Consider the following 70,992-nt stretch of genomic DNA (forward strand, 5'->3'; position numbering starts at 1 on the left):
CCGACGACACGAATATTAATTGCGAGTGAAAAAAAATATGAAAACGACTCTTGTCACGGACAGACACATTTCCGAACCGCCAGACGGACAGTCGGGTTTTCGGGTCGAAGCAAGCTGAATGTCGTCATGTATTTTACTGTATTCTCGTGTATCCTTCCTTGGTATCTGAATACCTAGCTCCGACGTATTCCCGACGAAACGGAAAAGAAGGATCTCCTTCTCGTTGTCTTTCGGTTGGGGGTTATGCGATTCTCGGGGAACCCGCCTCAGGTTCCGCGGCTCTCCCTGTGATTACAACTCACAGCGATACATCACGGTCGTAAATTCCTATTTCCCCGACGTCTAGTCAAGAGCGAATCGACTGAGTTGCCCATGAGTTGACGATTCCCCGGAGGGCTCAAGACAACTGGATGATTTTGCTGGAAATCAGCTCTTCGAGAAGCTTCTCTACAAGCTGTTAAATGTCGATTGGCGCCGGGATCGAGGGAAATTTCGGAGTTCCGTAGATGATTCCGTGCCGAGATCGTTCTCGCGGATGACCTTGGAGGTTTCTTTGTGGCTTCGTGGCGGGGCTGCGGCGGGTCAAACGCGCCCTGCTGCTCCGTCCATCCCTTACCTTAATCACAGGCCTTTGTGCTGCGCTCCGGAGAGAGACGATAGTTGTCCCAGTCCGAGGTACATAGGCTTCTATTATTAGAAGACCTTTTCTAGTTCAGTTTTTACTTATCCTCTCCCTTCCTTTTCGAACAATTTTCTCGCGTCGATTCCCCACCCTAACAAATTAAGAGTCGTTTGAAGTCACCGTCCGTAGCCTACGCCAAATCGACGACAAGATTAGGCGTATTTTCTCAGCTGCGACTCTTTGATCGTTCAGATTTGTCCGTCGTTCTGTCGAGGTCTGCTCCGACTAAAGGGATCAGACACCGACCTAGGCTATAACCAACCGAGCATGGAGATTCGGAGCATGCCTCCAATCTGTAGTGGCGGGAGCCCATCCTAGCTCCGAGTGCAGCTGCGAAATCCACCCAATTGCTGACGTGCTCCTGCATGATCGGCAAAAAACTTCCGCATGAAATTTGCATGCGCAAGTTTCCGGTGTCGAACAATTCGAGCCAACAGCGTCATGTCTGTACCGTCAACTTTATTTCATTACGCGTAGAAACATCGCCGCCGTTTCAGTCGTGACCGCTGATCAAATAGCTCGAAGTAGCTACTTGTTGTCCTTGAAACACGGAATTTGAGCGTTCCAACGGAAACAGATGTCAGAACGCGCCGACTTACTTCCAAGCGAATTTCGCCGGAGAAAGCTGAGGCAACTACTGAGCTCGAATTAGCTGCGAATCGGAGAACTCGAGCTTCTTTCGCGTCGGTGGTCAAGCGACCTGCGATCACGGTTCACCACTCGCTTGCCACAAGGTATCGACAGCCGGATTGATGACACTCGCGGTCGCGAGGGGGGGGGCTCGTACGAAAGCTGACTCCGATTGGGATTTGGGATGTCAAGAGTGTTAATTTCCTCAAGAGCTCAAGCGCTCTTAGCGGGCGTATTTTTCTGTTGCGGAAATAGATAATACTTACCACCACCGGATTTTGATATCTTTCTCTGCAAGAATGTCTACAAGTGAATTCAGTAGGGGAAATCGCAGTCACGTGATCAGAAGCGTCGAAATCCGCTCGTGAACAAAAACTTAGATTAGCGCTTCTCGAATTACTTCACCACGGTTTGAATTGAGGCTAGGAGTTTTCCCGCGGATCCCACGAGAGGAAACGAGAGACGGGCATCGAGCCTACAAAGCATGCAAGTTTCTTTTCATTGTTGTCGCGGCGAGATCGCTGTCCCACATCTCACTCCCTCGGAAGATTCATCATGCACGACGTTTTCGAGTTCTACTGCTCGTTCAATTAGGCCGGCTAATGTTGGCGAGAGTGAGAGTTGCGGAGACCCCTCACGACTATACATACGTGCTAAGGCTCTGATGGACGCTCGGCATCCATGCTACGAACAGCGCAGACGTGGAGTAATAATTGCGCTGCAATTTCGCTTTTCGCCGTTGAATTTCTCGCTCCGGTGGCTCTTCTCGATTGAAAACTCCACGGGTGATTTTTTTTTCTGGTCAGACGCTCTTTCTCCTCGAGTCAGTAGCTGCCCTCATTGAATGGTATAGAAGTTCCAGGAGCCGAACGTTCCAGAGACGGAGGTTGATTGTCAGGGAGGTTCAAGGGACCCGAGGGCGTTGCTTTTCCTTAGCAAAAGTAGTCGCCATCATCGTCGGGCTGGTCGCTGACGAGCGCGGTCTTCTGCATCTCCCACAGGCGCGAAGGGAGTCTCCTTGGAGCGTTTTGTCGGCTAGGTCGTCGAACTTACGAGAGCCCTGGACGCCAGCGAAGGTTGCAGTGACCGGGCACCCCTCCCGAAAATGACTCCGAACGAACGACCTTCATCGTTATCGTTAGTGAAGGTCGCACCGAAATAATCGCTCCGTTTGCCGTATCTCATACGATCACTCTGAAGGCATCGGAAGAGTGCGAACGCGGAAGTGGCATCGGAAGATCTAGAGTCAATGGGAAGGACAGCCAAGGCCCGACGCCTCGAGATTCGAGGACGAATGCCACGATTGCACCGCTGCGGGTCGATGAAGAGCTCGTGCAAGCGTCCGTCATCGGAGCGCTCGTGAGGATCACATCAGCATGCGAGCAAAGCCGCAGGATGGGAGGGAAGGAAAATGACAACGATCGAAAAAAATGGGAAATCTCGATTCTGCGCGTGAAAATGAAAATCATCATTTCCCGATCGATCGGTCTCTTTTGTTGCGTCTCTCCCGATCTCTCTGTGTTTCCGTACCAGTCCGGGAATGTGGAGCCGACAGTCCACACGCCCTGCCTGTCACTTAGTCAGCCATTTATTCCTCGCGAGCACGACCTGTGTTATGTAAGATTGAGTTCGTGAAAGGAAAGAAAGAACGAATGGATGTCGAATCGTCTCTGCTGTCTGCGGAACGCTTTCTCTTTTGCTCCCTAAGTTCTTTTCCATCTGCTCCGACTTCCATGTCATCACGACTCGAAGCCATCAAGAGCGAATGTAGTCGAAGGAGGGGAAACGGGGTATTTTTCAGTCATTCAGAGTTCGTCGCTCTCACTTCCTTCGGCTTCCGAGCGCCCCTGGCGTACCAGGAGTGAATTGACAGCTTGCTGTTGAGCACGAGGAAAGCGTTTCCCGTAGGCGCAAGATATCGGAAGACGAATCGACTGGAAAGAGGATATGATGATAAGGTTTGAGACCCGGGTCTCCAATGTGTCCTTCAGCGAATACATCTCCCCGTCTGGGGCGATGCGGGATCCGAGCATGGCTCCTGATGCTGGATAACTAGGGATAACCTTCAAATCCCATTTCTGGCGTCGGAGGCACGTAGTTGCCGCTGCCAAACGCCGAGATCGAAGACGAGCTAGTCGCTGTCGGATATTTGAGCGATGAGATGTTACGATGCATCGAAAGAGGATCCGCTGAAGAAAATGGCGAATTTTCTAGGTGCTCCGTTACGTAGCGAGTCGATGGGCGCTCATTATAGGAGAGTCTCGTATGGGGAACTCGCGCCAACCACTCAGCCAGCCAAGGTGAGTTTGCGAGCGGGAAAGTGACAGGGAGTGAAAAAGAGATGCAGCCGTCGTTGCCGTTGCGATGATGGTGCGGCTGAATTTTCGGCGCCGATGGTAAAGGCGTAGTCATTCACTCACACACCAGAAATCATCGGCGGTTGGGGTCAAGAGCAACACGACTTGTCTGCTGCCAGAAGTCAAAGGGAGAGTCAGTTGAAGAACGCGATGAGAGGAACGTTCAATTTTTCGTTGAGCTCATCCTCAGATGCATCAGACGGAAAACGTACATCGCCGTGTATTTGGCAGGCATCAGGGCTCGAAGACAGGCGGGCTGCGCTTGTTTGGCTGGCTTCATCGACTCAATGAAGAGATTACGTGGCGGCATGTTTGCCTTCACATCACACTTTGTCACCGGTAGTTTGGCTATCTCTCCGTTTTCTTGTGTTTCGTCGCTTAGGCGTCTGCTGATTTTCCTGCTTGAAAATTAGAATTTACTACGGGGCGAACAGCGCTCCGGGGGGCTTTACGTTCAAAGTTTATTAGCTCAATGGCGGCACGCTGTCCCGAAGTCGATCTTGAAGGGCTATCGAAAAGAACTCTTTACGGGGTCACTTCGCGGGGAGAGCTGGACAAGAAGAGCAAAAAACTTATTCTAATACAGAGAATTATATTCATTCGGAGACTACCCGAGAGTTTTCGTCATCGAACGCATCGATTTCGTCCGGAAATTGAGCTCGATCGGCTCGCTTTATCTTCGAAAGGAATCGAATCGATTAACGAAATTTCCGGATAAGCTCGATGTTCCAGACTGAGACCGACGGAAAGGAAAGGCACGGAGCCCCAAGGCGCTCCATTCGACCATTCATGCGTACATGAAGGAAAGCCTGCACGCGCACATCGCAAGAAGTGACGCCTTTCCTCCATGCATGGCTCGAGAATAAGCGCAAGGATTATGGAAACTTGTTTAGGCTTTCTCCTCCATTGCGGCGGGTCCTACGCTGTAGTTGCCTCCGACGGCGACGTCGGCGTTTCCGTCGTTGTCGTTGGGATAAACTGCTCGCTCCGGCAAAGTCCTATCTCTCGCAAAAAGGCACCAAATTCAATTTGTTGGGCTTTGACTTGTAAAAGCACTTGGGGCTCTTTAGGGCATAGATGGCTAAGTTGATAGATGGGCAGCAGACCTACCGCACCAGCGCTACACATACTTGCTGAGCGCTGCGCGGATCAGGAATGAGGCTCCAGGCCGAGTCGACTCAAATCACTGGAGGATCGGGAGGCCGACGTTTGAAAAGACTCTGTGGGCCAAAATACGAAGATCGAAAGCTGCGGAATCTGGGAGAAGGGGGACGCGATAGACGGATCATACGGACCCGATGCGATTCCTGACCTGCCTCGGAGCGAGATTCACCACAGCGGGCGGAGCTCATTCTCGCAGCTTGGATAAGAGCGAGTCGATCGCTAGAAGATTCAGCAAGGAGGCGAGCAAAAACGGAAAAAAAATCGACACGAGTCCGAGTCGAATGTTTTTCGTACTTTCGATCCCTCCGAGGAGGGTTCGGGCAACGAAAAGTTGTCGATTTCTCGGATGACATAAGACCCGTGACGGCTGTCGCTATTACGGCTCTTCGCGAAGATGACAACGTTGGCACTGATTGTGGCAGCGTCGAAAAGCTCCGATAGAGAGGAAAAAGATGCCACCGCGATTACCATCGCCGCAAAACTCCGGCTGACTGATTCGTGGAGGGCCACAGACTGCTCTGCAGATTTGAGAATAGTTTTTTTTGGGCAAAAATTCGAATTGTACTTGAATATTTCGATGCGTTCGACCTGCGAAGATGCTGCCTAATCGGAAAGAGGCAGCCCGGAATGAGAATAACAACGACATGCTCTCCGTATACGGCAAAGATTTTCGGGCTTTCCGGTGGCTCAACCGAATCGAAGGGATCTTAATAAGCGTCGAGGGCCGGGACCAGACGCGAGGAATTCGGAACCGTGACTGAAACTCAATAAGGCGGACATGGTTCCGCTAGAGTCGTCTCCGCTGACTGACCACAAGACGTTCTCAGCATCTGATTTCGGAAAAGTAAGCTCCTCGACTTCCATGCAAATGAACTCTGCGAGAGTACCCTTGTCATTCGCCCCGCCATGATGAACTCGGGTTCCGCTTCCCCCCGACATGGTACACTCACATCTCAACTGTACGGTTCACTTCTCACGGGCTGTCCTGGCTTTTTCCCTCCTGGAGGGGGTGACGAGGGGGAAGCGGAGATTCCGAACTCGATTGTCGTGACCTTGTTCCTGAACCTCGAGATAAATGTTAACTTGGAGCTGGCGGCTAAGGAGTATAAGCCTCCTAATTAAGCACTTGTTCTGAGCTCATGAGCATCGATCATCCGGAAGGAAAAATCTGCCCTCATTTGGAGGGCTGTACGTATAAATATTCTAGGCACTAATTGTGTTGTCTTGGAGCACCAACTTTTCTCAAATCCCTATTCTACTTCGATGTGAGTCGATCTTAGGACGCATGGAGCGCTCAGGAATGAAGTTTCGGCCTCACGAACTTAATAACATGCAGATAAGAGAATCTTCTTTCGCAATAAGTATGAGGAGGGAGAAATGTGTGATTGCAACATAGTGATGGCGGGATTTTCGCGACGGATAATGGAAACGCTTGTGGGAGCAATCAGGAGTTCTGTGTCGTAGCTTCAATTCGAGACTGCCGGGTCGTTTGAGTTCTACACCAATACTTGAATACTCCTGCAGAATTGTTCGACTCCGGAGTATCGGCATCAGCCCTTCGAGGACTTTGCCCGCACGATCGAACTAGTATCTCGAGCGGGAGATGAGGGAGTATCTACCGTCTGTAATATTGTTCGGATTGCGACCCCGCTGCAGCTTTCGAGCCCGGAGTGATGCGGTAGGTGAATTTGCTTCATCGGTTATGCTATCCGAGCAACGCGAATGTACTCAACAAACACACCGGTATAGACAATGTTGAGGAATCCTCTCGTTGAGCAAATTATTTCGAGGAGTCGGCTCCTCGAATTTGAATCATATTTCGCAAACACGAGGGAGGCCCAATATCTCGCGCATTTGACGAGAAAATCCGAGGGTCGCACGATCTTGTCTCGTACATAACGGGCTCTCCGAGAAAAACGACGGGAATCGACAGATAGAACGTAGACGCCCACGGGCAACGTTCTGCTGCGCAGAGATCCCCATCCGAGAACGAAGAAGCTGCACAGGAGGACGAGGTGGTAGCACCAACCGCGGCGGCGGCGGTGCTGGCGCAGTGGCGGCTACTGACGATCCAGATCGAGATTGAATTAGGATGCTTAATTCATCGCTATGGAAAGCTCGCAACGACGATTCCGAAGGAAACTGTACGTGAGAATCGTGGCGACGGCGGCGGACCCGCCATTCTCATATTCGACTGGGACGGGGCTCGATCGAAAACGGTGACTGCCGCGAATGAAACGAGGAGAATCAATTTCAGTCGACTCGATGGAGCATTAGCAGATAGAGAAACGGGAGTCGGAGCGATCGTCCCGGGACGTAGGGGGCGAAGATGGAGAGAGGGGGATCCTCTCCCGTTCAAGGCTGAGCGTTTCGCGAACGAATAACTGTCACCTACACACCGCGGAGTCGTCTTAGCTCATTAGGGGTCCGCGACATTCTTCATATTGTTTGACAGCGGAATTCCCGTTCTAGATCGTAATGATCGTTGCTGAGAATTTTCGCTCGAGCTCTCCCGCGAGGTTTTCCAAGCAATACGATGAACGTCGAGCTCGAGGGGATACTCGAAGAGTCCGGGGAAAGTTCCCGAGGATTCAAGTGATAATAATAATTGGCATCCGGGCCGTGCGGGAGATTTCATGGAATCAATGGAATATGGAGAGCATTCTTCGAAGTTTGTTCCAACTCCGAACCCGGGGCTGCGCCGCGCCCGCTCGTTGTTTGACTTACGAGCATCGAGCTCGTACGCCGACGCAGCGTCGGTGTCGTGGCCTGGGTCGCTGTTCTAACTCATGAAGCCGCTTCGGAGTCTTTTAGTCATTGCTGATTTATGGCTATGTCTTTGGCTTCTTGGCACAACTGAACAGTAGTAGACCGAACCGGGAGGCTCAAAATGAGAGAGTAAGTGAGTGCGCGTTGTCTCGACTTGCCGGCCTGTGATCTGAGCGAGCGGGTGAGTGAGGGATGCAAGACTCCGAGAAGCGGGACAAAGTAGCGACTCGCGGGGGCGGGGAGGGCGTCCGGATGGTGGCTGCCCCGCTCAGAGAATAGGAGTCTGTAATTTTTCAAAGCCGACTCGTTTGTCGACCGAGCAGCCGAAATCTACTCACGAACCACTGGCGCGCGGTCGGACATACTGAGACAGTGATTGCCAAAGTCCGGAAAAGTGTATTCGCTTTTTCCATCGGAGATTGTCAGCCGATAGAAACGCTAGCGATTCCTCCCTTATTTAGAGTCGGATTCAATTTTTCTCTGCCGCGGATAGATTCCTCTTCCGGAACAACGACTGATTCCTCCTGTTCCAGACCGAGCTTCCTCGGCGCTGCGTCCCTCCGAGCCCTTGCGAGAGCCCGATGGGGATTTTCGGAAAGCGTACAGGATGTATTTTATGAACCCGACTTGACATCACCGTAATTCGTGGTTAGGGTTGGCCGGGGATCACGCCGGAGAGCCGGACTCCAGCGAGATGGAAGAAAGAATGGGCCGGGGAGGTCCGCCGGAGCGGGGAAGAGAGGCTCACACGAGAGAAAAATGATGTCAACCGAAAAAAGAACGTCGCACATGAAACGTTGTTAACGTTGAAAATAACAAATGAGCGAGAGATAACGCGACGACGCGGACGAGGATTTGGCGAACACAGACGCTGAGATTCGGGAGGAGGGGATAAAAAAAGAGGAGAATCTCGCGAGCTATCCTCGAACAGATTTCAGAGGACAATGGAAACAATCCCGAGTCATTTGCCCAATTGAAACTCTCTAATCGGTACCCGTGGGAAAATTGGATGTGCCTCTGGAAGAAAGTCGATCCTCGGTGTTTTCTCATGATTCCCATTGCTTCCAGCGACGTGTATCCCTCGCGAACGATATCATCGGGGCTGCGTGTTTGAGATCGACGCACGGAGGGGAAGAATAAAGACAGGGAAAGCGAACTGTTTCCGCGAGGGCACCCAGTGCATTATCTGCTTCTGTTTGCTTTGTTATCAATCGACTGGTTGCGGGCGGGCCGGCCTGCGAGCACAGTGTGTGGCGGAAGAATCTCATTGAGGAATCGGGAGAGTCAAAGGCGCAGAAGCTAACTGGAAGAACGAGCAAGAGAATCGGTGATGCGTATCGAGATTCGTGCATCTCCACTTGTTTCAGTCAGTGAATGCTTCGCCCGCTGCGTCTGTTGTTGGCTGGCCTTGCAAGACACGTCGAGGGAGATACCGCGGCCTTCAGACATTCAAACGAATCGAAGCCGCTCTGAAAGGAGCGGAACAAGGAAACTTAGGTAACGTTCGGGCGGGCTCGAGCCCTGGCCTCAAGCGGGAACGAGGCAAACTCTTCACTTGAACTGGGGAAGTAAACTTCCAGAGGGACCAGGGGGCAGGCGGATCGGGCGGCTTGGATGCTGAATCAACGCTCTGAAGGCACGGGATCGAAGGGCGGGAACATGTCGAACGTCGACCAATCCTCTCAATGGGCCGAACAAAACGGTCGCGAGAAGCCGGAAAGACATCGAGTGGCCGAGGGGTTTCGGGGAAAATCAATCGGAGATCCCTCACGCGGGATGGGGGGACCATCACTCGGGAATCGTTCACGGAATAACGGCAAGAAGTCATTTGAAGGATGGATTCGGAGTACAGGGGGACGTTCGAGGGCTGCGCGGAGGAACATTCAAAAAAGTGGAGGAGGAAGAAATCCCGGAGAGTGTCGGAGACGATGAACCATGGATGAGAACGAGCGGATTACGGGTTCCCCGGAACGTCCGAACAGGGAGCGAGGGAGGCGCCAGCAGTAGGAACAGCGGAGCAATGTTTTTCCTCGCTCCTCTTTTCACGCAGCCTTTCGCAATAAATTCTCAGACGTGATCACAGAGGGACCGGTCGGCGTTTCGCTTGCCGTTCCGCCATCTCGCCTCCTCCGACCTCTGGCTGACTGGCCTTTTCGGCGACGACTAGTGGGCTCGCCGTTGGGTCAATGCCGCCGAATTCGTCGACGACGACGACGCCGGCCGGCGGCACCGGAATGGAGCATCAACAGCGGAGAACGTGCTGCCGCTGATGTTTTCGCTGGTGTTGGCCATTATAGCATACTGTGTACGGTGCTGGCAGCATTGTGAGGGGAGAGAGCGTAATCTTATCGCGTCTTCGCGAGCAGGACCTTCACTGACCCGCCGACAGACATCTGGGCCAACAGATTGTCTCACCACCTACTATCATTGTTTTCCCTCCGCTCCCCCATTCGATCTCTCCTTAAAAACTTATGGCGCGGCGTGATTCAGCGGCTCAGTAACCAGAGGTCACCCGTTGACGCCTAAATTATCGCTCAGCCGCTACGGGTGGGGTTCCCCCGCCTAATTGCTCGAGCTGTCCCGTTGACGCCTCCGCATGGTGTCCGTTGCCGGTTCTTGTCTCTGGTGGGGGATCATCGCGTCCATAAGTCGCGGAAGCAGCCGAGAGCCTGGGAGTGAAATCGTTGTCGAGAGATCCCACCGAGATAGACGCGGCAGAGATTAAGGTTCTCAGAAGGAGCGCGGCCAAATGGACTTCCGGCCTGAAAGGAAAAGCGCTTGCGATGATCAGGACGTCAACGAAGACGCGACGGGTTGAGCGGAATCGCGGCAACACAATCGAAACACAGCACTTCCTCGCTCGAGAGGTCTATTCCTCTATTCCATTGTTATTCCTATACGCCTCCAGTCTGCCCGTCATCGTCTCAATATTGCACGCCGTCCTCGTTGCCGGGCGAATGACGCGATCCCTACGGCGATCGAGCTCGTGAGTGAGTCCAACGCAACTGACAGTAGCAATGCTTTCAAAACTATGATCTAGTGTCTAGTGAATATTGAACGCTCCGGTTATGAACACGTATTTTTATACCTTCTTTATGTATTTTTCATAGTTCCGTTGAGGGTTGGGAGAAGGGGGTGATTTTCCTTAGAGTCTTTCTCTCCCGCAGGAAAATAATACGCGAAATCTGTTCATCGTCTTTCCGAATTCGATTTCGGTGTGGGTGCCTCGTATCGACTTGCGCTCCTCGCATAGGAGGACGATCGAATTGCCCGACAAGGTCGAAAACGACCTCAGCTAGCGCTGCTTCGCTCGATCATCGCGATTCCTTTTGTTCACTGCACCCAAGTCCGGATAAGACAGTGGATTCACCAGGGCGATGTGTTCGCTTGACGTTTCGGAACGATGCTGCTCAATTTGGAGAACACAGCCGGAAATCAAGGCCAGAGAGATCGAAGAGATACCTGCTGAGCACGGTAGTAAACACTGGGGTGTCTTGTCGCAACTCTAGCCCGCCGACTGTGCGAGTATTCTGCCTCTGTTCATCTTCCTGTTGAGAGCGGTCGCTCGCTCCCCTGCGAGGAGTTTGCCTGGCTGATTACTGTTGATTATCACTGAGCGACCGGAGTTCTCTTTCGTGATCTTTCACCACCCCGCGCAGAGTAGACAACGTCAGACGTTTCCATTCCCGGTGCTCGGGACTGAATTCGATACCAGATCTCAAAACTCAGGATGAGGTCGCTGCTATGATCGATGGATTGCCTAAGCTCCGGTCTGGACTCGAGTCGAAGCCTTCTAGCCGTGCACTCGAGAGCCGATGAGTCGGAAGCTCCTCGTGGCTTAGTGGCTCTCATTGGAGAGCTTCAGCTCTTCGAAGAGGAACAGCGGAAGTCTCTGTTCACGCCTCGCCTCGCCTCGCTTATTGACTCTGAACTCGTTTTTGTCGCGATACTCTCCCTACACCGCGTCGTCGTCGTCGTCGTCCATATGACTGAGCTCGCAGCGCGCGTTCTGATAATGGCTCGACGCCAGCCGCTTTGCTCGACAGCCAATACAAACTCGTCGACTGTCTACTGGAGTTCAGTGTCGAGAGCAGCGTAGTCTCATCAATTTTTTCTTCGCATGATGATGCCCCGGGGAGCCGGCGCATGTTGCATCCGGCGCGAAGTGCTTGTTGCTTTCCGCTTTATTGGCTGCCGCCTTTTTCCCAATAAACAATAATACACGGTCGAGAACGGGACGCCGTTAGACAACGTCAGGAATGTCGAATGATTATTTCCATGAATTCCTACCCTGATGCTCGCAATATAGGAATACATTTGTGAATATACTGGAACGATTGGAATCTCTCGATTCTCAATTGACCAGGTAACCAGGTACTCTGTTCTCCGGAAACGCCCTTTGCGCACCGATTTTTCCCGGACTCGGGGCTGAGGTGTCGCCGTATGGCATACATGCACCGTCAGAAATTCCTTCTCAACAAGAAGTTCCAAGTTCTTTCTCTACCCCACAACAAGCGGAACTGTTACAACGGAAGCGAATACGGTCACCGCTCCACTGGCTCCAGAGCGGACGGCGGCATGGCGTACGAGACAAACGGGACAATCAGAGAGCGGCACGCCAAGGGTCAAAGGAACCCAAGGGCAGGCCGAAGAGCCCACGAGATGAAAGCAACCTACTAGTCGATCCAGCATTCATCGTGCTGCTGTCAAAAGCCTTCGAAAATTCCGGGAGTCCGGCGATCTTTTTCCACGGCAGCGCTGGAGCTTCAGAAAGCTGGGGAGATCGTGACGCAGAGGCTTTTCAAAGCCGAATCGGTGGGCAAGAGCCATCAGCCTCAGACGAGCATGCCAGAGGCAAGCTTTCCGGCTATTTGTCGAGCTAGACGAAGAGGCTTCGGCGATGGAAAGCAAGGAAGTTCTCTCTGTACCTACATACAGAATTACATGTACATATATGTATATGTATATTTCTCTTGAGTTTCAAAGTCTAGACAAGTATGGGACGGGAGAGCGAGACATTCTTCAAGGAGAAAGGCGCCGTGACATTTTTATCGCTCTCATCCAGCTCTGCAGAAATCCGCTTCAAGGCATCCTTTCGTCGTCTAGACCTCATGCGAAGAAACGATGCTCGCAGGTGAGAGCCGCGATACCTCGCGAGAATCTCACATATTGTCGTGTCCGCACGATTCTGTGATGGAGCTCGGCGGAGATCGGGAACATTTTCGAGTATGGTACGACCTTGGCATCTGCCGCAACTTCAGACGTCGAAAACGCCAGAAGTCTCTCCCAAGGTTTTTCTTACAAATCGTCGTATTGGTTCCAGGTAAGCACGTGGCAGAGATCGGAGGAGATGTCTTCGGCAAAATTCTCATTGTACGAAAGGTTCGGCATTCCGGAGTGGGTACTTATTCTTCCCTTAACCAAATGACTCTTCGTTATTGAGAGAGCCGCCCTTGATGACTTCTTGTCAGTTTTCGGTAGGATTTTTTTTCAAGGGACGGGAACGTTAGGAATCGATTCTTGAGACTGAAAATATCCAGAAAAGAAGCCCTCCTTGGAGCTACCTATGTACGTTCGGATGTCATAGTCCATGTGCGCGTTCGACCATTTGGACCCACCTACGGCGATGTAGTACCTTAAGGAGTGAAGGTGGGAGGGGGAGGGGAATCGAGAACGAAGCTCATCGTACTTACATCCCACGGGCACTCCACAGCTCCTGCCGCGGTATCGCCATTCTCGGCAAACGGACTAGTTTCACGGATATCAGAGAAATTCCTCCCGCTGGCTCGCTCAGCCGCACACTGCGGGATCTTACGAGTAATCGTTCATTTGGTACCTTACGCTATATACTTCATTACTTTATTATTACTCGCAGTTACGCCAGGGGCGGCACACTTCAGCAATGCGCCATTGATTCGATGCCATCGTCCTGTATTGTGTCGCGTTAGTGAGTCTCGGTCCGTTGAGCGTTCTTCAAAAGTGTCTACACGGCCTTGAAGACACTCGGCAGAGAATCAAGCGCTCCCCAGTCGTCTCTCCTTTGATGGAAACGCGTGCCGGACTACTATCTGCTCCTGCTACCATTCGGAAGTAGCTGCACGTTTCTCGCTCATCATCTCCGCGTCGGAGGGCCGCTTCGTTTTTGCCCCCTCGGCGACGTCGTCAGCGGCATGCGACGGAGGCTGCGTAGACGAGACTCGAGTGAACGCGTGCGCGGAAAAACGAGCCGACAACAGGTATTATTTGCATACATATCGGTATGGGGTATTCACGCTCACGCCGCAATAGCTTCACGCGTGCTGCGGCTCGATGTACGAGGAACAGCCACGCAGTGAGCGTGCCTCACCCACTGAGGAGCGCTACCGCGTTCTCCTCCGTCTTCTTCTCCCGAGGAACTCAGCGACTCCCGAGCGGACACGTCGCCGAGCGAGCGAGCACGTACAAACAAACAAAGGAACAAACAAACAAACAAATGAACAAACACAAAGCCAGTCGACAACGCGGCGGTGGCGGCGGCGACGAGATGTGCATCTGAGAATGGAGTCTTTGCTCCTCGAGGGGAGTTGCTCTTCCGTGGGTTCTCCTCTTTTCGTCGCTTCAAACATAGCCTCGAAGGTCGTCGCTTCCCCGTGTCTAGATTTGGACATGCACGCTTGCACCCGAGCGAGCAGCGGCCTGTCTCCTAAGGGCTGGGAATGTTCCCACATTTACATTCGTCGTCGCCTGCTACCTCCTTTGCGGTTGTCGTCTCCTTCACCCGAGTTACGAGCTCTACAACCGACATCGAAATAGGTGCGACCAGAGAGAGCTCTATTCGCTCGGAATTCTCTCATCGACCCCGCTTCGTTCCAAGAGAATCGTCCCTAAACACGTATTGAACGACGATCGCCGTACTGAATCCTCTGGAAATCGGATCCTCTTTCGACCGAAGTATCCACGGATCAGCTCAGTCTTCTGCTCTTGGCTGCTCATGCGATCATTCTGAGAGGTGATTGGTTCGACAGCGAAGATTCAGGGACTATGAGATGGCCAACCAACCAACCGACCAACCTAGAAGGGTGCTTGGCAAACCCACGGTAGAGTGGCGCGTTCGCTGGCCGAGCGAGCGATTGGGGTCCGGAAAGGAGGCTCGAACCTCGGTATACGGAGTTCTGGCGATGATAATTATTCGCGAGTCGCCATTCAGAACGAAAGCAGAGATACTCGATTCCTGGAATACACTCATGAGAGGAATATGGGCAAAGCTCATCCCGACAATCCCCTCACTTGCATCCGTCCGCTGGAGTTGTGGGAGCTGCATCACAGATCAAAATCCTAATCGATTGGAGACCGTTCCTCTGGAAACGGAGGTGGTGTAAGATACGAACAGAGAGGGTCGAGTGGAAAGACGGAACACAAGCAGAGAAAAGCGATAGGTCGACGCTTGACGGACTTGAATAATTCGGAATACTTCGCTTCTCAGCTTTTTAGAAGATCCTTGGGTGATTCTTGAGGATCTTGACGAGCTTGCAGGCGGTCGAGGACTGAGGAGGACGATAGGGCGACGGTGTGGTGTCCACGGAAAGCGGACTAGACGCGCCAGTACATCGGGTTTTCAAACTTCGAGGATCGTCGGCTCTGAGTGTTTCCCCGCCGAATCACCGGGACGTGACTTTTCGCGAGCGGGCTCGCATAATGAAAAAGTAAAATTCGCTATGAGCCCTTATATAACGCGGTTGCAAGGTTGCACGAAATGATAGGATCCACTTGATAGGACCGTTTTCCGCCGAAACGAGAACAGCCTATCGATAGGGGATCGAGAGAGAATCCTGAGTGAATACTCGGAACGAGAGTCTCTGATCAAAGATGGAAGCGCTTACTCAACGAGATGGTGGCCCTCCGAAACGATTATATCTCACGAGAACGATGGCGTAATGGCAGACTTCGCCCGGGAGCGGAACATTGAAATGTCTTAGGGATGAACGCGAGAGGAGCGACGAATACTAATGAGAGATGAAAGGATAAAACCGATAAGAGCCGGCAAGGGCGGAGCCGGGCGAGAACAGAGGAAATACACCGGTGAGGATGGAAGGACGATTCGGAAGGAATGAAGATGAATGATGAGAGAGACGTGGTCTGAGGATAGACTCACAGACAAATGATTAAGGTGTCGGTTTCTTGGGGGACTGATCCTGTTTTTGTCCTTCTTCGGGGGAATGGGAGAACGAAGAAGAGATCCGTCGCTCCTGGCCAGGAAACTTCACGGGTTGGGCGAGTATCGCTCTCTTCTCCTTCCTCCATCTCTCCCTCTGTGTGTCTCGGCCGTAGGAAGCAATTCAGTTTTCGACCAACACGGGAGAGACGGGTTTCAGGGGAACGTCGACAAATGCCTGCGTCCCGAAGCTTCTCCGATTCCTTTTACGCATCCAGAAGTAAAGGGAACCCGCCGAAAAAATGGAGACGACGCTGAAAATCTAGGAATCGGAGAGCGACTTTCAACTTCGCTCAAGCATCGACTCTCAGATGGGCCAAAGTCCGCCGCAGAGAACGCCACTGTGCACTTCTATAGACCATTTCTAGGGAGAAGTTACATACGGAAATTGCATCGAATGTGACGTCATACCAGAGACCTCTAGAAATTGGATGAGCATGGAAAACAGAGCTGAAGAAAATATCTCAAGTGGGTCCCACGGATTATTTGTAGAAATGAGCTCGAATAATCTATCGTCGCGTTAGACTTCGAAACCTCCGAACTCGGTGAAGAGCTTCATCCGGGAAAGGCTGCCGCTGATCACATCTTGACATGTTTGCCGTGGGAGGGTTTGTCTTGGAACGCCATGGCTCCAGATCACGATGATTCAGCCGTAGCGACACGAAAGAGAAATTTCGAGTCTCAGACAGGAGCCAGGGTTGTTGCGAACCAAGCCCGATAGCGCATCGAAGACTGGCGAAGAGAGCGCGCGGGCCTTCACATCGTCATTGAGCCCATATGTGTCGGAAACCGTTTATCCCGTGCAACGAGAAAAAGTCCCCGAGATCGTTGGAGTGCCTCCTGTCCCCCGAAATTGTTGAGTTCTGCCCTGGGAGCTTGGCTGGAAAGAGAAATCCCTTATACCTTTCAAACCACCTATGAGTACGAGCCATTCTCCATTCTTCCATGTCACATGAGTTAGAGTTCCTGTCAGTGAGGGGAGATCCCGACATTGAGCTCGAGCTGTAGTCCTGGGAAACGGCGATCAAAAAGAATGGCGAACGGTATTGCTCACAAGCCATGGAAAACTCACGAGTATTCCGCAACACTGATATATTATCAAGTACGTGCGACATCAATCATTGTTTACTTCACAGGGGACCTATTCCCTCGAGGAAAAGAGATTAGGTAGACGTTTTTTTCGCGACTCTCGTTTGGGCTCATCGCCGACATCGATTTTTTTCCCTCTCGGTTTCCTGAGATCTGTTGGGCTGCGAGTCATCGCTTAATTTCCCCACGATTCGTGTTGAATGTTTAATTGACGCTCCTAATGTCCGTTCGAAAGGAGCGACGAGAGAGCATGACGAGGGAGAAAGCTTGTCCGGAGCAGCCTCGAAGCGCAATTTGAGCTCATTAGCTATCTAAATCGTATCCGATTATTCGACAACGAGCACAATGTCCCGACTTAGCGAGAGCGCGAGCGGATGCCGGACAAGCGGACGTACTCCCCGAAGGCCCCAGGACGACTGCACAATAGATCAGAAGACTTCTGTCGCACTTACGACTGCAGAGCTCTCTGCGAGCCTCGTACCGACGAATTCTTCCCCGGAATTTCTTTCACGCGAATGGTGGTGAATTACGTCAATCATTAGCGCACCCGTTTTAGGAGGCGAATAAACGTTGTCCGAAGCTTCCGCCCAGCTCTGTGGACGGCCGTGAGGCCTCGATCGTCCTCCGCTCGACAAGCGGTTGCCGGCCCTGGGCGATCCAGATTCTCGATTGCCCCTCGTGGATGGCGGGGTAGAGAAGAAGTTATTATGACGTCATCAGCGACCGCTACAGCATAGCGGGAATACCAGCTGTTGTTCAGAGTGGGAAAGAATTAATCGATCGCGCCAGGTGATTAACCACGAGGCGAATCGGCATACCAATGCCAACCGATTCGCATCGGCAAGCCGTCGCGAGGCTCGCAAGCGGTGGAGCCACATAAGACGGAATCGTTGAGCGAGGAACTCCTCCACCCCTCTCGAGGGAAAAGACGAGGTGATTCGTCTTCTTGAATAAATCCGCGACGTCGAGGACCACCTCGACTACAGCATGGTACCTTAGCCCGCTCGCACCGAGGTCAAACAAGGTCGATACGCTCACCGGATGACACTGTTTCTTTCCCCGCATCGGAGTGGCACATCGTCGAAAGATACAGATAAGCATTGCCGGGAGGCATATCGTCAAGGTTGACGAATGCTCCGAGAGGCACTGATGGAGAGGTCGGAAAAATACTTCTATCCCCACCGCCACGACGACTTAAACAAATATAACGTGGTGAGGCTCGACGAATATCTGAATCGCGGGGAAAGCTCAGCCTAGCGACGTATTGATTCGACGGCGGTGACTCGGAGTGCGCCACCATGATCATGCGACGTACAGCTGCTGTCGATCCATCTTCGCTTTCAGAGTGGCCGTGGAAGGGTGGTTGGGTTGCTCCAGTGCTTCGTTCGTTCGTTGGTTAGTTAGTCGGGAGGGGATGGGGTAGGACGACCGGGAGAGCTGAAATGGGGGAGACGCCAAGCGAACTTTTTCCCGTTGCATCGGCATCGCTTGCGGGGCTAAGCGGCAAGCTGCTAGCTTACATTTCTTTTGAGCTTGATTTCCGAAGCGGGAGAGACATCGTTCCGCAAATCTGATAAAAGAGACTAGGAGAGCTCGACGACGGGAAAACTCGAACAAAAAAAAGAGCAGAGTCACTGCTTTCGCTCCGCAGCTAGCTGGCGACCATTGTGCGCATTCTTTCTTGACCCACGAACGCCGCCGCGTCTACCGCTGACGTCCCTTTTCTGAGCCCCTAGTCATGGAGTAGTGTCCGACCGCGGTCAGATCGTCTCTTTTCTCCTCCGGTCGCCCTCTGGCTGATTGAAGCTCAGAACACAATGAAGCGGAGGACGCAGCTCGAAAGCGACACGACAAAAAAAACCATGCGACCTTGATAGCCATCAATGAAGACCATGCGGATGCTCCTCCCTCCCGCTGCCAGGGCCGACTCGTGACTCCTACCGACTCCGAGGGGAGCTCTCTACAAATATGAATGACCGACTTGAGAGAACCGGCTGGCCAGCAGCGCTTTCGAGGGAACGTCTGCCGCCAGTTCAATTCGCTGTTAGTTCTCGCTTGGAATAAAATCAATTCCGACCTCAGTCAGCTGAGTGCGGTGTCGCAGTGCACGTGGCTGGGAGAGGCCGACGTCGGTGTTCTGCATGTTGACAGGTCTGACGTTCGCTCCCGTGCCAGTTCGGAATAGGACTCGCGGAACTGCCAGAAACGATCACGAGAGCACCTAGGTGTGACTTATGAACGAGAGAGCTTTTTTCTCGTCGACGCAGGGAAAGTGCTCTCCACAGCTGGAATCATCCTGCGTATGGAGAGAAACCTAGGAGGTTACCCGCGGCCTAGCGTGTAATCGCTCGCTAACGAGGGGAACGCCGAGGGGCTGATGCCTATCCCCGACGATCGGCGAACCAGAGGGGAACGAAAAGAGGTCCTCAGAGGAAGCGGAGTTGTTCGGGACTCCATTCCATCCCGTTTCTTCGCTCCAGCCGGTTTTCCATCGCCCACGTAACGATCAATCGAAGAGAGACTTCGACGGGGAGATTCCCCTCTCACTCAGTGGCTTGCGACGCGACGTCCCGGAAAACCGGGAGTGAGGACCGGTCCTTGTGATTATTGCCAACGCTCACCCACTCAGTGGAAAGAGTGATACCGGGTCCGGGATCCAGGGAAAATCGATTTAAATCTCCCCGCTCCGACGAAGATTCCGATATTCTCTATTGCTCCATGATGAGAGCTCAAATTCTCCGTGCGTCGCTCTCGAACGCTGAGTCTCCGAACTCGCCGGGAGCTCACAAGTTCCCCCGATCTCTTCAATGGTGAGAGAAAAAAATAAAAACAAACAATATTCCCTCAGGAGCCGAAAAGAAGAGAGACACCGCTTTAGTACCACATCGAAGTAACACAGTCCTGGAACGATGCCGGTCTCGAACTCTCGTAGAACACAGCGTCTGTCGTTTTCTTCGACTAGTTCGCTGTGTCCTCTGAACTCTTGGTAAGAGAGCGAATGAACTCCGAGAGCTCCCTTCTCGACATCGCACCGAATTTAAACGACCTGGGATCGCTTCAAACTGCCTCGTCGATCCACTGACGTCGCCGCTGAGATCGACTACGACGATGGCGGCGGCGAGGAGAACGTCGATTATCGACGTATCCGAGGATAAAGTCGATTGCCGGAATACGCAGTTTCATCGATGATAAGTCGAGTCAGAGAGGCAGCGGGCGATAACCGACCGGCACGATAAGCGGAGCACACTCGGGTCCACACCCTCTCCATAGATGGATTTAGAGTGGGGAACGCATCGTGGCGTTATCGTTGAATCGGTCAGCGCTCGAAGAGGGCGAGGAGGGGTGCATGGGCAGGGGACAGGCGGAGGCTAGGAACGGGCATCATAAACAGATTAGCTCTCCCAGAAACGCCTGTAATGAGATGAGAGACTCTGAAAGGCAGAAGAGACCCCGAAGCTGCTCCGCGAGCCCACGAACGGAGAGAGATAGGGAGAGGCTGAGAACCCCGTCCGACCACGACCAGTTGGACTAAGGTGCGTACTCAGAATCAGCGGTGGTGGGTATACGTAAGCCGGAAAGCGAATTAGGGCGAGTGGCCGCACTCTATCTAATGCCGCAAACAATCCACTCGGATCTACCTGATTCAACAGGGCGAACGCCCCGATAGCGTTATCGTGGAGGACATCCGCGCGGGCGGTAAGCCGCTGGAATTCAAATTAGCGCCGTCCAACGATCGGAGTATAATGACGACGAAGAACTCGACGAGAACTTGCGGTGGCTCTCGTTGACAACAACGACATCGACGGAGCGAGAGTTCAGGACGAGCGCGGGAGATTTTTTTTGTTTGAAGAAGCACAGCGGACCGAGAAACAGAAGCGCGCAAGCGTGCGCTGGCGTCGCTCGAGGAAGATCCATCATGTGGGACTGGCTCGAGTATCCTTCGACAAAATACTCGCAAATGCATCTTTTTCGCTTCTTTTGTTTCCGACGCTCACAAGAGCGCAACTTTACAGCAACGGCCCACGATGGCTTCGAACTCCTGTGCAGTCACCGCCGCGCCGTGGGCGATCCAGCATTTCGTCTCCATTGCGTGGACGTTCAGATCGGAACACTCCACGGAGGAAACGGTACCGAGACAAATCGCCGGGATTTACTCCGACGGATTGGGGCCGTATCGTTCGCTGATGAAGAATATCTCGGTGCCGTCATGATTTCCCACGATGCGTGCTCGCCGTTTCATGCAATTTGGAGGGAGCAATGTTGCCCGATGACACATGATGTCGCCCGTCCGGAACGTACGCTGGGCGGGACGGGTGTTTGCTCGTTCGCTCGGTATTCTGTTCATGGAATTTGCGAGATACGACAAGTTGGCCTGAAGGAGCAAAACCTCGATATGTTTCCTCACAATGGAAATCCTAGTCGTGGCAAATTGTAGCTTCGTTCTGCTGCCGATGTTTCTCCCTCCCGTGGCAGTTGTCGGGAACAATTTGTCTTGTCGCAAAACGGTCGCTTCAATATCGTTGTCGAGTGAACGACATTTCTTCCTGCCGCCGCCACGGTTTCCACTTCATCTGCGTCACCTTTTTCTGCCGCTCACCGAGATCTTCCGCTACATATTTATGTTGTACTTGTCAGCGTGAGAGCGCCCCGCCTCGTACGTAGTCTCGGGGATCCGAAATGTGCTGAGCGTCTCACATTCACGCGGGGAAACCAGAAGCACAGCCTTGCGAGACTATCTATTCCGTTAGGGAGATGTCGATTCAGCTCAGTTCCGGGGACGATTCCCGTCGACAGCCCTTCTCTGTCATTCTCCCGAGCATTGTTTACACTGGAAATTCTCGCATTCGGTTGGAATTCCTCTACGTGATACCCTTCATCATTCGGATTTTTTTGTAAACGCCGACGTCGCGAGATTTTCCCCAAACACAACGTTCCCTGGTAGGGGTTCGGAGACGCGGGAGGAGAACTCAGGACGGAGCCCTTGTACGATAGACGCGGAGGAGACGAGGGCAACTGAGAGGGGAACGATCACAAAAAATTGTGGGCACCGGGCTGTGTTCGGGAGGAAAACTTTGTGAGCAAGACAGGCATTCGATATCTGTGTATGAAGCGTTATCGGCGAAACAATTAGGAGCCCCGACTGATCTACCGAATGCTTGTGGAAAGGTCGAAGAGAAAGACCAACTTGGAGGAGGACTGTTTCATTGTACCATGTGCGTACATTGCAGGGAAGAGGAGAGGGGAAAGCGAATTGCGGGTCACGACCTCCGACGACCGCCATTGATGCCCGACCCGGATTTAATATGTTGTGTCGTTGCTGCTGCGGCGGCGGCGACGGCTGCATGAAAGGCCGGGTTATCTTTTGACAAATGATATCAGCGTCGTCGTTATATATACGCTTCTCCTGAGTCATACATTTTCTTCCTCGAACGAAGGTGATTGCATTCAAGAGCTCCCTGCCCAGGTCCCGGGGAAGCTTCCAGAGCGAGGTTTCAAGTTTAGAAAAATGATTGGGAGTACTCACACCGTGAACGATGACGGCGCGGCGGAGTTTCGCTTCAAGGGAAAATGGAACTGACGCTAACTCAGCGATGCGACTACGGGACCGCGAGCGGCGCAGCGTGGGACTGCGTACCGAATTGCGGTGGGCAACAGCGTCACGTTCGTTGTTCAACGATAGATTCGACTGCTGGGAGGACCCAGACTCCAGGGCCAGGTATCTCGTAAGGAATTCGACTCCCTGTGGGAGCGGGTACTTTCTGGTGGGAGCCTGCTGGAGAATTTGCTTGTTCCTTCTGTTCCTCCCGGAGCCTCGTTAGCTCATCTTTGTTCCGGTGCCCTCCGTAGCTCGGACTGACGAAATCAAATTTGCTTCCACAAAGGCACTCGCTTATTGGGGAAAGCCGAAGGAAAACAGAGGCTCGGAGAGGTCGAACGTTGTACCCACTCCCCCACGTCAGTAGGGGATTCAACTTAGGTCTGTGTGAGCGCCTTGCACTGGAAACACTAGCCTTTCCAACGAACTCGGCCGCTCGCTCGCCCGCCGTGTGGCTAGGCCGCCTCTCCGAGATGCCAGAGACCACTTCGAGATCTTAGCGGGACCTACTGCTCATGAAAGGAACAGGGAAACTTGAGCTGGGCTTTGCCGAACGAAGACTAGTAATTTGTTGAAAATCCGGTCGACGGCCTTCAGAGGATCTCGAGGGAATCCTTCCTGGCCGAATCTCTCTCACTCGAAAGCGTGAGACAGCAAAACAGGGCTTGTTTCTCCTGTGAAGGTTCAATGAGCCAGGACAAGTGTCTTTTCGCTCTGAAACGTCCATTTTTTTCTTGATCTTATTTCCTTTGAGAGCAACAACACGGCGGAAACTTCTGACGATCATTGTCTTAGTTCGACGTTTCGACGAAAGGATCTGATTGGGTGGCTGCGGAAATTCATTTTGAATGTTCGGTTCTAGGACAAGAGGAGACTCTCCCGAGAAAATTTACTGAAAGGTCGGGTCGGAACTCCGAGCCAAGGAGCCTCGCTTCGCACCCCGGAAGTAACGAACGCTCGGCCATATGTTCGGGAAGCGCCGAACAAGTTGTAGGATCTCCACGACGAACGAATAGAAACAATGAAAGTCAAGAATTATGGAGAGAAGCAAAGAGATAAGAGAACTATTAGCGGCCATTTGTCATTCGGAAAGATTCCCCGCACGCTGGAGCTGAGCGCGTGAGCTCGAGGATTGTCTCCAAGGTATTTGGTTTCGTTCCCCATGCTCCCCTTGGTGGTACACGGAGGGTTCGAACTTCAAACGATGCGGACCAGCAGAGAATATTCATTTGACTTCCCTCTGCGATCCTTGTCGGCCTCTAACGTCCTCATGAACACACAGACATAAATGACGACCTCGAGATACATATGTATGTACCTGGAGGATCGCCGAAGCCTCGTATTCTAGCAGCGATCGTGTTGTCAATTAGAGAGTCACCTGAGAGCTCGAGACAAGGATTCAGAACGACGCACAACAGCGGAAGCCTTGTTCGAGTCCCTCACATCAGACACGAGCATGACGAACGACTGCACAGATGAAACAGCAGAAAACTGCTCCGAGTCGTCCCGATTGTCTGCTTTACAAGTACAACAAGCTCTCCCGATGGAGACGCATACATGGAGGCAGCAGCGAAAAAAGTTCTCAAGGAGAAACTCTGACCCATACAGAACAAAAGATGGAAGTGAAAAAGGAAGCTGTCCAGCCAAGTGTGTGTCCGTTTAGACGCATCTCTTCGTTTTTCTCGCCGACTCATCGTTAGCGGTTCCGTTGTCGACTGCCATTCACTATTTCAACGAGCGCTGCGTCCAACTTTAGCCCCGAAAGCTCCAGAATGGATTTCGTCTGAGTCTAAAAGCCTTCAATCGACTCGCGCGCTCTGCCGATCTCCCAGGCAGTTAGGGACGTGCCCGCTTGAGTCTCTGTTGCTAATTCCGATTTCGTTGCTGCCTCGACTGTTCGGACGAACGAACGATCGGCCGAGCGAACGAATTAGGCGAACTCTGCCCATTAGATCACTACCAGTTGTTAGACGCGGCCGGAAGAGACGCTGTGACTGTTGACTACGCGAGATTTCCTCTCGTTCGACGAGTCTCTTCTTCCGGTTTATTTCTCGACGTTTTCTCCGGGGATGCACGCCTGAAAGATCGCTTCTCATAAGGTCGGCCAAGCGTGGAAAATAGACTCCTCGATGACCTTTGTAGGCGAGGCGTGAGAAATACTATCGGGGAACAAACGTGTTCCCATAGAGGACGTGCTTCGAATACAGGAGGTATTTACTCTCGAGCTAGCCTCGAGTCCCAGCGGGCGGACCCGACCCGGTCTCGCTAACTGGTTTGTTGTTGGTCGTGGAGTTTGCTGACTGCTACTTGTATTCTCGACTAAATGGACTTTTTCTTTTCTTTTTCTCGTCGGCCGCTACGGCAGCGGCAGCGGATACCGAACGTACGGCATTGTTTGCCATTCAGTCGTTCTCCGGGCAGGCGGAAAGCACGAGCAAGTAACGAGGGACGCATGAGCTCCGACACAACACTGAGATGTTCCCCGGCCGGGAACAGAAAACGTTCCTCACAAAGACCTAATCTGTACGCTCCCGCCCTCGGCTTGCCTTTTGGAACGATTCTGTATGGCGACGGATGCCATTCGTGCCCATACTACGTCTGGACGGACACGGGAGCGGTAATGCGGGCTCTCTTCTCAGCCACGGATCCCGAACGCGGATCGAACTAACAGACTCCTCCAACAACGGAATACTGCCGTATATGTATCGTGGACGCCGCGCCGGCCGTAGACTGTCGGTCCCCCGCCCTCGATGCGAGAGCCTGTGTAACTCCCCGACGAACCCTGGCCTCAGCTCGGAGTCATATCTTCGAAACCGCTCGTTTGATCCTGAGTGGAGTCGACGAGAGAAGAATTTACCCCGAACACAAAAATTGCTATGAACGTCTCAATCCCTCCAACAGACGTGCTTGGAGGTTTGTGAACGGAGACCGAGACCGACGGGGTTCTGCTGGAAAAGCTCGACGCAGGAGCTCAGCTGGAATCGTTTCGGCTGCGTCTTAGCAGCGTAGTTTCTTCTGTGCTCATAATGAAATGAAGGCAAAAGCGCGCCAGTGGGCTTGGGGAGTGACAGGCTTGCTGCTGAGGAAGGGGGAAACGGCAGCTAGACCACTACCAGCACCGCAACGTCTACCAGTGGTGTTAACAGAGTGGCGTTGAGTGAAAATTTCACAGCGGGACTATCTTAATAACGAGTCGTTCTCTTATTTCCTTCCTTCTTTATGAGCGGCCGCCACATGTCTCCGTTCGCTCACAGCCGGAGGAGAAGCATCGCCGACAGCAGGCGAAAATCGCTTATCATGGTCATTTGGGAAACTTCTCGAGCCCGAGCATTGTGTAGAAAAATTCTTCTGGATGGAGCACCACAAAACGACTCCGGAGAACATGAGATACTGGATCGAAGCGTAGGTTCGATGGAATTCCAACCCTACGACCTTCCGGCCGGAAGGATAGACCGAGAAACCCGGACCAGGTCCTTGGGAGGTCTGAGCCGGAAAATAGTCAGATGGTTCGTGGAGCGGTCACCACTAATATGCGCTGTCACTCGTTCGGCTGCGGCTCATCGTATTGACCCGTCGTCGTGGTTTCGCCTGGAGCTATGAGTTGCCAGTTGGATGCCAACACTGAGCCCGCCGCTCGCTCGATGTCCTTAATTGCAGGGCTTAGAAGCAATAAACGAATGTTATGTGGCCAAATACCGTTTTGCTGAGCCCGGCCACGCTCCGCGAGACGCCACGAGGGCAAACAATGTCGAGGATTGTGCGGCGCGGAATACTAATCACAATACTCGCGAGGAATGGATTGAGGGAGAGCTGCCGCGGAGAGCTCAACGAGTCCGTAAATCCTGCTCCGTTAGACTCGTTTGTGGCCGAGATCCCCCGACCGCGGGAGATACTGCGGCATTCAGTCTTTCCATCAGATGGAGAGACCTTTTCCGGGAAGAGTATTTCATTGTCTCGCGAATCATGACCCGCGATCGCTGTGAAGACGACGCGTTTGGATCGTGGCGTGATCTCGCTCGATCGAGCGAAACTACCGCTGAAAGATTGCCAAGACCCTCGTTGATCACAATAAGTGAATTCCCGACGATTCCCGGGAAAAGAACTACCGAGAAGGGGGCTGGTGACAGCCAAAAGCGGAGTGTCATTCCAAGAATTCCGTGGACCAGACCCTCCCTTGCCGATTCGTCGCACACACGGTCGCTCTTCGACCTTGTTGTCTCTATTTTCTTTCATGTCAGGGAAGAATCCGCTATTGCACGACGGAAAGAATGCCGACCAGACCGCGCGAGGGACCCTGCTGGCGGCTACGAGCTTGCTTCACTCACGGACTCGGGACCTTCAGCGCTACGAGAAACAACGAGTGGAGGAACGCTTTACTGGAACAAGAGTTCGAGGGAAGTTTTTCGAAAAACGACGAAAATCCCTCGGGATACTCTGAAGTGTCCACAAAATCACTCTCGCTGTGAGAAAAATCCTCCGATCGAGTGAATGAACGCCTCACACACCGGAACGAATGTTTTTATCGCGGTGGCGCAACACGGTCCCACTTCCGTTGGACTGTTTTTGCCTGAGGTACCCTCCACTTAGGGGCTCTGACACGAAGACGGCTCCTCGCGTAACTCCCGAATGGCAGACTGATCCCCGTTTCATCGTTCTTGCCTGCCTCCCTTGTCGTTTGTCGTGACCGCTCGGACGGGAACCCACCGCAAGCCATATTATGCTGAGGTTAAGATAAATTGCATCCAAATTACTTTGCGAGCTCCGGGCGTTGTTTCGGAGATGTCCGCCGACTACGACAATTCGTAGGCCTGTGGGGTCGCGAGCGCCCGAATGAAACGAGGCCTGTAATCACTCATCATGGCCGCAAACGTCGTTATGCGGTCGTGTTGAGCATCTCGACGGATGGATATTTCTGCTATTGCACAGCGGAAGCTCGAGGATTTGCGGGAGCCTGGAAAAACGAAAAGCGAAGAGCCGATCAATTCCAATACATTGTAGATAATCGTGGAAGTACTCCGCGGCGAACTCGACGGTCGGTTCCAGCGAAGCGTCTCTCCGCGACGAATATCTGCGTGGGGAATTCTTCTCTGGATCGTGATGATGATGATGCGACAACCAGCTCCGACCAAACCCAGATCGACAATGACAATAGTAATTCTCCCACGAGCGCGCGTGGCGCTTATCAGCGAAAGGAGATCTATCGAAGAATCGGGAGTTATCAGGAGATTTTCCGATTCGCCGGGGCGGTCCAAAATGATCCCGCTCTCGAATCGAGGAGCTAGACTCGGACCCCGTTGATTCGCCTCGTTCAATGTCGATGTGGATGCATTCTTTACGTTTCCGGTGAGGTCCTAGAATGTCGTGTCGGATTGCCGTTGGCTAGACTTGAGCTGTGTCTGACTGGGAACAAGCCGAGACCCTCTATTTCTTCCGAGACGTTGTGTGATGAAGTCCCTCGACGACATCGGTGATTCTTCATCGTAGTCGAGCAGAGCGATGCGATCGTTGCTCCGCTCGCTGGAATGCTGCGGCTCGACTGCGGTCAAGTGCAGTGACTTCAACATCGCAACGATGGGAAACGCGACCCGGGTTCTCTTCAGCGGGTGAGCGCTGCGCGCAGTGGGGGGCGGCGGGAGGAAATCGCGATCCCTCCCGCACATCTTTGTCAGGGCTGAGTGGTTGCCGTGGCGGGCGCTATCGCGAACGTTCGAGCCTGCCTAATATATGCAGTCTACCGCCGCCACTGGCTCACGCTGATCCCCGCTCGGCTGAGGACGACCTCCGGCCTCGCATCGTCGACTTCGTCTTGAGCTGGGGAGCGGTCGATTTGATCTTCATCATTCCGTTCATTTCCATCATCGTTCTTCAAATCACGTGACCCATTCCTAGGTCTGTCGGCAACGAACGCAGGTAGTTGGTCTTCTCATCTCTTTAGCTGCCGCTGGCGCTTATCTTCTTCATCTATTATCCTAATGGCAGGAGATTCCTCTATGAGAAACTGCCGTCTTACAGTTCGTAGAAAGAGCAGCAGCAGCAGCTTTGGGATAAGACCAGCGGGAGGACAGTGATAAAGTATGATTGAGAGAATGCAGCGCCTTTCCAAGACTGATAACAAACTTGTCGGGCCCCGGGGGAGACTCCACGACAGGGAACGGGCCCCGAGATCAAAGGTGTCAGCTGGAAGAAAGCTGAATACTTCGGGTTGATCTCACACAAATATCGGTCACGCGACTTCATTTCTAACAGATTTCCACCGGGGAACTCCTCTGATAGTGGCCGACTAGGCAGGGTCGGTCGGAAATCGGGCCGATGATAAATTGCGTGGGGATCCGCGCTCGGAGAACGCCAGATTCACAGTGCGTCTCTGCCACACCTACAGTTGCGCCGACTCATGTAGTTTTTTCGTTTGCAGATGCTACGCTGAATCCCACCGGATGTATCTGCTCCACATTCTGCTGGCCTGCGTGGCCTTGGCTAGAGCTCAAGGTGAGTCGAGGCGACCTTGCCCACAACTCGGAAACATTCATACGAACTCGCCGTTCGTTGTCCAACAGACATAATAATTGTCCTCTTCGAATGAAGCGAGTTTCAATTCGATAATAAATTCTAAACTGAGTGACTTCATCTAGTATGTGGAGCCTTCTAAGGGGTGACTGACTGATATCTGGTCATAGAGGGCGGAGGAGATACTATCGGAGGCATCCGAGATCAATGCTCACAAACCGGGAGCTCCACACAGTCCGTCGAGCTTTGTGGACGCCCTGGTTCTAGGACCTTCTTCAGCGACGAATGATGTGCCGATTGAAATTGAGCCAGAATTGTGGGGAAAGTCATCTCAGGGATGGCATTGATGTCACAAAGGAGCGACCTATCGCCCGGGGAGACATCGCAGAATTTCTGTCGGACTTTTCCCGATGAGCATTCAGACTTGTCCATAGCACAGAGGTCTCCGAACTTGATCCGATACTCGATTGAAACTACGAAGTCATTATCGTTCGGGAGAATTCTTCTCTGCTGCTCTGCTGCTCAATATGTATCTAACATCGCTTGACGCCCCCATAAGGGGACTGCCCGACGTTCGCGCCTTGCCTGTGCCAGCATCGCGCACCCTCGACGTCCCAGGACCCGAGCTCCGAATAGGGATTCCCCCGAGGTGATTGCGTTCCATGCCTAGCCTGTTTTTATTCGAAGCTCGGGTGGCGAAGCTACGAGTCTGATGAACAATCAGACCCACGGACACGTTCCTCCTCCTCTCCTAGTCTGACAGGCCTGTCGGGCAAGCTGAGAGCTAACGAGATGACCTCAGGTATCCTGATACTGACGTGATACTGACGTACCTAGACCATGGGGCTGATATACGGAGTCGGGTCAGAAGACGAGCGTTGAAGTTCAAGGAGTTCCTCCGCTTGCGCTCCGTGCGATAGATGAGGAAAGCGCAGCTGAGGGCTCCCCGCCGATTTTAACGGTGATCGAACCGGAGGCAAGAGCTGTGAATTTTAATTAAAGCTTTGCACTGTGCCTTCATAACGTCAGCCGATCCCGAGGTCTCATCGCCAACCATCCCCTCCTTGTTCGAGCGCCAGGTTTTCTCCCGCGCGAAATTCCCCTCCTTTTTTTCTCATTCGCTGCCGATATATAGCCACTGTGATGTGCGTAATACTCTTCATTAAATCACAATCGATGCCTCTCCACCGTCTCCAGGAGTGAATCTTCTCTGCCTGGATTTGATGGCAGGAGAAATGAGAAGTCTCTGAAGAATCACCGGTATTCCCCTCACCGCGACGACTCCGTGGGGAATTCCCTCGTTTGGAGGGCTCTGAAGGTGGATCAGAAACGACAAAGTTAGGTTTCCGCGGATCTCGTCGACCCACCGGTGAAGAGGTCCTGCTGATTTCTGCTTCCCATATCGACGGTGCGCCAGCATCAATGAATACGAATTACTTTCCCTCGAATTCGTGAGACAGTCGAATAATTGCGGGAGGATCTAGCGGCTAAGTGTCCGTTCTCATTGAAGACACACGTGCTCCGATCCAGATTGCTGGAACAAATTCATTCACCGTATTCGACCGGTAGCTATTCCCATGGTTCTCGTGTGTGGAACATTTGAATGGGTCCGACACTCATTAACCTGATGATATATTATTATCCAATAGCCCATCAGCCGCCTAGTGACTTCGTGGTTACTTATATCGCTTCCCGATCGATCATCGGAGCTGCGCGGCGTCAGCATCAGTCAATAATTAGACTGAGCCTGCACGCAAGTGAGGCGACCTCGCGACCAGGCTCGAAGCCCGCCGATGAATTCAAAGCCTTGGAACGGTCTGCCTCTCCATCTGTGAAGAGGAAAACGAAGATAGCGAGGAAGCGTGAGAAACCCTGTTTGGGCGAAACATATATGTCTCCATCGAAAACATTCTCTCTAATCCCGGGCAGCAATGAACACGCGGAAAAAATGAGCTCGCTTCTCCTCCCTGTTTGAGACGTCGGTTCCAATATTGGAGCTTCCTCTCTCCAAAATTTCTTGCCCCGGACGCGACCAGAAATACCAGTTCGGCAGAACAGCCACAGGGAAGTCTATTGTTGAATTGTTGTCTCTACCGCTCACTCGCCCGCTCTAGTCGATTGGTCGGTGAGCTCCAGGAAAGAGATTCCCGTTGGATGCTCCCGTGTCTGAGGCTCACCCCGCCTCTCTGGCGAGCTCTAACTTTCTCCAACGATCGACTCCCTAAATTTCCTCGCCTGGTTATCTCCCTTCTGAATTTCCAATGGGATCCTCCTCCATCACCGTATCTTCTCGCTTCTCTCAGTATAGAATTGTGAACGGGAAAAATAAGGCGGCTCATGTCCATTTGAGGGGATTGCCTTCGCTCAGAGCGAAGGGAAAAGTATCGCGGGAAGAAGACACGCACGAGAAATTGTCCGTGACCAGCATCTGATGCGCTGGACGGCCGCCCACGTCACACGAGGACTACGAGGAGGAGCAGTGCGGACACACAAGCGCCGGATCCCTCCCGTTCGTGGCCGCAAAAGACTTCCCCGCGAAGGACACGCGGCCTGTCCGGGCGGTGACCGCATTGCTTGGTGTCAATGCAAACGAGACTTTTATTTCGAGGCTGCGCTAGCAGCAGAAACTTCATTGTCACGTAACGACCGAAAGCTTTCTGCGAGGGCGTGAGAGAATGGAACGTTCGGAGGGCGCGAGAACAAGGGACTTGGGGGTCCTGCGGGGAACATCGCGGGATGTCGAGCGTAGGGGGCTGAGACCTAAGGGCGAGCGGATGAGACCACCCCGTGAGCACTTTGCGAGCCATGACAACATGGTTAGGTCCAAGCTGTTGTTCGTACGCGAATCGGTTGCTTCTGTTGCTCAACACCTGGCTCGTTCTCGCCCTCCTGTCCGTCGATGTCTCTCCGTCTAATTTGATCGCACTCAATGTCTTCGCCTCTCCCCCGTTTGTCAACAGTGTGTCAGACAGTACCGGTGGCGGGAAAGTTCAGGAGATCGGAGGATAAGGACGCGACTCCGGCGCCGTCCATGCGGTCGACTCCCTACCGCGTCTCACCACCGACTGCGACAACCGCAACTTCCCGCTAGCGCTGGCGCCCTTGCAGCTTGAGGCCTGGCCTCCCGATTGATTCATCTCGGTTGGATCGGCTTGAGTCTTCCACAGAAATATTCTCCCTGACTGAGGAATCTCTTTCCGACGATCATCGCGATCCTGAATCGAAGAGAACACGATCAAGGAGTCTCGTACGCAGCTGTCCAAGACGAGCTCCTGAATGAATGCCCGAATTCCGGCGTCAGCATTCTCTTAATTTCTGAGTGATTCTAATCGATGTCAATAGGCACACCGAGCATTCGATTCATTCTATCGCGGTTCAGGTCGTTGCCTGCTATCCTCAGGAGCATCCGATGGCTTTTCGATTGACCAACACGGATGACGGACTTGTACTTCCCGAGCCCTGCGACGTGGAAAATTGAGAATATCAAGATTGAGAATTCTGTTCCAGATGCGAGTCAAGGCGGGAGCAGCTCACTCGCGCCAGAGATATCGACAATCGCCCCCAACACAGAGGTGGCGACCGTGTACTCGACATCTGTTGCATCGCTCGCCGCGACGGCATCGACTCAGCCCGTCCGAGAAACGACCACGCTGCAAGAAACCCCAACAACCGAAGCAGCACGACAGCCGTCTCCAGAAGCAGCCTCAGTAACCGTATCCGCAGAACCACCCGGAACGACCGCCGTGCCGGACAAAGGCCCCGCAATGGCCGAAAAGCGGGTTCAGACTACCGAGGCTTCCGGGACCGAAACTGTTCCGAGCGTCGTCACGCCTCAAGAATCCACGTCTGCGCCAACTGTTCAGCCATCGCAGAGTCCACGGAACCCGAAATACGTCGACATCGACAGCATCAAACATCCTCCCGAAGAGCCACCGCCAGAAATACCGAGCAGACCTTTCCCGCAGAATATCACGGTCAGATTAGAGAACCTCGCTTGTGAATACCCCCAATACCAACGCCCCGGTCTGCGCATAGACGTCGAGAAGACATTCAAGCAACTCTCGGAAAACATCACAGAGGTTCATCTGACGGATGCGAACTGTAAAATGTAGGTTCATACATGGCGAGGGAGGAGGATTAGGGACTCTATTCCATCCGTTTCATTGCTGCGGAATGATTGCGGGGAAAACCGCACAGAGCAGAAAATTCACCTCGTTCTTATTCACATAGGTTCCTGACGTTGAACATTACGGTGACAGCCACCGATGGAGATTTCAAGAAACTTCTCGCAAAGCTCGAGGAGCACGTCAAGAACATAACCGTTGGCGAGCATATGATAATCACCGGCTTCACTCTCCACGACAGGTTGGTAAACAACGTATTTTTCCCTTCGGTCCGCTCGGCCGTCGAGGCATGAGAGAGGAAGAACATGGCGGCAAAAACTCCTCTTCTGCATGCACGAGCGTACATAACGCTCTGGTTGGTGCTTGAGCGAGGTGCTTCTGTGGGCACATCGGAAGGACGACGCCAAAGCTGAAGAATAAGGATTTTCATAATCGTCGTTCATCTGGCGTGATGATACGTTCCGAGCGCCCCGTGATGAGTGTATAATATGCAAATTCTGTGATAGCCCTCGCCCCCTGTATCCCGCTATAGAGTGTAGTCACTTCGTAGAACTGAGGTCGAGTTGAACCATTACCGTCCGTGCTATCTCGTCCCCCTCTCCCAATCTCGTTTCGGTCGGCTACTGAGATTCCTTCCTTGAAGTCAAACGGGATTCTTTCGCGACTTCAAGCGCTAATGTACTTATGGTACGGAATGGAGTAGACGTCGTAACGTGACCTTATCTGAAATGTTCGGCCCTCGTCTATGCCCGGCCCTCTTGTCTCAGGACGAAGGTTTCCTGTCAGGCATCAACTTCTAACGATGAGTCGTGCCTTACAGCGGAGAACACCAAGTGGACTTCAAGCCGACGGTCACCCGTGCCGGAAGATTCCCAACGTATCGCGAGGAATTAATTATCCTCATCGCTGTCATTATTCTTCTGATCATCGTCTTATTCATCGCCTGCGTTATTTGTTCGATCAGATGTTGCCGACGTACGCCCTCAACAAAGACCCTCGATATTCTGGAGACCCAAACTCCCCGATCCAGAAGCATGGACTTCAGCAATCGTATCCCACGGGCGCACACTCTCTACAGGTATGATTCCAGCGACAATAAAGATCTTCTTTGGTTTCGGAACTCGACAAGGATGGCTTTCCGCCGACGCGACGTTTCGAGCAAAAAAATAATCGAATTCATCCATCGTGAGTTTCGACAACGTTCGGCGCGGTGATTTGATAGAGTTGGAATCGCGACGACTCCACAAACAATCGGGCATCGCCGCCGCCTGTGGAGCGAGCGGTGAATCAAGCGCAGCTTTCGCTCGAGCGGGAGGAACACAAACTAAGCAGATTATCGGGTACTGACGTCGCTTGGTGGCTTGCTTGGGATGGAGGGAAGACCGAACGAACGAACGGAGCTATTCTATTAGCTTGGGATTAAGTTGTCGACGGAACCGAAATGAAAATCCTTCCACAGGTGGGGCTTCCTAAATTGGCTCCGACGCCAGCCCACCGCGCCACGCACTCCAATCCGCTCGATCCGAAGCGACGAATCGTCCTCTTTGACCCCCTCGTCGTTCCGAACGGCTTCCGCAATCATCTCCCTCACGAACTCTCGTTCCCGAAATTCCGAAATCGAGATGACTGATTGTAACCCACAGATCGCCCGAACGACTCGGCGGGAGTCGAGCTCGGAGAGGGCGCCCGCGATCTGAATCACAGCGCGTCTCATGTCCGACGTTTTCCGAATGTTTCCTGACTGATTCTTCTTCTTCTTTCATGTGATCAGCCCCACAGCCAGTGAATACTCGGGCTGCCTGAGTCCCATGACGCCTTTCGGACCGGGTATCGTTCAACCTTTCGATACATGTCTCGTGCCGCTCGAAGACGTCACACCGTCCGCTGGCGGAACCCGCAACTTCTCCGCTGCTCGAGCACCAGCCCAAAGGCCCAACAATCTCCCTATCAGGCAGCGAGTGGATTTTTCGCCGGACAAAAGCCGTTTCCGGTGAGCATAAGCAGCGCAAGCGTATCCTGTGCTAGCCAGCCTCAGCCCTGGTCGTTATTCGTTCCTTTTTCGGCAAGCTCGTCGTTGCGATGCAGCTGAGCGAAATGCGTCCTTTGCGTCGGTTGTTCCGAACATTTGAAAAGACTCTCCTTACAAAACGTCTCTCTTGTGCGGTTCGGCGACAAGATATGGTGCTTTCCTCCAGTTGTTTACCGCGAAAATGTTCGCGAGCGAGGAATGCTCTTGCGGGACGGTGTGTTCGAAAAGAGGAAATAGAGAGAGACCTTCGGAATTTTATGCTGTAAAATTTGCTTGAAAACACCGAATCGCTCGGTCTCGTGAAACGAACGAACGATATGCGCCTAGAGATCGGAGCTGAACGATTCAATGAATCGGGACTAGGAGGAACGGAAGGAGAGGCGCATCGGAGGTTTTACGGGGGAATAAGGAGAGACGTTGGAGTTTGCTGAGTTACAATGCAACAAACAATGTGCTATTCCAAGCAGATTATATGTAGATGTACCGTGCACGCTACTGCTGGAACAATCGGACGTAAACTTCGCTCTGCCGCTGGAAACAAGTTCGGTCATGTTTGTCGTTGATGTCGTTGCAGGTCTTACAACTACCCACCCAAACACAACCGCGCCCTGCCCGTAACGGCAAACGTTGCGAAGAGCTATGGCAAGAATGCGTCGCAATCCACCGAACAGCTAACCAAACACCACTCAGTGAGTAAAACAACAATTCTCGCACAAATTCGCACCCATCCGCACGGTCGCCACTCATCTACCCGCAGCTCAGACACCCGACGCTGAGTTTTCCCTCCCTCCGCTTCCATGGAGCCAGACAAACACAAAACCGACCAGGCCCATGGAAAACATGGAGAATAATAAAGATTAGGAATCGTTCCGACTGCCTCAATCCTCACGATACTTTCTTTCAGCTCGACGAAGATTCCGGAGTCGACAATCCCACCTACCTGCCCACGCCGTCGACACCGCATGTCAGCAGTGACATCGCAGAAACTCACAAAATGTAGCCCTTAATCTCATCAGAAGACAACATCCGAAAATAGCTCGGTGCCAAACCTGACGGCGTGCCAATCGTAATCATCCGACAATACCGCGGAGCAGCGAGAGGAACAATGTGTCGATCGGTGTCGATCGAGATCGATGCGTTTCTGTGAAGGAGCGAGATTCACACACCTTTCGAAATATTTGTACCTAGGTAACCAATGGCTCTGAGACGTGTTGGAGGAGCGACGTTTCGGGGTTGCATTCTCAATCTATGGGTAGCTATCGTTTTGTATAGGGTAACTCACGCTACTGGCTGACTTTGAGACTAGTGGACGACAGTGGTCGAAGAATGAGACAGAGAAGAAGTGCAGTCCGATACCGGGGCAGCTTCTCGATATTCGCAAGGTCAGAGAAAATGGCATTCACAGGACGCTTTGTGGGTTAGGCAAGAGCTCCATGGAAGCGGTACAAAGTTTTTGAAACTATCAGGAACCGGGGGAGACTCACGAACCTCTTCGCTTCCGTTCCAGAAAATCTAGAGAGCGCTGCTTCAAGATCGAAGGATATATTATCGCCTCGAAACTAAAAGTGTACAATCGGAGCGAGGATTGCTTAGTGATAGGACTGGAAATGGGGCTCCGAGGAGGCGGATGGTCGAATTTGGTCGGTCAGAAAAACAGATCTGCTCTAATGAAATATTTTTGTACAGGAGTCGGGTTGTCGTCGATGGAGCTTGAGAAGTATGACGAGTGTGAAGCCCGCACAGGGATTCATTATTATCCATGATTATTTGATAGAGAAACGAAGATGCACTCTCTCTATGGGCGTGGGTTGGTCTACTGAGGATTTTCGAGGGACTACGCGGAGATGTAAAGGGACGGGAAGATTAAGACCTCCGGTGGCGGATCGAAGCAGATCTCGAGACAGAGCAGCAATCGGAAACCGCCATCCACGGATAAACAAGACCCAGTTCGCGAGAATATGAAGACTCCGGAGAGAAAATGGCGGGACTCCGGCGGCGAAGGAGGGCATGTACGCGACCTACCGTGTAATGCTCGAATGGGCAACTCGTTAATAAAGGAACGACACTCGTGTATGCTGACAACTGGTTTCATCTGCATTGTCCGACGAGAGCGGCGTCAGACGTCCGTTTTTTCTTCCTTTTTCAGAGCCGCCACAAGTCTCACCGTCGTGTCACGGTAGATGGGCGTATCTCGATGATGCTACCCATGGATACATGGCACGGTGGTTGTTTCCCTGGAACCTGCGTGGGCTATGATCGCGGCGAGCTTTGCTCCCCGTTGAAGAGTCAGGCTTATGGAATAGAGGCGTGTGAGATCCGAGCAATTCGAGAAGCCCTGGAAGAGGCCCCTGTGGAAGCTCCTCCGCCAGCAGTAGGTCCCTCAGTCGAGCCCGATGAGTCTTTGGAATACGAAAGCCTCTTTTTGAAGCTCCTAATTGTGTGATTCCTGTTGCGCGAGTGCTTTCCGCCGACGGTTCCTATTCTTCGCAAAGTTTTGATGGTTGCTACACGATTCTTTTTCCGCGAGCCACAGCAGTCGCCTTTTTAGACGGAATAAGTGAGAATCAATTAGCGCCTGAAAAAGATCTGACGCATTCTCCCATCGTTGCACTCGCCAGTCGTTGGGGAGCAGGCGAAAAGGGCTCATTCCGCACAAAAAAGTCCAGCAAAGCTGGCTGATGACAAGCACACCATTCTTAATCAGCACCGCACCCATATCAAGGGGGCCGAGGGGGTCATGGCCCCTCCGAAAATTTTCGGTCTTAAAACTGAAGTACGGGCCGCGAGGAGGCGCGTCATCATTCCACACTCATGCTTTCCCCGAAAGGAAAATTGGCACACCCGAGATTCTTGACCACAAGTACCAGTCGATCTATTCTCGAATCGATTGTCGACAACGTTTCATTCCGCAATCGTGGAGATTGGTCCCTGAAAACATTGATGATAGGTGACAATTATTCCATCAAGGGTCATAATTGTGTCGTGGAGTCTGGATCCCTTTCGGTCAAGTATGAGAGGACGCAGGAATGACGTTGGCTCCTTGGGACATTGGGTTCCGAACGAGAAATATCGGATCGCGAGTACAAAGACGTAGTGTCTACCTGATACATGCACATTCTTATATATGCATAATTCGGGTAAAATAGCTATTCTGGTCGGGGAAAAGGGGAAGATTTCCTCCACAGCAAACCAAGGGGTAATTCCGCGTAATCGGCGCGCTATCGGTTCCAGATGTGCACATGCTTCGGGCCATCACATGAATTTTTTTTTCGAGGATCTTCCGAGGCTCTCTGAGGATCGACAACTCCCTCGTTAACATCAGCACTGATATTCCGGCGGGACACCTGAATGGCTCCATGCGCATGCGCTATACTCCGGCTAAACGTCAATGCGTTTCTCGTATTTTTATATCTTTTTCGATGAAATTCGCCCGACCTTGTTGCAGGGGCTCGGGCGTTCCGTCGCCCCGGAGCGAGCTAATCATTCTCTCGAAGTTTTTGGCGCCGATAATATAATCCGCGTTGAGTATGAGAATGATAGTTTCGAGTAGTCGCAGCCTCTTGGTCTCGATCGCACCGAAACGAGAGGGCGATGGCTCTCTGGTCCGTGCGATCAGCGGAGACGCCTGACGTCGACTGAATTCTCGGGTCAACCCCGCCGAGCCTTAGTACTGCGTGAGTCGCCCTCTCCATTCTGCTAGAAGTGACCGTTACTCGCGATGCAGCGGAGGAATCCCAGGGGAAAGAACCAGGCTGGCCAGGGAAGGTGGCCTTTCCTTCGGTTTCCCAAGAATCGGTTCCAAATTCACGGGATGGGGGGTGTAGTGCTGATTGTCTTCAGTTCATCGCGAGAAAGTGAAGCCTTTCCTCGGAATGACTTATCTGCATATCGATTATTTCGAGCCTCTCGCTTACTTCGTGTACAATGTGCGATCCGCTGAGTATGATCAGCCCGCGTGAATCCCACAGTAGTTTCCGGCGATCATTTCAGCAAAGTTGTTTCCCGACACCCAACATCCGTGTAGTCAGAGATATAGATAGCATGTTCTGACCATAAATCCGGCCCGGCAGTATTCAGGGGAGTCCTCCGCTTTGGTTCGGTCTACCGCTCTAATACTCACTGCTCAGCTGACGTGTTCGCCATTCTATCGCGGCGGAAGTCCCGGGGGACGTATTTACCACGAGCTCGTGTTATTTTCAGGGTCCACTCTTAAGGAATTCAGTTGTTTCCCAGATTTCTTTGATTGGTTTTGGGAGTGTCATCGCAGATGATTGTCAAGATGGGCGCTTTCATGGATTTCAATTGTTTCCTGGCATTAGGCCTCCCGCGCATCGGCGTTCTACAACAAGCAAACCATTGTCACTCCCTTCACAAGCTGGGGCCGACTTCCGACACACTGCTTACACAGGTGCGCATGAAGACGTACTTCGTTCTGCGCCGGAAACCCGATTGATCAGCCCACTTTTCGAGAACCTTTCGTCACATACTTAAGCTCATGAATGCTACGAGAAACGCAGGAAAGGCAGGTCGCACGGATAATTTCTCAAGTAGGTTGACGGGCATACCTTTTGGTGTGGGGAACTCAGATGAGGACGAGTCCAAGAAATGGAATCATGAATAAGTGAGACCCTTCTTACCGCATTGTCTTGGTAGCCACCGTGTTTCTCTTCCTGTCAGCCGTTTTGGCAAGTTCGACCGGAAATGAAATGCGCGGAATCTCGTTCGAGCGGAAGGGAGATGCCAACGACCTTGCAGATCGTTCAAAGTGGCAAAGAGGAAGGAAGGCGGAGACCTTTACATGTCAAGCGATGTTTCACCCCGGACACATGACGTTCAGAGGAGGGCCTGCCGAAGAATATCTTCCTTGACTAATGATAGCATTTTCACGTTGATAGAGCCCAGCTTTGAAATGTTTTCAAGAGCGGAGTGAACGACGGTGACCTTCGGAAGAAACGAGCACGGGAAGTGGAGCTCGAGAATTGCATCTTTCCTTGTGTTGGACAATCCACCGTTTCCATCGACGCTTTGAATGGACCCTCGGTCGCAATAACGGAAGCTCCCCGGGTATCGTCGCTTGCGGTCATGATTACGATCTTTGATTTGGGCCGGAGCCGAGCGACCGAATGAGGATGAATGAACGTACGATTGAGGAAACAATTCCGGCGCCTCTCTCACAGACAGGGAGACAGTGAGAATAAATCAATCCCGACCCTCATGAAAGGACTTCGCTATCGACTCGGGATCCCCGGTCGGGACCCCTTCCTAATGCCATGTTATACATATCATGATGATTCAATTCGCTAGGATTCTCTAGGTAGATTTGAGGGAACTTCCATCGTGAGACCCGGCTCGAGGTTTCCCTTGAGGAATTTTGACGTGAAAACGTCTTTAAAATCGCTTGGGTAGCCAGACGAATAAACTTCGTCCTCCATGCAACGAAATCTCCTGGCTTTTTGCGGCGCTAGAACCCCGTTGATACGCGGCGCCGCTGCACCGGCCGACTAAGGAAAGATTGGGAATTTACGGGAGATCTTTCAGATCGACTTTCCACAGGCGCTCACAATTAGCTAAGGGGTTTCCGACGCCGATTCCTGCATACCCTCGAAAAGTTCAAGATTCAAGCATGAATAGACTATTTTAAGACGAACGATGAGATATTTCGTGTCAACGAGCCGTATAGTGGTTGCTCAGAATGTCATCTACCGAGGGCGTTCACGCTAATTGAGCGAAGTCGTCCGACGAGGTGAAAAATCTGACTCAAAGAACGATCGTCGAAGGAACCGAAAGCTCAGTCGAGATTATTGACTACAACGAAGTGTCATCTCGAGGTTCCTTGGATCTCTAACTTTTTGAGGTCATCGATTTGATCATGAGACCAAAGACCCGCAGCGTCCAGGCGCGGAAGCGGGAAGCTCTCAAGAGGGGGACCGATCCAGACCGTACCGCGAAACGGCCGAGAACATTTACAGAACGATCGCGGGCACGACGAGCTCGTCTTCGAGGTGCCGTAGAAAACCGCGATGTTGCTGAGATTCCCGTAGACTATTCGACCGGGGCTCTCCACCCAAAGCGAGCGCGCCCCCGAAGGGCTTCTTACGAGCTCCGACGTAGTTGATAGAACACACAGGGGTGCGGGTTACGCGAGCGCCTGGAGACGTGCCAGCGACCGTTTCAAGATGTTTCTTGAAAATGAGTTCGGACATGCGGGTGATGTATGTGATCGACTCTGGTTCATGGGGGATCTGAAATCGGTAAGTTACAGGATGGCGAATTTCCTTAGTGATACTTTCACCGATGAGGACACTAGCGTTTCCAAACTGTGTAACAATTGTTTCAAACGTTTGTAAAACATGTAAGATCCCACCAATGAGCAAGAGTAATGGTTCAGGTATCCGCCGAAGCCGACACATTTACCAAAATTAGATCCCTTAACCGAACGTCTTGTCCCCCCGCGCATCCCTTACATGCAGATTCGACGCCTGCGCCGCGATGGCTGTTATGGTATCGTCGGTCAAGTTATCAACGTACCCGTCGACCTTGAAACCATGGTACAATTCCTGCCACGGTCTCTCGGTGATGACTTTGCCTTCAAGGTAAATCGAAAGAAAAATATCATACACAAGTCTTCGTATCTGAGTGTATTCGTGAAGAAGTCTGTTGTCAAAGCTTGGCTCGAATTTCTTGTAGATCAGCTCTTATGCAAACACATTACGGCATAACCATCGATTTCGAAGGAGCAACGAATTCTCTTCCTAGTGAGGAGGCTGTGGACGCCTCCGATGACGGCATAGAGATTATTGATTCGAGTACGGAGTCGGATTCGGCGATGCGAAGCGCGCTACAGCACACAATGATCAGGAATGAGGATCACCGTTTAGACATTGCTCCTGGTCAGCATAGAGCGCCAAAAAGGCTTCTGTGTGACACCTACGCAGAGGAATTGTCCTTCCCTGCAATTTATTACGGGGTCGATCGCAGAATCGCGCCCAGTGATGGCGCGAGAGTACGATCAACAGCATATACTATGTGTATGTTCGAAATTCGGAGGACAGATAGACGCGGAGTCTCAACGCAACATGTCTCGTACATGGCCATGAAAATACTGCGCCTCCGGGTCAGGGATAGCATACAAAATATGTACCGGTGTTTGAGACCCACAGAAAGTGTGAAATGATCGAGGATCGTGATTTCGTCCAACGGTTGATCGAAACGAACCAAGCCTTTCTCAGAATGATTTCTCAGAATGATTCCGAAAGAGCATCGAAAAGAATCTCGAAGCGGATCGATAAATATTTTTATACGCTCTCCTTGCCGCGATAGGCATTTGATGCCAACAGAGAAGTTCTTGAACGTTTTCACGCGATGAGTAGTGTCTACGACACTACTTGCCTGGATTTTTTGAGTACTCCTCGTCTCGAAACAATCGGGACGCATTCGAATGATGGAACTCTCGAACATTCGACTTGCCGAGGTTCGCTCTGTTCCCGCATAGTCAGACTGCATCGTTTGGAGGAAGAGACGAAGCAGAGCTCGGCTAGACGCAGCCAGGCAGTGAAAAGCACGCAAGTGTTGGTTGGCACCCGCCAGTCGGCCGTTTCAGAACTGCTAAAGTGCGATCTCAGCACTCGTCAAACCGTCTACTGGATCGTGTGTTCTCGCCGCCCGATCGGATACGCCGGTTGCCATCATAGCTTTCCACATAGCTGAGTTTCCGCGTTTTGCGGCGGAGTCTCTTCCTTCCCCCCGCCGGCCGACTGCTCCTTCCTGCGGAGGTCTAGGCGTCTTACTAACGCAGCGCCTGGAGAACGTTGGCGGATCGGGATACGGGATCGAGCGAGATTTCGCAAGAAGGGACGAGACGATGGTATCTTGCAGAAGTGAACGATGAGGACTCGCAAGCCAGATTCCTGGTCGGGAACTCACGTCGATTACTCCCAAACTCCGGTAGGTGAGCGACCGTTGAGATCCCGTCCCCACGCGAGCCCTTCAACACCGCCTTAGCCGGGATTTCGACCACGTGCACGGTGCTCCGATCGGGCTATTCGAAGCGGATGCGCAGAATTCAAATGAAGACGAAGAGGAGTCAGAAAAGAGTCAGCCCTGATTAGACTGATTTGGGAGTTCAGAGGGGAGGACACGGAAAACTTCGAGGAAGAAAAGCAAAGAGAGAAAGGCCTTCTATCTCCCCTTTTTTCCAGAGCGAATTGTAGTGAGTGAGAAAATAGCTGCGCGACATCCTCAAAAGTCAGAGACTCAGGTAGAAAGGAAGGTTCTCTAAGCGCGAAGTCTACCTATATGCGAGCATCTTTCGAGATCCTCTGAAAACTTGACTTGCTTCCCCTCGCCCAATTCCTCCTCGTTCGAGCTCGGCAGCCGTGTTCCGAGCAAGCCCGATCGGGTGCCCGACCTCAAAGTTGAATCGTTTCCTCTTGAAAAGTTCGCTTTTCCGCATGAATCTCTTCTCGATGCTGTTGCCGCTGCTATCGATGGTGATAGACTCAACGAGCGGCGGCTGTGCAAAGATAATTTTGAACCCGTAATTTTTAATCATCTGCCACGCTCTAGCGATTCCTGAAGCGGTGCGGTCGCGAGGGCAGTTCCCCCTCGCTTGGCGGAGGACTGACTGAGTCAAAGAGGGCGCCGACATTCACGCTCCATATGGCCTTCGTTGCTCTTAGAGCTTCGCCCGAATAGAACACGATTGGAATCTTTCATCTACGTTCGTTTCGATTCATCCTCCCGCCCTGGTGGGACCCTCAATCCTCAATGTGACCCAGCCGGCAGGAGAGTTTCGGCGAGAACAATCACTGAGCCCATGAAAGACTCTCCTAACGGATACTAAGCTACCTGAAGACATTCTCCAGTGAATTCGCCCAATACACTCTGCCATTTTCGTCCTCAGCTCCGACTCGCTTCCATTTGGAATTCGTTCCTGAATGAGGACCCCGTGCGACCGGAATCAATCTATTCATCATTCCTTTTATTCTGCCATTGATTCAGTTGAGTGCGTTCCCCGAGTCTGTTGAGCCAATGACGCTCCCGTTTTCCCTTAGCAGACTACTCCTACTTACTCGAATCGATTTCCCTTTTTCCTGTTTGAGATTCGACTTCAATTGATCGGAGTGCTACTACTGCAAAAGCTAACTCAAGAGAACTTTCGAACGTTCCGCTGTCGGTCACAAGAAGGAGAACTGGAAGCAGCTTTCTACCTCCACTCTTCAATTCAAGCTACGACTCCTGAAAGGGAGGACATTTCATTGGGAGACCACTTGACTCACTGGCTGGCTGGCTCATCCGGCAACCGGGTTGACGTTGTATGTAGTCTCGATAGCGCGTGGGCTTCGTTTACCCATTCGCTCGTTTGGTTCTCATGACCTCCACTGGCTGGCTGGCTTGTTGGTTGACGGTCTGACTGAGTGACTGGATCACGGTCCGGGTTCGCAGGGCTCCCAATGCTTCCCCAATAGACTAATAGCTCCTGGAATCGCGTCGCTGTTGCTGCTTCGAACGACGTCGGCAGCAGCGGAGCCGTCGCTGCTCAATGAACGGAATCGGAACACATATTGACTTGTTTCTCTTTTGTGATTCGTTTGGAACGTTTCCCAGCCGAGGACCAACACTCCGCTGGCTTCTTCGCTCTCGATTATTTCCACTCTGTTCGACTTTCATTCCTCCATCGCGGGCTTCCACGATGGGCACTCTTCGAAAGTTGCGCGTGAGAAATTATTGGACTCGACTGTCGAGCTTGTTCCCTACCGAAATATTTTACTCATTCCGCTTCCGCCAGCCGTACTCCGTGCCCGCAGTCTTCCAACCCCAGAAGGAATCACAAGCGCCCGAGGGGAACAGGGTCTCGGGGAGCCGAATGGCTGGAAGAACCATCTGCGACCAGAATCCGCACGCCTTTGCCTAGATAGATTACCGGCGAGGACAAATCCTCACCACGCCGACCATCCGTTGTACTCACAGCCTCGTCTCGTCGTTGCTCCAGTCGCCTTCTCCGGACAGACGCTTCCTTGGCCCCGTGTATACGTAAGCGAGTGCGTATGATGACCGTGCGTATTACATCGCTCCCAAATGTCTACCGCGGCAGAAGACGACATCCGCTCTCAGACACGCCCGTTCGTGCGAAAGCAAGGTCGACGGTTCCCAGACGGAGCATACAGAACTTTGAGGAGATTTTCTGCATTGTATCGGGAGTCGGATTTCGAGAGGAAGTCACCTGATTATTCCAGGAAATCCGTGTGTAGGATCGGGGACCGATGAGCGTCGATGCTCGTCACCAAGAAAGGAACTTGGCAACGTCAGCGCTCGCCGAGGTTGCATGGAGAAAGCGGGGATTAGCTTCTCCTGCGATTCTTTCTGTCTGCTCCTCTACCAGCCTTCAAACTCATTCGTCGGTCACGTCATTCTCCACTTGATGTAGCCGTTATCCGAAAAGGTGCTTGTTTCGAACGCACGGGAGAGGCAAGAACGAGGAACAAATCGTTCCACAAATTGTGACTTGCAGATTCACATTTCGAGGCCCACCGTTCCGACTGTCGGCCTGTGGGGATATTTCTATAGGTGGTTCTCTTTCGTAGGTCTCGCTCGGCGAGTTCGGGAGCTGGATCGCGCTCTCGGCAGCTCACCTGTGCGAAAACCCGGGGAAACTCCTGATTGACACCGTGTGCTCGCTGAGGGTGAAAAAGAACTTCAAAAAGGTTGCGGAACTCAGACATGTTGAGCTGATGCCTCAACGTCATTTTAGATGTTCACATTGAGATTCAAGGGAGAGCCCGAAGCTTTGACACTTTCGGTTTCCCCCACCAGCCTGTAGCTCGAGACAACTTTTCCTGTCAAGCTAGCAGCTCTAGCTACTCGCACGATTGGGAGAGGAGGGGGGGAGGGACGCGAACTCCTGCACTACACAGGCTTTTCCAGGATGAAAACAGGATATTCTGAATAATTCGTGTGTCTTCCCTTCCACTGCAGCATTTCCGCTCGACATCAGCCGCTATCGCCCAGGCTGGAGCTTGGAGCGCATTCCGCATCTTTTTGAACTTTCTGGGTAGATCTCATATGGAGCGTTCTTTTCCCGCGGAGTAGTCAAGACCGGCCAATGAGCCGATGCCTCGGTCACCACTCGCCGAACTAGGTGAGGCGGGAGTTCCACCCGAGTTATGGACTGGTACCTCGTGTTTCACTCCATCGAGGATATCGAGAAAAGTGGATGCTCAGTCTCAGTCATCATTCTTTTTCGTTTAGATAGCGGAGCATTGTGCCGCTCACCCGCTTGAGGACGGCAGTCGTATGTCGTTTGGTGTTTCGGCAGGGAGGCGGCGATCGGGAATTATTTTGAAGCATTCGTCCCGAGATCGGAGCTTCTATGGATGAAGACTCTCATGGTCACTCATGCTCAAAAGGATAAGTTGTACTCTAAGGAGTTAGGACTTCACGTTGGTATTCCGAGAACCGGGCATTGTGGCCCGTAATATCTCACGGACTTGTCGCGCGTCATTGGCGGGACAATCGAAAACGAACTGAGAAATGCATGACAAGACTTTTCAGGAGGCCGAGAAGAAAAACTGGCGAAATTCTAAGCGTTCGTACCTAATTTTGATATCCGTAGTCCATGGAAAGTTTCTTTACGACCCGAAACGATCGATCACTTATGGAGGCCCCTCAAGATGCTTGAGAGTTTGTATCTGGAATAGGCAACGCATACCAGAGCCGCAGGGAGGATCGATCAGAGGCCACCATGGTTGTGGTCCCGCACCTGGTGCCTGTCCCAAAGACGGTTCCTCTGCTCGGAAAATCATCGTTTACTCACGGAGGCCCGGTATTCCAAGAGGTGAAGCTCGTCGAATTCGGCTGACGGGAGGACGGTCGAATCGGACCGATCTCGACAGAGAAAGAAATCTTAAGGTAGAAGACAAAGCTGTCCGAACGACCTCATCATTTGATCGTGGAACTCCATTTCTCCTACAAAAAGACTTACAATGCGAAGGCGCAACGAATTTGTACGCAGGTACCCAGGTGAACGAAGCCAGACATGTTTATTGTGTGGTTCCGAGTTATCCGGTGGGAGGGGCACTGCGAAGTAGATTACACCTGCAACAAGCTGTCAGAACTCTGCAAAACTACGTCGAGCGGCTCGGACTGGGTAAACGAAGGTCATCGGCCATGGAAGAAGCGCCCGTCGCAAGCGACGGTGTGCGGCTCCTTTGGAAATATGTACCTAGAGTAGAAGGAGCCCGCAGACTTGGAGCGAACGGAAGCAACATCCCTCGAAAGAGTCTGGGGATTCGCTGCGAGTTTGAGGATCCGAATGATTTATGCAACTTCTCTGATGGCCCTTGCCCCTTGTATAACGCTACAGAATGCTTACACTTTGAATCACAGCGTAACCTGGATGAGGGGGGGAAGAGCCGACCGACGAAACTCGTAATAGACGAAGAAAGTCTCATACCTAGGCTGAGCTCATCATCTCTTTCGTATCCTGTATCAAGCTAGGACAAATCGTGTGAATACATAGACCCGAACGAAGGATTTTACAGGGGGTCGGAAATACGAGTGAATGAGAGCTTCGAACACAGTCGATCATTTAAGCTCGAGGGGAGTCTACGTCCGAATGTAAGGGGAGCCTGAGTCTGGTGCAGGTGGGATTCTTCATTAGTATCCCTGCAAAATAGCCGCGTTTTGCGTTGTCCCGCAATTTGCAACAATCTAGCGTGAGAGCAACAACTCCAGGCTTCACGCAATCTTCTTGGCCAGTAGTGGAAGACGCAGCAAGGATGACCGAACAACACGGAACCTCGTTCTGGCGCTCGTGACAACGGGCCAACTAGGCTCCAGTAGAAGAGCGGAAGGAAAATCTGCGCTACCTCGAGAAGGATAAACTGCGTAGTACACGAAGGCCCGGACTCCGAATTGTTGAGTGTTTCGGGTTCAGGATCTCCGTACGAGCATTCCCTAGGTGGATTTCCGCCTTCTGTAGTATGGGCGCACGCATTCCGGAAAACCTGATGCCTACTTGACCGAAGATCTGGTCGTTTTTCAGCGCGGGGAGAGGTCAACGAAATAACAATGAAGGTAGCCTTGAGCTCTCGGTCAATCCAAGGCTGGCGGCTGGAGTTTAGACCTCGAGTCCTCTCGCCGCTCAGTTCTCGGAAAGAAATAATACTCCTAGACAGAGAAGACTCTTGCGTTTGCTTTCCGATCAAATCGATGGCTACGTTCCCGATCCGAATGCCCGTCCCAACCTCAGACTCGACCGTAGAGCTCGTACCGATGGGGTCAGAGCAGGATAACAGCAGTATATGTCCCTCGAAAGAATATAGCCGAACAAGAGCGATATCCGACGCGGACGAGATGAGTTGGATCTTCGAGGGAATAAAAATCGCTGAGAGCAGCGCAAGCAGAAAGAATTCAATTTTTAGGGAGCTTCGACTCGACTTCATTAGGTTCCCGGGAAACTCCTCGACAGAAACATATTCGTTCAGTGTCAGCAGTCCGTTGTTCACTCGCTACAGTGACATTGCCAGTCCGGACAGAAGCAGAAACCGGTCACCGTCTGCCTCGACCGCTCCGAACTGAAAAACCTCGCTCGATGCTACTTCTTCGGTAGATCTACGACATTCCACGTTTTATCTCTCGAGCCGCTCTGTATCTTCCGCAGCTCGTTTCGATTCTTCTGCGCTCCTGTTCCTCTCCATCTCAGTTGACATTTCGGGCGGTTCGCCTTTAGCAAACAGCGCTAGATGTTTGCAACAGACGGGAAGCGTGAGTGCGGAGTAAGAAAAAAGACAAAATGTCGTTGACAATTGCGCGTGGACAGCTGTTCGCAGTTGTTCCTGATCGGTGGCTGAGTCGAGGCATCTGCTGCGGGAGTAGAAGGAAACCGAAATAACAACAACGACCACGACGATGGTGAAGAAGATGATGCTGATTGCATGGAGACGCCGTCGACGATGTCGCCGGCTGTACCGTCGGCGTACGCGGAATCGGTCTCCCACATCGGTGAGACTGGGAGCAGTTCGCGGGGAGGAGTCGGGACGATTTTCCGTTGACCACGAGCCGGTCCCTCGCCGGAGGCATCAGCTGCACATTTAATTTGCGCTTCAATTTTCTAGCGTCCGGCGCGACGCGGGGAAGATCTTTTTGAATTAAACAGAAACTCTCGCAGAACCCCCGCAGACCAAATGGCCGAGTTTTCGAATTTCCAGGGTTTCCAAGCTCTCCCAGGCCCGAGCTCCGTATCCTATATTGAAGGTCGCTGCCTCCATGAGTCCGCCTTCGTTGCAATCCGTTCGTGTTCCTGCTCAACGGTCGCTTCTCCCTCCACTTTCTCCGGTCGTGAGCGAATCCCCACTGAATATAGCGGTAGGGTGGGTGGGGAAGAGCGTTCCTCGGTTGGTTAGCTGGGTGCGTGCGGCTGAGGCAATATAAGAGTGCACCACCGGGTGAGTGTTGTTGGCTTTGAGCAGGTCGGCGACTTTTTTCCTTACTTTGTACTCTGTATTCCAAATAGGCTGCGTCCACAAACCCAACCGGTCGTCAGTGGCATGGCCCCCCCCCACCTTTTTCTGCGTTTTCTCCGGACGTCCATCCCTTGTTGCTGAGGACGCTGCATCCGGCGCTTGTGAGGGCGGCAGTGACGATGACGACGGCAGAGAAGACGTACATACATATCTGAATTCCCTTATTCACTTCCTCAGGCCTCGCGTCACCGCCTATATGCTGCGAAGCATGGTTTGAAGGACTGGGAACTCTCTCCCCGGCAGGCTCAACCTTTGGCGGTTTCTGAACAGCGTGGCGCAAGTCCTGGCTTGCCACTTTTTCCTCCATCTCTCGTCCACCCGCATCTCTTCGTACCTTCGTCCCTTTGGTCGTCCCGGACTCACCGGCCGACCGCCTCAAGCAGCTAAAGAATTTGGCACATATTATATGTCTGTCTCTGTCTCCCTCTCTCTCTTTAACGGGATGACATAGTCCGCTGGCCGTGGGCCGCACGAACTCCCGTTCTGGTGGAAGGAGCTCGAGCCCCCGGCTCCGAGGGCTTCGGGAGCAAACTCTCAATTTAAAAGTTCTCCAACAGTCTTGGAACGATAGTTCTAGCATCCCGACCTCTCATGGTCACTCGGGGAATCCGTCGAATGTGAGACTCACTTGAGAGCAAGAAAGAAATACTCCAGGTCTCTATCCGATGTTGACTGAATACTATTTTCTCGTCATATCCATCACATCGGAGTTTTCTGGGTCTCGAGACTTCATTGATCTGTAGCTTTCGCGGTGTTTGTCGATGAGTAACCTAATTCTTGAGAAGGCTCTCACGTTGATAAGCTCACACGATCCACGTTGGCGCTGCACCGCATTGCCCTGTCTCCCATATGTGCTCTATACCTGCCATGGACAAGTTCTATAGGACGGCACTCAGACTGCACAAGACGACGATGTATTTAAAACGGTAAGTACTGGATCATCCTGTTGTCGCGAAGTGGTCTGGTCAGCAGGAGGTTCGGACGACTCCCCGTGTGGTCGTGATTTCGCAAACTATCTCGATCAGGCACAAGGCACAACGAAGATCCTGCTTACCCTGCATTGACTTCTTCAAGGCAGATTGGCGATCTCATGAATGTCGAGATCTCTCCAGATCTCAAGAGGATCGGAATGGCCGACGAATCCTCGATCATGAGGCTTCAATCGTACTTCGGCGCTTTGGCGTTGCGTCAATGTTGCGACAGACTGAATTCGCAGACGATACTCGATTATGTCGTCGCATACCTGAGACATGGGTGGCTCGCACCCTGTCAATTTTCGCATTTAATTCATAGGGACGAACCTCGGAGTGTCGAGGTGCTCACGAATTAAGGGCAGGAGGATATGGAACTATTAAGAGCTCTTGCCCTCCCCTGTCCGTGCCTGATCCGGAGGGCCGCCGCTTCTTGCCCCGTTGATTTAGCGCCGCGCCGTGCCGAAGGATGCAGTACGGAAAAAATCCGTGGTAGTGTTCTTTTCACCAAACGTATCGTACCGAGTTTCCATCTTCTATGTTTTGCGCCCATCGGAAGCCCGGTGCCGAATTTTACGCCGCGGTCGCAATGAGCTGGCGTGGAGCGCACGATTTGCCGGTGGAACGCCGAGTGCCTCGCTCGGGTCTCTTTGCCCGTCCGAGCTCCGCGAGTCTAATCGCGAATTTCCGGCGCTCAGATTTCGGGCTGCCCTTGTCAGAAAGACCATGCAGGGCCAAGAATGGAAGAGAATCAAAGCATTGACCAAATAACACTATGATTTTCGTCTTCCTAATACTTAATCATGTCGTGAATTAAACAGAGATTCCGACATGGCCTCCCGCTCCATTTTCTCGATACCAGCGGTACCAAAGAGGCCCACAAGCCGCGTTGGGCCCTGGGGCGATCCTCGGACCTGCATGAAAGTCGTCTCAGGGGATGCCGACAGGCCGTGGATGCAACGCTGAGAGCTCATCCAGAGGGCGGCTGCAAGCCATAAATGTTTGAGAATCTTCGTACCTCCCTATGTGACTTCAGGTTTCTCTCGAAAAGTACCTCCATTGTTCCCCGAAGATCAGGATGTCTTTTGCATTCCAGCTCAAAGTAGAAGTCTTCTTCTCAGAAACTTTTCACAAGGCGTAGCTTTCGTGCTTGGAGCTGAGGTGCGGCAAAGCTCCCGTCTCTCGTTCAAAAGCGGCTCAGGTGGCGATTTTAGATTTTCACTCAACGATTATGCCTCTCAAATCGCAGACATTCTGATTGATCATTGTGTGCTCCTTGGGAACTCCTGACCTCCCGGCAACCTCCTTGACATGTGCACACTCGCCTACGATCGCCTACAACTCGGGCCGCGTAGCTGCCACGCGACCAGAAAGGTCTGCCTGTCGAGTTGCTCCCCAAGCGAATCGCCATCTGGCGAATCTCCCACATTTTCGCTCGTTCCTCCGCTTCGCTCGGCTCACAATGCCGCAAAAGTCGAGAGGGAAAAGTGGCCACCGCACCGCCGTCACCACAAAAAGCTGATTTTGTGGCGTGCGGGGAAGCTACCAGACTTCTGACGTGTCTGATCGAAGGAACAATTCATATTGAACGACGAGAGCACCAACCGTGCCTCGAACTCACTCCAGCCACTGTCCGGAGAATGGAGAATGGGAGTCCCAGGACCCGAGTGGCGTGCCGAAGTTCCAGCTCCGGGATTTTCGTTTGAGTTTCGGCGTTTTTTCCAGGAGGGGGCCCAACCGAGTCGGGGAGCCTTCGCACAGCGCGAAAATCTCGAAGGATAAGGCTTGCGACAGGGATACCCTCGTGGCGGTGGCAGCGTCGCTGAGGATCGTCGGGGTCTACGTGGTTGCACAGACCTCAAGTACGGTGAGAAGAATTCCATTTCGTTGTCGCTCGAACGAACAACTGTAACCGGGAAAGAGAAGATCATTGTGCTTCTCGGCCTGTCCTCGACGAACAGCATCTATTCCGGAATATCTGATCGGAACGAGTCCCGGTGCCCGAATCAATTCATCCTCCCGAGGCTCGGAGGGATCTCAACGTCTCCGTCCTGGTGCCTTTGATCGGAGTTCATTTTCTATTTCAGGTGCTGAAAACTTTCAGCATCACTTTTCCATTCCTGAGTCTGTTATTCCAACTGTTGAACATCGGACTGGTCGTCTTCGGGTTGGTTCATAGCACCTTCCAGGTAAATTACATGCGGAGATCAAAAAGCTCAGGACTTTTCAGCACTTCAGTAGCGTCAGTGTTCATGTTAATCTCTCGTCGTGGCGCATAATTTCTGCTTCTGCGTCAGACTCTTTGCCGCATGGTCGACACGACTCGACAGTACCTCGGCAACTCCGAATGGCACGCGACTTGTGCGGCCGAATTACGACTAAGAGGAGACCGATTGAATGAGTGAATGGAAAATCGAGAATCGATGGTTCGGCCGAACAATTCCGTACATCCAGACGTGATTGTGATTTAAGCCAGTGACGTGCGTTTGCGAGCCGCAGAACTTTGACAGTTTTCCGGAGCCGGCGTAATTATTCGCTCATCGAGTACAGAAGGCTCGAGGGTGGCGCCTCCGGCGGGAATCATGGAGGCCAACGAGGCTCGACCCGAGATGAGGTGTACATATTTATCAAGCGGCTGTGTTTGCGATTCATTGAGGTCGTCGTGTACAGAAGAGGAGAAGGCCGACGACGATGACTAGCGAGCGATCTCATGAAACGTCCGACGTGGGGGCGACGGGGAATCGAGGAACAAACAAGTCGCCAATAAAAGACAACACACGCACGACGTACATCATTCACTGTTCAGTGCAATTTTTCCCGCTCGGCCTTTCATCTTCCACTCGCGCCCCGTCACGCGTATCCTTTTTTTCCCATCACTCAAGTTCCCTCCGGCGAACCATTCCTCTCACATCGTCACGGATCCTTTTCGTCGTTCCGGTCGCGATCTCTCGATAGCCCCGATATCTCGCGCCGAAAGCCCGACCGAGTATGACAGTCGAAATAGGACAAGGAAGCTTATTTCATGACGGTCCTCCTTCTTCTGCAGGGCTTCCTCTTGTCTCAACTGTCCCAGCTACTATCGTCGGTATGCGCTCTGATCTGTTCAGTAACTCTTCTGTGCTCGGGTCGTCGCCTGAATTGGATACGTATCCGATCTATATCTCTATTAGCGAGTCTTCCCGATCGGGGAGAGTCTTGTTCGTTTGCTGTAGTATCACTCATCGTCGTGGGCTGGATCTATATGTGCGCGCGTTTTGTGGCCTTGTGCTGGGTACTCAACAATCAGATACCTCGAGAGGCTTATAAGGTACGTACATACGTACGGATGTATGCACGCGCTGCTCCTTAGATAGATCCCAGAGGTGTTTAGCGTCGATATCTATTCAGCATGGTCGTCGGACGCTCCTCCGACCACTATACGTTCGTGTGTACGAGAGCGTATGGAGCTTATCCGATATCCGGCTTGCCCGGATGCTGAGCGTTCTTCCTCCCCGGACGAGGCTCGAGTGATTCGTTGTAATGGTCGCGGATCGATTGTTCGACATTCGGGAAACTAAAATCCCCTTTCGATGAAACAACAGAACGTGTACGGGGTGGAGGCGGCGCATTCGTCGAGTCCACGGACGTTGCTCCTGCTGGTGGGACTTTATTGGTATCTGAACAATCTCTTCACTAACGGGACGCTGGTCTTCGTTCCGATTTACTACATGGCGTTCTGTATCGTATTGTCTCATTCCTTCAATGTCCACTGCCGTAGGCTCAAATCTATGCAGAGGAGTCTCGCCAGATGTGAGTATCATCGGGTTTTGATCGCTAAAAAAAACTTACATGCGCCTCTTAATATTCGACATCGAAGTTCAACAAGAGATTTCAAATAGCCCGTCGCTTGAATTTCTCTGATTCGGGAATTCGGGCAAGGTCTCTCCCCACTAAATTTTCTTTCACTATTCCGTGAATGGAGATCAAGGTGACGGCAGTCGATAGATCTTTTTTTTCAGTGATGGTCGCCGATGATTTGGCGAACATCCGAGCTTTCTACGAACGGGTTTGCGCGCTGGCGCTGGACGTCAATCGCGCTTTCGGCAGAATTGTATTCGCCTGGTATATCAAGATCGTGCTCAGTATATGCGTAGATTTCACTCAATTGTTCAGGTGAGCCATTCCTTCAGTTCCGTCCGAGACCACTTTTCCCCGTATATTCCGAAAGCGGTGCGAGAGCAGAGGAGAACCAACTGAGACGCCCGAAAACAAATGTCTCCTTCTTCCATGCTCGCACGCAGCGATCACGAGCTGCTCGATTCTGCAAGACAGGAGGAAACCTTTCTCTTCAGTCTGAGAGTTGTCTACTCGTTTCTGACATTTCTCGGGACCTGCATAGCGGCGGCGCAGGTGTCCGAAAACGCCCTGCGTCCTCTGCCAATCCTGCACACATTGACGCTGCGCTCATCTCGTCTCGACATGAACACCAAAATGGAAGCCCATTTCTTCTTATCGAGGTATTAAGCCACCACGAGCCGGTCACTGAGCCGATAAACCGTATCACGTCGAGCCTTCGAGAGGGGAATCGGTTCGGAACCGGGGAAAGTGCCGCCTCGCTCTGGGGTTTTCACACGAGCTTAACCGCTGAGTAGAAGTTCAAGGTCGGGTGCCTTAGTATTTTGTTCGGGTGCATTGACTCAAGCAAAATGTTCACAATGATCCGCTCGAGACCAGTGACGCTGGGCTATTAGTGCGAAATACCGAGGAAAATGGATACACGCATGTTCTTTGTGATTCTCTGATGACCGGCCGACTAGCGCCGCTTGAGTGCGCGATAGGCTTCGGAACCGGCTCCGTCTCGGCTGTAAACAAAGCAATGAGATCAAGACGTTGACCTCTCGCTCGTCGAGCGGGCTTTCGCTTATAAGCGCAAAACGTGAAAGCTCGAATTATTTTCTGGGTCGGGAGATTCCATCCTAACGTAATTCGTCCCTAATAGATGATGTGTATCCCCGATTCCAGACTCAGTGCCTCGCCCGTCGTGCTCACCGGCTGGGATTTCTTCGTCATAAGCCGCAGTTTCATTCTGAGTGTAGCCGCTGCTCTGACAACATACATTGTGATCATGATTCAAATGAACCCTAAAGCGATGCGGACGATCAACCGTCTCGTTTCAACAGCTTTGAACTCGACGACAAATTCGACAAGTGTTCCCAATGATTGACAAGCCCATGGTCGCAAAATGACATCATGATCGTGTACGCTCTGATCGCCATACGCGAGAATCGAGTGTGGCAATCATGCCCGGTGGCCATGAGCCTATGAACTCTTCATGGATGTCGTTTCGTTCCCGGGAAAACCATGTGAGCTAATGACTTGATAGGAAGGCGTTAGACGGCTTGACTACAGTACGGGAGCCAGTCTCAATATCGCCGGTCGTCTCAGTCGGCCACCTTCTTGTCACGCATTATCACCCATGTATCATCCTCAGTCGAACGGATGAGGCTCTGAAGGATTTGTCAATGAGGAGGAAAAATTCGGATCAAGAACCGAGCGGGAGTTCTCTTTTCTAAGCGCTCGTCATTCGATAATTTCTCTTTATCTCTCGCCGCTAGCCCGAAAATATCGGACGCCTTGACCCGGAGACCATAGAAGTCAGTGAGACGTGTTTGATGAGAACATCTGATAACTTTTTTTTGGAAGTCATACCCTTCGGCGATCATCGAGGCTTATCATCAGCTCTTCCAAAAGAAACAGTCGGCTTCGAATCTTTTCTTCTTTCTTCCGGAATCTCGGGGCGTACAGAACGACCTCCAACGCTCATGCTGTCCAAGAATTCCAGCGGAGAGGCGTTCGTGATTCGGAGCATGAGCCGCCCGGGCGAGAGAATGACAGAGCTTTTCGACGAAACTAGATACCCACACTATTACCGTAGATGCAAAAGATGGATGGAATTGAGCTCTTCGATGCAGTAGCTCCATCCTGTATAGAACCCTATCATAGGAAGGATCCGGTCGTCATTCGGAGTCAATCGTCGTCAGCGTTCCGCATGTTCGTTCGAGGGCTCTCCGGGCTCTCCGATCGGGGTAGGGGAGAGCTAGTTGTTTGCTCTTGAACATAAAAAGATCAGAGATCATTCAAGAGAAATGAATTTCGCGAGCGGATGATTGTGAGCGGATGAATCGGGGTCAAGCACGCGTCGAGTGCTTGTCGAGTCGGCTGTGTGTGTGAGCACCAATCCGATCGCAGTCATTGGTGGCATGTCTCCAGCCGGCGGAATGACCTCGAGGATCTTCTTGCGTGCCGTTTCTCACGCTCATGCCCGTATTCGTCCATTCAATTTCGTGGCGGGCGGCGCTTACTCCTTTTTCGAGTACCCGAAACACTCACGGAGCCTCGGGGAGCGATGAGCCATCGAGTCTCAAGTTTTTCGTCTTCGACGTCAACCCCGTTCTTCGGGGGACCCGACGGCGCGAGAATGTTCGCACTCTACATCCCGGGAGTTTCTCAATGAGGAGACCAGTTAGATGAAGGATGGAAGATGAAGTTTTGAATTTCCCCACGCAGTCTACTCGGAAGCGTTTTTCGTGTCTTTGGAGACTGAATCCATCAGCATTCCCCATTCCTCACCAGAGGGACACGTGGGGCTTCTTCTCCTTGATCTCCCTGACTGATCGGTTCGGTTCGGACGTTTTCCGAGGACCTTGTCACTCTGCCTTGGGCTCGAGCTCCAGAGCTACCGCGCTCTGTGGTCTCGAGTGTTTTTTTCCTTCGAATATGAGCGGCTCCAGCGGCTGCTTCCGGAAGCTAAGCTCGCCTTGCGAGAATGGTGCGCCTGCAAGCGACTTATGAGGAAGCTGGTAGTCTTCATCAGACGCTCAATCGATTGTCGCTCCAATCATTCGATTCGCAATCACAGCATATCTGTGCTTTGTCCCGGCTTTTTGCTAGGGGCGAATGAATCAAAATATATCACGGCGAACATGTTGCGAGGAGGTCGGCTGCCGCGATCAGTCCTAAGTCGTAAGAAATATTATTCGAGGTCTGAGATATCGGGTTATCCTGAATCGATTCGATATCCCCTTTGCTCTACTCTGAGTGGCAAGGGAGTGCAAGGAGTACGCACGCTCTATTCTCCCCGAGCTTCGAGGTGACTCATGGTTTTCGGTCTATGGAGATCCTTGGTCCTCGGAGACCCTCAAGCTTGAAACATTCCCGTCAGATTCTCTCTCACTATCGTCAGTCAAGAGAAGACCAGCTCGAATTCAGTGGATCACGGTGGATAAATGGAATTATGAGTTGTCACAGAACAGTCGCAGCGCTCTGTTATATTTTCGAGCCTCAACTAGAGAGCTCCGGCCGCAGTATTGCGATGCAGATAACCCAAGCTCTCAAATGTCTGGCTCGAGAATGTCTTTCTGGGTTTCACCCCGGAGGCGACTGAGTCCAAGTGGAATTCCCGGGAGCGACTTTCTCAGCGAAAGCCGTACATAATCGCACCGGAACCGAAAAACTCGATCCGCTGTCGCCGCCTCACACTTCGGTTCGCCTCGCTCGTCTTTCCGAAAGTCCGAAGCGAACGGCGGCCCCCGTTTCCATCATTGAACGTCCGATGGAAAGCGATCGTTTCCTATCGCATTATCAGCGATCGTGGACTTTACGTTGGGAAGTTTTCGTTTTCTCTCGACCAAAATCAAACACTTCGGATCGCTGCAGAGAGTAGAATAGACGAGAAGAATAGATTTCGCAAATATGCTTCGAGATATGCCCCCGGGACTCCGCGATGGGAGCCCAGATGGGAAGAGGAATCATTCAGAGGGAGCGAGTGACTTCAACATCAATATCACCCGCCCGCCCGTCCGCCCGCCATCCGCTGATCCGGAGCGCGCAGTCGAATTTGATTTTTATCTCCGAATTCTCGACCGAAACCCGAAGCGTGGGGAGACGGTTAGGAAAAGAGTGGAAAATCTCCGACGGTCCGGGTACAAACTCTGCTCCGGCGGAGACCACCGAGCACGGTGCGGAAGATGAGAGACTTTGAAGTGTTCATGTGAGATTTCTCAGGAGTATCGACTTAGCGTCCGGAACACCGATTAGTTTGGGAGGGGGTCGGCGTACTCGAAGCATAGGTGGAAGGGAACGGAAAGTCAAAAGGAGATTCGGAGCGTGACTCCGGCTTACTTACATACGATGCGCTTCTACTTAGATGCGGGAGTCTTCTAGAAATTGGGCGCTCTCGCTGATGGGAGTTTCTCTTTTCCATCCAAATCCTAAGATCTATGCTCAAACTGAAGCCTCATTTCGAAGTTTAGTATGAATATCCGCCGGACTTGCAGTACGCAAGCTTAGTCTTGCCCTCGATGTAAGGAACATTCCGAGCCTGAGGGCACGCCTCGGACCTAGTTGTACGGCGTGACTGCGAGGGAAATTGCGCTTAATGCGAAACCTCGTGACCAGTGCGTTCGAGCCTCGATCAATTTCCAAATACAGCTGCTGTCGTGCCTCACATAAATGGGACGCAGTGGGCATGAAGCTGATGATGGATGGATTGGTCGTACCTAGGAATGTGAAAAAGGAGGTATCTGAGCCCAACTGACGGGCCTTGGTTTCAATCGGGCCACGATCGACCTCAGCCCGGACTCTTCCATGCACGGAATCACCAGAGGTAGATTACTCAGTCAGTTCCGAAGCTTTCGTGACTCATGAGATCCGTCTCGAGTCTCGGTGATCTAACTGATAAATTAGCGTGAACCATCCCACGGAGAATCTTCAGATCCCCTTGAGTCCCGAAGTTGGGGAAGGCTGCCTGCTCAGCCTGCCTGCCCGGAATATCTGGCTCAGCTTCCCTCCGCATTCAAATCAGGATGAATGACTGAATCCCAGCGTAAACTCAGGGCGGTCCACGTGTACGGTCCTCACGACGCCGACGCTCGCGAGTTCTTCTTCCTGACAGACATCCATAACCGGGAGCGGACTTCGGAGCTCGAGCCTCCTCAGACTTCCTAGAGAGGACTCGAGCGGTCAGCCGTTTCAGAGTTTCAATAGGATTGAATCTCTTTGAAACCGTACCGAGCACTTAAGGTCGCGTTCGATGCGCGTCCGCTATGTAAATCTAGGTTACACGTATAACTAATATGTTAAAATGTTTATTCGAAGCTTCCGTTACATTCCTTCCGAGAATTAATCGGCGACTATTCCTCCAAAGTACCGGTCTAACGCACGCGGATTGAGTACCCTGGTGGGCCCAGTACCACGAGGAACCAACATTTCCAGCTCCAGACTAGATCCTGACGGACCTTGGTTGCAGGGTCAATTCCAAGGAGAACATCGCCTGCGTCGTCGTACCTTAAGATCAAATGGCGTCTCTCTGAGTCGATGTGATTGTCTCTCTTTTTTCGTTCCTTGATTTTCACTCCATTCAACCTTCATCTGCAAGAGTGTTCAATGGTCAGCGATGACGTCGAGAGGGAGCGAGCACAGAAAATTTCAAATGAGCTCTCTCGAGAGTAAGCTCGCGCTACCGCTCCACAGCTCGCAGCTGTGAGGTTCGTTGATCGTTCCAATTCGTCTGATCACCCATTTACAGATTAGCCGATCAACGGAATGATGACTTAGGGCGCTCATTATCTGTCTCTGTGCTGACGGGATCATGCTGTGGATAATCATGTCTTCGGTCGGAATGGTGCCATGACGCGCCCACAAATTAAGGTCAACCGTATTTACAAACACAATTCCCGCTCAGAGAGCGCAGCGATGCTGTCGGCAGCTCGCGGCGCCCTTGTTGCCTCAGCGTTCCGATGGCGTCACGACGGTCTTCCCCGACGTCAAGCCATAAATCTTCATTCCACCGGACTTAGTGCGACTTCGATTCCCCCTGACAACCGGCTAGCTAGGTCTTCGTTAGCTCCTCTCTCACTAGTTGTCGTCGTCCAGGAGCGAGTCCCTACTCTTGCCTTCCAGCCTCAACGAGCCCGGAAGGCTCTTCGACTACGCAACAGCCTTCCGTTGTCTTGTGCGCTGTTTGATCTGCCACCGTCAATGATCTCGAAAATCATTGGAGCTTCGAGCCATTGAGCGATTCTCGGTACCATCTTCGTTTGTGTGTTCTCGTTTGTATTTATCGCGATAGCGACGAGCGTGCCACAAACAAGGTCGATCTTCCCGCCTCGGGTACTACCGCTTCTTACGTCACTGATTCTTATCATGAGTGTATATTCCCTATCTTAGATATGGGTTTAACCTAACTCTCGTCCTGCATTGTTTCGTCGGTTTCCGCGCTTCGAGGACAAACGGAGCGAGGCTGCCATTTTGCTCCGGGGATTAGTGGAAAGCGTCCCCGAATGGAAACCGACATAATATCATGTATTTTCGGCCGAAAAACAGATCGGTAAATCAACTGATTGATGGAGGCCTTGATCCCGGAGTCGGTCCTGTTGACGACGCCAGTACTCGGAATCGATCGAGTCGAGCAAGTCACGCGTGAGCGACTGAGAGAGACGGGGAGGGAACGGGCGACTTGCGGCGGATCGACACCAAACAAGAACGGTGTCATTCGACGCCGTTTGTTTCCTTTTTATTTTCTCGAAGCGGCGTAGAAAACATGCGAAGCATTCGACAACTGCGTTTTAAACTCCTTCCGACTAGCTCATTGATTCCGGTGATGCAACGCGTCCGTCTTCCGCGTCCCTCCCGGGAGAAGCAGGAGTCATGCGGTCTCGGAGGAAGTCGCGGAAACTTTCAACCCGGAAAAACACTGTCCGAGTGCTTGTTGACGAGCATCTAATCTGATACCGGATTGAAATCGGCTCGTTCACCCACTCCTCGCCCTCTAGAAATGTCTTTAGGCGAAACATTTTGAAATAGTCTTAGAGACCCGACTCCGCTATAAGTCGGTCGTTCCGTGAGAGATAAGAACTCTGGAAGGAGATAGAGGACCTATCTCTGGAACAATTTAGCCTCCGATTCTTGAGTCATCGCTCCCGCGACCCTGCCGGGAACAGCGTCAAAGGGCGAAACTCGCAGCACAAGATCCGGCACCTCCATATGTACTATGGACTCCCCAGCTCTCCGAAGCGAGTCCAAGGCCCCTGAGAAACCCGGAGAAGGTGGACCTGTATTCCGGCGAGATTTTCCGGAGGCGGCACGAGAGGAAAAAGCTAGGATAGATGATTTCGAACGGCCAACCTCTCCCAGGATCTTTTCAGCCGACCGACGAGAACTTGACGCTAACTTGCAGCTAACGTCTTGTGGAGAGAAAATGAATCGCTGGAAGTTTCATGTGAGCATCCTGAATGGCTGCGGCACGATTCTCCAACTTCGCAGGAAAAAAACATAGGGGATTCTCGAATCTGGGCTCACAGAGTCAAATTTCAACGCGGGAGAAGGTAGTGGAATAATTTGATCGTAAGATTGGCGACACTTTCCGAAGCGATGCCCTGAGTAGGTCGCTCGAAAACTGATATCAAAACTTAGGACACGGTCGGTGAGTCTAAGAGACTTTCGGTCCACTCGATGCGGGCACACCCGAACTTCCACAGGCTCAGACGAAATTATTCATCGAAGAAAACCGGGCAACTGCGGAATTATGCGTCTCGAGCTCCCAGCGATCGGTGAGCTCTCGGTTCGAATTTCAGCAGGATGACCGTCGCGGTCAGTCGCATCGGTGAGGGGATGGTGGCACGGGCTTTCCCGCTTTGTTTCACAGACACCGATATGAGACAACTCAATGGGTCACTACGGTCTTCGCTCAATTCTGTTCGGGGAGGTAACTTTTCTCGCAGTCATCGGCCTCTCACACGGACTCGATTCCGAGCCATCATGTACAAATCGCCGAGGGCTTCTCGATCCACCACGACTACAGAGGTGTCACCGAACCCGGATGGGGAACGAGAGTTTATGATAGGTGCGCTCTAAAGTTCGAAATTCGTACTCCTAGCCACCTTGACGATTATTATCATTCCTTGCTAGTCTTTCTGAACTCAACCTGATATCTCTTGCCAAGCCCCATCCTGTATTTCGGAGTCGAAAACTCTTGAGAGCAGAAGCGAGTTCGTGCTGAGCTTGAGTCGGCATTCCTCGCAGAAAATCCCATCGGTGGTGAGTGAAATCTCATCGACCCGGATAATAAGCTGGTAATGGAGATTCCATTATGGGGAACGACACGCCTGGACCCATTCGGATCGAAGGATCGCCGACCTGTAGCCCGTTCACGGATCGGATGAGGGCAATCAAACATGAAGGGATCAATCACGGCCAAGGAGCCGCTGAGCGGGTACGTTATATTGTGTTACGAGATGAGACAGGTGTCTTTCCGCCGGCGGCGATTCTCCGAGAAGAGTCACGAGGAGCGGCTCCTTCGCAACGATTCGACCAGTTTCCCGCCAGTGGACGTTCCGCTACGTGAGCTAGTATTCAATGGTTACGGGCAGATCGTAGCATTGTACGCGCTATGCTCGAGCGAGAAATTCGTCTCTTTCTCCCTTTCTCCTCGTTGAAGCATCCGCCTATGCTTTGTGCGGCGGTCTTCGACTCTTTCTTCGAGCGAGGGCAGCTCCTTAAAGCGTGTGGGTCTCCTCCATCGCCTTACACTCAATGACTGAGGCTCGCAAACTTGAGGTTAGTGACGGACGATTTTATAAGCCTTGGCTTCGTATGCGCTTCTGCTTAGTCTTCGATTATTTGGATTTCGTCGATTAGTTGCATCGCTTACCGCTTCAACAGCTTCGCTCATTAAGTCAATCAAGCTCTCTAGAAGTGAATTGAATTCCTTCCGGCCATCGAATCGCGCTTTCGCTTCTCGAATAGACATCAGATGTATGTATAGGCATTGCACGATCGGGAGTCAAGCTAGAATATCGCACGCGATCATGTTCCGTGATTTTGGGGGGCGATCCGATATCCGCGAATCCCACAAAATGGATTTCGGTCGAGAGGCATTTGACGATTGACCAAACGCGGAAGAAGCAAGCTCGAGCATGTCTGTCGAGTGCGCGCACCAACCCCGAGGTCGATGCTCCGAAACCCTCACGTTGTGGCCGCGAGCCGGTCCGACTCAAAAGCGCTTGAGGGTCTGTTCGACGTTCCGGGAAGAGAGATTTCCGTGTGTGTTATTCAGAAATGACTCACAGACGGACTCTTCTGAATTTCCCGAGGTGGGTCGAGGACAACAGTCCCGGATTCTCGAGAAGGAGTGCCGCGATGCTGTCTGTCTGCATAGCTGGCTGGCCGAGAGAATGAGAGGCTTCAGAGGATGCGCCATCCAGAGATCTCGAATGATTGGGATAGCGGGGCCCTCCTTGTGGGGGGCGGACATTCGCTCACAGCTCCCAAATGCGACGCCGGAATCGGACCACACGAGTTTTTCCAAACGACTCCTGTGCAAGAGGAAAAAGTCAACCTCTCTCGGGGCGAAATCAGTCGAACGTCTTCGTGTGGGCTCAGAGAGCAAGGGCGACGAAGGTGACGGACCACTGAAAGGGGGACTCTAATGAGTGACGCAAGCCCCAGAGGACAGCCGGTCTCTTGGCAAAAGAGTGTTGTCCGCCTCGTCTTTTTTTGCGGGAGCACGAACTGGCAGTTGGCTCGCGGGCTGGTCAGCTGAGAGAGCCCATAGACCTTCCGTTAGGTAGCGCCCACTCCAAAAGTGACAAGGGCTGCGGGTTCCGAGGACTTTCCGTCCTCTTTCGAGAAGCTGCTCCCGTCGGAAGCTAATAGTGAGGTCCGCTGGAGGCCGCTGCAATGATGCATACCCATTCTCTCGTTTAGCCAACGAGCGGATTTCCGTCGTTCGAACGATCACGTCACCAGATTTCGACTCTCCTGAGCCGGGTTTCCCAAAGGCGTCTTGAAATTCAAATCGCATTCAAGTCGCCAACGACATCTCCTACGTCTAGCGACGTGAATGGAGGGTGATGCCATCGACCGAATCCAACAAGGTCTCTGCGAGACGTTAGATTCGTTTCTTCCGCTTGTTCTAACTCCGCCTAACAAGTTCAAGGGAGAAACTAAAAAGCTCGAAGCTTGAGGCTCATTGGTGCGCTCCACTGCGGACCCGCTTGCCCGCTCACTTGCATGACTCTGGCTGCGGGGAATTGTGGGCAGGATATGACCGGAGAAAAAACACAAGGTGCTCGGGTGAATCTAACAGATTCTCTCCGCAGTCAAGATGATCACGTATCAAATCTTCATCGTTCTTGGTTTCGCCTGTGGCAGTCTCACATCCAGCTACCAGCAGAGAAGACGCGAGTTCATTATAATCGACCCCCAGCCCACGCGGCTACCGGTTCCTCGTTACCAAACCGACGATGACCACGAGTTCTTCAGGAGGAACTCGATGCGCAAAGTCCCTCAGGAAGCATTTCGACGGTACCGCCGACGTCTCGAGCACACCGAAACGAATCCGTACAAAATTTTCAACCTGCGGCAGCGATAGCCCGGGCTCCTAGGAGCGAACCTTTCCAAATCGACCGATCTGTTATTTAAAACCTATATATTGAAGGATTGCTGTCTAGATGGGGCAATGCGGAGTTGTGACAGGAATGAAACATAGTGGAGGACGGAGCCTGTTAAGAAAGAGGCCCCTGTCCTGCTCGCAGTTCCATTATGATATTGATGCACGTGCTGATCAACATTCCTCACTGCACGGGACGGATATGAGAGAAAATTCGATGCGCGACAGATCGAGAGATAGGTCCCATCTTTCCCCCGCGAGTGGCATTCGGATCCTTGGCGGTCGGTCACTCTCTAAATCGACTCAAAATCGTGAACTCCTATTGAAAGCGAACACTGATCTTATGTACACTGTGAAGCTCGATCAGGAAGTTACAAGGGAGGAGCTAACACGACTTCTCAGCACTGGGATCGTGGTATCCTGCTTAGTGTTCCGATCGTTCCCAACCATACTCCTACCGTGTGATATAGAGCACAAACCTGTACATGATTGAGCGCTTCTGGAATAAAGGGCTTCGAGCTATCCCAGAGGTATGTGGCACTCGGCTTCTGAATTTCGGAGCTTTCTTCTGCGCGGATACTCATAATTACGGATACGGTGATGGATGTGGAGGGGCTGAAATTCGACAAGTCAAACTCAACTATACATCATACTGTATAATGAAGTCGATAAAGGGGCTCCGGGAGGGTCGAAAGGAGAACAGAGCAGCTTCTGCCGTTTCATTACGAATTTCGAGCCGGCTCGAGCACCAGACTTCATAAATTTTCAATGGAGCCCAGCCATTAGCAGATCACTTTGCGAGCATCATCCTCGTAGATTTTTCGACGATTCCCCTATCGCAATCTGCTACGATCGTTGTCTGTCGGAGCGAATTCTTCGTTTTCTCCTCGGCCCTTCTCCCCCTCACTTCTGCGACGCTGTACGCCTCTACGCTCACGATTCACGGATTTTCGATGGATCCGGGACCCGTTGTGCGGAAAAGGTTCGCGCAATCGAAAGGCACTTGCTGAGCTGAATCGCTCTGATAGGCTGGGGGTCAACTGGCTACCTGACACCAGGATTTTCTATTTGATGATTCCCTTCTTGGATCCCGCTGACTTGGTGGTGGAGACGCCACCGACGATGCTGGAGATAGGATACCGTTATTTCTGTAGTATCTCAACAACAATAATCATTCCGAACACAGCAATAACCGTACCGAACGCTCCTGCGAGAATTCGCGAAGAGGGAGCGGACCCATGAGAATAGGGCCCAGCGATTTTCTGACGCAGCAACACTGAACTGGGCGTGCAGAGAGCTCCCATATCAGACGTGCACTTCTTGCGTTCCAGAGCGTGAACTTCCCTGTAATCATGTAGTGATTAAGCGAGGCTCTTTCCGACTTTTCTGATGTCCGCCTCCTCCAGCGGGGCTCGCGCCTCATCTGTGCATTGTTTTCCCACCGAGTTTTCTGCTTGGTGGATGTACCCCCTCCTTCTCGCTACCTGCTCGGTTGTCAGCACTGAAAGCAACCGAAGTTATGACCTTGATCTTTGATTGGTCTGTTCCAAGCTCTCCACTTGTCGTACCCACGAGAAAGATGAGCGTGATAGATGAACGGCCCACTAATGGACGCTAACAAGTCCGTAGGAACAGTATCAAATTGGGTATCCATGGCCAGCTCGGGCCGTTTGAAAGATCCGGCTGTGACAGCTGACCATGCCGTCTAATGCACTCGACATCGTCAAACACCCATAAACTAACTGGTCGAGTGAAGGTGATACGCGAAGGATTGGTAGGGTGAATGCTGTTGACTCCTTCCTGTGGGGCCAAAGGAGAGAACTCCACACAAAATGCACATTGACCTCCTCAAGCTGACTAACGAAGACGTACGAAGGGCCTACCGAGTCACCGTTTGTAAGAGAGATAGACACGAGGGACCCCCAGTGCTCGATCGAGACGATCGGTCAGCTGCACGCAGAGACCACAGAGACTCTTTCCGAAGACAATGAGACAATCCGAGAATATCCACCGGATTCGGGAAGGTCGGGAATTCACTATCCCAAGTCTTGTCTCCCCATCGAGCCGACTCGGGGTACAGGCTGGATTTCAGATCTGACGGAGTGAATCGCGGATCGTTTCTACCTATCTCCCACCTGGGAACATTATCGGGATGAGGGGATAGCAAACGAGGGGAAGAAGCGAAGTTTCCCATCATTCGCACGGTCTGTGGCTTGGAAGCTTAGAGGAACGGAGATTGAGGAGACAACACTGCGGCAGCTGCACCATGTCAAAGACGAATATGAAATTTGACTCCGCGCAAAACCAGGAGAGCTTTACCAGAGTCGGTCGGCTGCGGAACAACACGTTTATCCAGATAAGAACGAAACCAACAAGATCATAATCGCCCTCACATATGATTACATTTTATCACGTGTCCGGTGAACTCATCTGAGTTTCCTCATTTCCCACGCAATCCCTCTGACTGAGTCATCGGGGTATTCCCCATCACCGTTTCCGCGATATGGCTTTCGATTCCCGCTTTTGACATTCGCTCGATCGGAGGGTCAGGGAACTTCCCCATGCTATTTCTGACGACGCCCCACACGCTTGTACGAGGGATTCCGCAGAGGACGGTGGGATACTGAGGAAGTCTCGTATTCCTGCCCCTAGCGTCATTCTCCGCGGTTTTCGTGATCCTAGGGAGATGATCTGTGAACGTAGCGTTGGTCAGCCCAAGAGAAATAGCTACTCATTCGTTTAGATGACATCAGGTGACGATAGCATATTGTCAGGGGTGGGTAGGCAAAACGATATCACCGGGCTCGGTTTTGTTGTTTTGACGTGAAAACGTCTTTAATTTCATCGACCATACAGATCGAGGGTACTTCGTCCTCAGCGTCACAAAAGTTGTAACTTTTCTCTGCCTTAGATCACGGAAACCCGGGAACGTGGAACTTCGTAGTTGGTTTCATGTGAACGCGAATTTACGGCATAAACTACCATTCTATTTTGGTATCAAATCACGACTTCTGAGACACTTTCCGAAGGCATTTCATGCACATCTCTGGGAAGCCTCCAATATGACATAAATAAAGGTTGTGTGAGATGTCTGAAGCTTATTCTGATTCGAAATCACTGTTTGATTTCGAGGGGGTTTTCAGTCTTCCAGGTCGCGTTGCATTTGCGACTCAGGGGGTTGCAGGAAGGATATATTCATGCGAAACATGAGACATTTCGCAATGGGGGCCGATTTGTTCCCCTCTCTCCTTCAGTCAGCGTCACCATCGTTTTCCCTTCAGGCTGTCGCCATGACACGAGAATCTCTGGTCGATGGGAGTACACCTCTCTGCAGCGGAGGAGTGCGAGGAGGTGAATTTCGAACAGATGGCGCGAATCATCTTGAAATTCGTGAGAAGAGTTCAGCTCGAGATGACTGGGAATTATGGGAATCATGTGTGTGTTAATTGAACGCTCAATTCCGAACATCTAGATTATACTTCCAAAATCGAGTGTTTTGTCGGGACTCGGGACATAAACCTAGTGCCACTCAAGGCTTCTTCACTATCATGGGAGGAATCCGTCGAGTTCATTACATTCTTGATTAGTGATCGTCATCGGCATTGATCACTTGAGATTGTGAATTTTCCATGATGCGGCCAAAAACCGCCAGTAGAAGGCGAAACATACGGCGAGCAGAAGCTTCATCGGGCAGGGCAGTGAAAAGGAAGAAAACTTCTGCTGAGAGGTTGTTATTTCTTGGTCTTGAGTAGTCGTAGCGCTTATTTTATGAATTTTTAGCGTCGCACAGTAGGAGAGTGACGATGCGTAACGTGGTTCGATCAACTCTGTTTTTATTGAGAGTGAGGGGGTGATTGGAATGCGCCGAGGCGCGAGTATTTCAATGCTTTCTCCGAATGATCTCTTAATGTTAATTGACACACCCCCCGGAAACGCTAGCGTTTCCTTGACACACAGGGTTATAGAGAACGAATCACATCGGATGGCATATGTACATGTTATAAGGCAAGCGATTCGCGATATCTGTCATCTAACGGACGAACACAATGAAATTCGAGGACATGACTAGTGATGACTAGACTCTCCGCTTTCGATGATCTCTCTCTCTGAGGTGGTTCTTCCCTCGACCGGGGCTCCGTGCGGTAGCCTCGGGGTCGAGATTCCCGCGACTTTGGCCTCGAGCGGATAAAGCAGTTGTGCGGCACGGCGAGAAATCCGACCATTGCTGAATTTTACTGTATAGATGCGGATCAACCCGTCCCTGCCGCGATGCGCATCTTCGATCTTAACCAAAGGCCATCTCACGCGGGCCGTGTTGTCTTCTTTTAACAAACAGACATCTCCAATTTCGATCGGAGCGCATCGCGAACCGCGTGTGGTATTGGCCGTCCGCAGAAGCGCGAGGTACTCTCTGAACCATCGAACGGACAGGCTTTTAAAGTACGTGGTCCTGCTAGCAAGCCCTCGCCGGAGTTCGTCAGCGCCTGCTACCACATTGCCTCGCAGTCGATCAACGGGCAGAACTCTAGCGTAAGAGGGGTAATCGGGTCTCCTCGGAGGAATTGTGCTGGTGTTATAGCGGTCAGCTCATCCGGGTCTGCAGAAACGAACGTCAATGGCCGTTCGTTGATAACTCCCGCGACTTCACACAAGATGGTTCGTAATTCTTCGTAGCCGACGAGGCTTCGTCCCAGTGTCTTGATCAGGGCGGACTTGAAAATGCCGACGACGCGTTCGTAGAATCCACCATGCCAGGGGGACCGAGGGCAAATGAACTTCCAATCGATCGTTCGACCATTTAGCTCTTGCTGGGCAGCGGGATTTCGAAGTGAGCTGAACAATCGCTTCAACTCCGTCGCCGCCTTCACGAACGAAGCTCCGTTGTCGGATACGAAGCAAGTGCAAGCCGGGTACGCTGCCAAGAAGCGCCGTATGGCAAGATGTGTCTGCGGGGTCGACTGACATGGGACGAGTTCGAGATGAATGGCGCGGATCGCCATGCAAGTGAAGACGGCGACGTACGCCTTCTGTGTGCCTTGCCGGTGACGCACGTGGAACGGTCCGCAAAAATCGATTCCAGTCGAACCGAAAGGAGCTCGGAATTCGGTTCTGGACTGCGGCAGGGGGGCCTCAATCTGGGTTGCAGGCGCCGCGTGACGTTTACGGCATACAACGCATCGTCGAAGGATTGACTTGATCACCTGCCGGCCTCTAGTAATCCAGAACCTCCTTCGAAGCTGATTCAGCACAGTCGAAACCCCGAAGTGCGCATTAACTCGGTGAGCATCGATGATGAGGAGCACTGCGAGACGAGAATTACCAGGGATCACAACAGGATTTTTCTCTTCAAATGTGTAGTGTAGTCCTTCAACCAATCGTGTCCTTATGCGAAGCAAGTTGTTTTCATCGACGAGCAGATCAAATGCGCTAAGTTTCGAATCTCTCGGAACACGTTCTCCGACTCGGATCGCGTCGAGCTCCGGCCGGAGATACTGAGACTGAGTCCAGCGAATGATATGACACTCAGCTGAGCGGTGAAGAGTAATTGAATCCTGAGGCGGAAGCTTGCGAGCCAACAGGCTGAACCGGAGCACATTTGTGAGCACTCGTATCGCGCGACCAGCGGTACTATGTCGTTCGAGATCGAGCAAAGGCACAGGATAAGTACCCACAAGAGGTGCAGCGACCGAGCGAATCTCCTTCCGAACCTCGTTGAAAGTAGAATCGACAGCTGATGGTTGGGACAGCGGTTGCTCGCTGAACGGGAGTCGGAGCCAAGTCGGGCCGTACCACCACTCCGCGGACTCGGTCAAAACCTGAGCGCTGATTCCCCGAGTAGCGAGATCAGATACGTTTCGGCTTCCCTGGACATGGAACCAGTCTTCCCTCTTCGAGCTTGCCTGGATCTCCGCTACGCGATTGCTAACGTAGGTTTT

General features: G+C 52.2%; 3 protein-coding genes across 3 annotated transcripts in view; 2 read left to right on the plus strand and 1 right to left on the minus strand.

Annotated features, from left to right (window-relative positions):
• The first annotated feature begins 28,912 nt into the window (after positions 1-28,912).
• On the plus strand, positions 28,913-36,135 carry LOC100898838 (uncharacterized). The gene is made up of 7 exons (XM_029111402.1): positions 28,913-28,964; positions 32,490-33,090; positions 33,213-33,347; positions 33,927-34,184; positions 34,878-35,096; positions 35,710-35,824; positions 36,040-36,135. The coding sequence occupies exons 1-7, from the start codon at positions 28,913-28,915 to the stop codon at positions 36,133-36,135; spliced, it is 1,476 nt and encodes a 491-aa protein (XP_028967235.1).
• Positions 36,136-41,398: 5,263 nt separating this feature from the next.
• On the plus strand, positions 41,399-55,831 carry LOC100898984 (uncharacterized). The gene is made up of 9 exons (XM_003743106.1): positions 41,399-41,478; positions 41,606-41,728; positions 52,354-52,495; positions 52,716-52,817; positions 53,675-53,935; positions 54,210-54,417; positions 54,627-54,780; positions 54,909-55,124; positions 55,630-55,831. The coding sequence occupies exons 1-9, from the start codon at positions 41,399-41,401 to the stop codon at positions 55,829-55,831; spliced, it is 1,488 nt and encodes a 495-aa protein (XP_003743154.1).
• Positions 55,832-69,543: 13,712 nt separating this feature from the next.
• Positions 69,544-70,992, minus strand: part of LOC114828214 (uncharacterized) — a 2,181-nt gene continuing 732 nt past the window's right edge. Inside the window, exon 1 of the mRNA XM_029111403.1 lies at positions 69,544-70,992. This exon is cut by the window's right edge and continues 732 nt beyond it. Within this exon, the coding sequence (XP_028967236.1) occupies positions 69,544-70,992 (1,449 nt within the window).

The sequence above is a fragment of the Galendromus occidentalis genome, unplaced genomic scaffold, assembly GCF_000255335.2.
Source record: "Galendromus occidentalis unplaced genomic scaffold, Mocc_1.1 scf7180000077438, whole genome shotgun sequence".
NCBI classification, from domain to species: Eukaryota; Metazoa; Arthropoda; class Arachnida; order Mesostigmata; family Phytoseiidae; genus Galendromus; species Galendromus occidentalis.

Excerpts from the sequence above, each read along its gene's own strand:
- LOC100898838 (XM_029111402.1), top strand. The coding sequence starts at position 28,913 with ATGTATCTGCTCCACATTCTGCTGGCCTGCGTGGCCTTGGCTAGAGCT. Across the intron at positions 33,348-33,926 it reads GGCTTCACTCTCCACGACAG|CGGAGAACACCAAGTGGACT; the intron begins GTTGGTAAACAA and ends CGTGCCTTACAG. Across the intron at positions 35,825-36,039 it reads AGCTAACCAAACACCACTCA|CTCGACGAAGATTCCGGAGT; the intron begins GTGAGTAAAACA and ends ACTTTCTTTCAG.
- LOC100898984 (XM_003743106.1), top strand. The coding sequence starts at position 41,399 with ATGGCGAATTTCCTTAGTGATACTTTCACCGATGAGGACACTAGCGTT. Across the intron at positions 41,729-52,353 it reads GTGATGACTTTGCCTTCAAG|GAGGGGGCCCAACCGAGTCG; the intron begins GTAAATCGAAAG and ends CGTTTTTTCCAG. Across the intron at positions 54,418-54,626 it reads GCAGAGGAGTCTCGCCAGAT|TGATGGTCGCCGATGATTTG; the intron begins GTGAGTATCATC and ends CTTTTTTTTCAG.